The sequence below is a fragment of the Fundulus heteroclitus genome, chromosome 22 (assembly GCF_011125445.2).
Source record: "Fundulus heteroclitus isolate FHET01 chromosome 22, MU-UCD_Fhet_4.1, whole genome shotgun sequence".
NCBI lineage: Eukaryota > Metazoa > Chordata > Actinopteri > Cyprinodontiformes > Fundulidae > Fundulus > Fundulus heteroclitus.
In genome coordinates, this window is record NC_046382.1 from 11,930,649 (window position 1) to 12,002,036 (window position 71,388).

Here is a 71,388-nt window from a genome sequence, read left to right on the forward strand (position 1 = left end):
TTGTGCAGCTGTGACACCCCCCCCCCCCCCCCCCCATCCGGTCCCGTTCGGCTCGTAGGGAACACCCACGACCCGAGCGAGGACCTCACACCCTCCACTGCTGCTGGACCTCCATCATCGTGTCGTGGCTGCAGACTCCCCAGCGGGGGAAAGGTGACGGGTTCTGCTGCCGGGACCTTAAACGGACACCTGCTTCACCTGTAATCTGTTCTGGTCCAGATGTAACCGGCAGTGGACTAATAACATGTATAAACACTTTAAAAATGAGCCCGGTTCACCCAGCGGTCTGGTTTTTGTCCTCCAGGTGGCAGCGTGTGACCTTGGCAGGGGTCACTGGGCTGTGAGGGATCAACTTTGCCCTAGATTTGCCCGCCTCAGCGCCGACACCAGAGGTTTTACTTGGTTAGAGAGCGAGTCCAGTGGGCTGGTGTCGGGTTCTGGTCCGCAGCACTGGGTGGGGGGGGGTCGGGCCGGAAAAGGGTTCTGGTGGGTTAGGATTGCTCACGGCGGTATTAATAACCCCCGCTACACACCGGGGCATAAGGGGACATGAGGAGGCCGTGTGGGCCGGGCTTTTCTGCAGCTGTCTCCTCCTCACCTCCACAGCGGATGCCGAGAATGGTGGAGGATCTGTGGATGTGGGTCAGGGGCTCCGGTTACAGGGGGGGGGGTTCAGGGTTACGGTCCCACAGAGAGCGAGGCCCAGACGTCAGCGCATCACAGAGGAGCAGAAACAGAACTCCCCAGACCGAGAAGGCCTTTAAAGTTTGACGGCTTCGATGCGCATCATCTTAAAACTCCAGGTTACGCACGTCTCTTCCTCCCATTCGTCTTTATCCGCTTCTCTCTGGCGATTGCTGCACATTTTTTTGGGTTTCTCACCCACAACCTGTAACCTTCAAACCGTAGATGTCCACATTTCTCCACATCACCACTTTCTTCTCCTCCCTGAGCTCAGCGGTGGTCACATGACCAGAGACCTTCGTAATGAAACCATCTGAACCAGCAGATCCTCTAAAGCACAGGTGTCAAACTCAAGGCCCGCGGGCCAAATCTGGCCCTTCAAGGTAAATTATCCGGCCCTCGAGATCCAAAAAAAAAAAGTGTATAAAGTGGCTAAAACTGTGCCTCCTGTAAGTGTAACTCACCCCAATATCAACTTTTTTTGCAGATAAACTGTATAAACTGGGCCTAAGGTTGCTACTTTTATGTTACTGTGCATTTTTTATACTACTGTGTGAACTGGAATGAAATTATGAAATGAAAAGTATCATCTCTACACATGCAATCAGCCCTTTTAATGACTTCATGATGCCAAAGTGGCCCCATATAGAAATTAGTTTGACACCTTTGCTCTAAAGGTTTAAGCCTCCTTCGTATCAGTGCTGCTGTGTTTTGGGTCTTTAAAATCTGCCGTCACAGCGCTCCTGCTTTTAATGAAGTCACCAGAGAAGAAGACGGGAGCGGTCGGCTGCAGAAAGCATCCCCTGCTGAGCACTGACTGTCAGCTGGCTGAATGAAATCCATATATATATTTTTTTTTTTCTTTCCCACCGTCTCTCCCAGAACCTCCAGTCCGGTTGCATCAGAGATGCCGATATGAAGGCCGGTGGGGTGAGGATGAGCGCCTCGGCTTTCAGCAGAGGAGCGTCACGCTGAGCTTTGATGTAGCACCGGTATGTTAGCGGGGGGGGGGGTTAGCGGCAGGCTCGGTTTACACAGCGGCGACCGGCGCCAAATGTGCCCGAGCGGAAACGGTCGGATGTCGAGTTGTGCGTACGAAGCGGGTTCATCCGTCGACCCGTTTTTATTTTTACACCAGAGAGCGAGAGAGCAGGTCTCCCTTCAGCTCACTGCCACCGAACCTTTTCCCACAATTTAGTCAGCAGAGGTCTGACTTTCATCTTGGTCCCGATGATCAAAATAAAAACTCAGAGTGACGTTACGGCACATGTGGCTGCAACATTTAAACACAAACCTGCAAAAAAAAAAAAAAAACGCAATGGATGATGCAGCAATAGATTTTTGGACCGACGGATGGCGGCAACGTATATAAGTAATAAAAGTTTCCCCAGACTCTGACCCGCATGAAGCCACAGAGAACCAGGAATAAAGACACCCGCTCCAAGGCGTGGTTATAAAATTTTCAACTTTAATCAGTTCAAAAAAGTTCACAACAAAGTAACACCTTGAGAAGGGAAATTAGCCTTTAGAGATTGGGTGCTTATTTGGATTTATACATTCTTTCTTAATTAAACTCGTTGGCAATTTATGTTCTACCAGGACAGAAATAAACAAAACAAAAAAAAAAAAAAACGGCTTTTTTTTTGTTGTTTATTTGGACAGAACCTAAAACAGGTACAAATGAAATTTGCAAAAAAGAATTACAAAATGAAAAATGTAAACCCACGTGTTATTAGAATTTGCTCTATCAGGCAGTGTCCTGACACTACGGCGCGGTAAACAACCTAAATTAGTGGAGCTGTTAAAACAAAAGGAGTCGTCACGACGACGCAGCCAACCAGAAGCCATAAATACGCCCCGCCCTCGTCCGGAGAACATCCCAGTGATGAAGGCTCGCACACGAGCAACAATCCTCTTAGAGGAAAACGAAAACGCTGATGTCGACCGAGCGACAGCACTCACACGCGCACACACACACACACACACCCACGACAAAAACAAAACAGAATAAAAGAAAACTAAAAAGTGTTCCCATGGTATTCAAGATGCTATACAACTGGGATGATATGCACAGATCCGGCTCGTCTCGCCTCCCGCCGGAGCGCCGCCTCTCAGCATCTCCTCCTCCGCCTTCATTCGGATTCACATTCGTCCGCCGAGCCGCGGCGCCGCTCAGTCCGCCTATTTACATATAAACACGCGTCGCTGAAAAGGGAAGAGCCGCAAAAACGCAACCAGAAGGTGAACAAAAATCGAGACGGTTGAACTTTGCCCAGATTGTTACGAGTTTCATCATGCAGGCCTGGGATGGACCAGAGACCACCGAAAACATCACCGCCGGAAAGTTAATACACAAAAAAAGTCTCCATACAAAAACGCACAGTATGTAAAAAGGGGGCCACCGAGTGACACGCTAATCATTTACATGATATTGGCATTATTTTGGTCAACAAACATCCGAGGGGACAGCCCGCGCTGCAGAGGGTGGGCGGGGCCACCGCCCACCACGCTCCATCAAGTGCCTCTCTTGGGTTTTGTTGTGATTAGGGTTTGTCTGGGTACTGTACAGGGGCGCCGGCGCCGGCGCTCAGTCACACATCTCCTCGGGGATTTCGTGAGGGTTGAGGATGCCCGGCACAGACATCTGGATCTTGTGTTTCTCCTCCTGGGCCTGGCGGAGCGACGCTTCCCTCTCCTCCAGGAACAGGTCCGAGGTGTCCTCGCCCGCAAACTCCTACAGCACAGAGCCGGGAAACAGGAGTTAAAAATAAAACCCCAAAAGCAGGAGCCAGAAAAAAATGAAGCTTTGAACGTTTAAAACTTAAAGGTGTGTTTGTGTCGAGCTCATCAGCAGCAGCTCTTTCTCTAAAACCAACGCCTAACTCATTTATGGGAAGGGGAATCAACGATACAGCGAATCATAATCGCCACAGTAACGATCAGCGCACACAGTAATCACAAAGCTACACTTGGACTCAACGTGTCAAAGGATAAAGAAGCGCTGGATGGACTTGCAGACGCTTGATTGGCCGACATGCTGAAGCTCAGGGTGGAGGAGGTGTGATGGTAAAGAAAATGGAGAACTATAACGAACACCGATCTTTTAATTTAATAATAACGTAAACAAGTTCCGTATTTTTCGGACTATAATCCAAGACTCAAAACCGACATTTAATCTGGTAAAAACAACAAAACACAGCTGCATCCACAACCTGCTGAATAACATGGAACATGTCTGGGAGGCTGAATGGGGTAAATTAGCATAACAAGTCAACGACTCCAACCCAGAAGGTTCAGCGTAAAGTTGAATGTCTACTGTAAGCTAACAGTACGACACGGATGTTTCAGAGCAACATAAAGCTGACGTACATCAGAGAAGTTGTAACCCGCCCAGACAACAGAGCGGTAAGCTAGCGCTAGCTGATGTTAGCTTCACAGACGCCCGATAACAGGTTCTGTCACGGTGTGGAGCTGCAACACACAACACTCCGCTGTGTGAACGCATAACGAAGCAACACACAAACATGTTCATGTTTCAATTAATTAACTAACCTAGAGCGCCGTCTTGCAGCTATAGACGGTAATGTTTAATGTTCTGTATGATTTACCATTTTAAAACATTATACACGTCGCACTGCACTATACGTCGCAGGATCGGCCAAACTATGAAAAAAAAGTGACTTATAGTCTGAAAAATACGGCACATTATTTCCTGATAGAGAAAATAAAATCCCTCTTCGTCCCATGTCAGAGTTGTAATAATAAAACATTAATGTCACCAGGAAATCCAGAAAGCTACTTTTCGTGCCAAAGGAAATAATTGATGTTCACATTCTATCAACTTGGCCTCTCTGTTTATAAAAAAATAAATTATTTAAATGAGAAAATGCAGACGTGTTTTCCCGGGACGGGTGACGAGCCGCTCTGACGTTTAAGTCAGGAGGTCCTGAGCTGCAGGTGGGAAGCGCTCTACTGTGGCTCCAGCTTTACACAAAGCCAACTCAAAAGTCTGATGTTTTTACTGATCAGTGAACGCACCATAACTGAGAGCCAACAGGCGAGGTTATTTACAAGAGGCAATATCTGCAGACAAACCAAACTGTTCATATTAAGACTGAATCTTCTCCATCAAAGTAACGTCTGCATGCTGACGCCTCGTCTAGAAGCCGTTTTAGTGCCAACAACTAATCTGAGCTGTAGGCTCGACACGCTGGTTCTGATTATTGAGTCTCTTATTTTGAATTAAAACAGGAAGTAGTTCCTGCGTTGCTGTCTGCTTGTACAACAAAGCCGTTGATGTCAGCCGACTCACATGGACTTTTTTTTTTAAAGAGATCTGAACTAAAGCTGAATGTCTTGTTAAAAATAAAATAAACTTCTTTGCCTAAAGATTCGCCTGGTTTTTAATTATAAAAAGAGATTCTGTTTGAGTTTGTATAAACTATTACTCTGCCTGCAATGTCTATATAGTTTTAGAACATAGCACGAAACAATCAAAGCTGAACTGTTTTACGCCAAGCATGATTTTTATAAACTCTAAACCATAAAACCTGCATTTTTTCGACACCGTTAAAAGTCTGACGCGTCTCCACAGCCTTAGGGCTGCTACAGCTAAAGAGAGAGCGTGATAATCAGCAGATAACAGGAAGGCTGAATCCAGCTCAGCAAAGTTGTTTTATTTTGTCCTTCTGAGCTTTCAGCCTTTCAGGAAGCTCAGAGGTCGGGCAGGGAAATAAACACACTAATGCTGATCTCTACCAGGGAACGCTACGGGTGGTTTAAAATGTAAACTCTGCACTGTTTTGGTTTCAAAAAGGCAGTTTAACCCCGTTTTAGGGTGACAGCAGAAAAGTTTCAGTCACGGCAGACGGCCAGACTAAAACCAGTCGTGTTAAAGCGTGACCTGGAGATAATAATCCATGATTTTGTCACAACTGGACTAGATTGTTGTAGTTCCCTTTATCCTGTGTTCAGTCAGGCTTCCAGTCACGCCTGCAGCTCGTTTTTTAGCCAGACCATGCAAACAAGAACGTCTCGCATGTCCTCGTCTCTCCACTGGCTGCCAGCTCAGAAAAAATACTGATATGTATCACGAGGGATTGCTGCAAGCGACTTGTCTGCTGTCGCAACACCAGGAGGAGTGATTGCTGCAACTCTATGACCGGAAACAAACTGCTGGGTTTCCCAAGACCCTAAACTTCTTTTAACCAATTTAAACAACAAGCTTAGCTTGACTGCATTGTTTATTAACTGGGAATTGCCTTAGAATATATCCGACTGGACTAAAATGACATTTTTTATCATTATTTTTATGAAGTGACTTGAGACTTGATTTAGCGCCGCATAAATAAACTGAATTGAGTGAATTAATGGCCGCAGAAACTATTTAGATGCTGTTAATTTCAAAACATGTCAGTTTAAGAAAATCTGAAATGGCCTCAAAACTCTTGATCAATCTTAAAATCAAGTTTTCCAAGAATCTAATTTAGCCGTCTAACAGCGCTGGCAGACGGGACAGAGCAACAATAAAGCAGCAGAGGCAAAGAGACGTCCTTCTATAAACGCCGAAGAGCAACCTGGCCATGTGAGCGCGAGTTATTTGTGGAAACAGCAGCTAAGCAGGAAGCTATGCCGTCTCCGATAACCTCTGTGAGAAGGGACGATATCCGCAGCAGGGCTGCGTTTGGTTGCCACTCATCGGCAGAAAACCCTCAGAGACAAAATGGACTCAGGTTGCTGCGGTAAGACAACGGAGCGGCTGATCACTCTGGCTCACCTTAATCTGCACCAGGAAGTCCCTCAGGTGCTCCTTGAACGCCGGGATGTCCTGGTTTAGACTGAACAGCCCCGTCACAAACACTTTCACCTGGGCACTAAGACGGACGGAAGCACAAACGTCCATGAGTGAGTGGGTGAGTGGGAGTGGACACTCGTCCGCTCACTAACTCAGAAGCCGTGTAAACTCACTCCTGTAGGTGGGGGAACGCCGTCTTCAGCAGGTTGGCCACGTATTCCTGGATGAACACCTGGTTGTTGGTGGGATTGCCGGGGTTCAGACCCGTCGTGATCTTTCCTTCCTCCACCAGGTTGAACATGTAGGCCAGGATGGAGGCGTGCATAGTCAGACCTGCATGGCGCACAATCACAGCACAACAAGCTTCAGCATCAACTACTGCTTTGTGCATTTCAGGCTCCAAAGTTGTGGGCGAATCGAAGCGCGGGGCAACTTGCTCCGGTCGCTGAAAACGGGACGTCTGTAAGCTCACCGGCAGTGTGCGACGTGTCGGTGACCACGGAGAAGATGTGCTGCAGGATGTCACAGAAATAGGTCTGGTAGAAGCTCTGGGCCGCAGCTTCCTCCTGGGCCACGTTCTGCAGCATGGTGTACAGGATCTGCAGGCCTGAAGGGGCACATGCACACGGTGTCACCATAACGTGACCTCCACATAAACACAGCGGCTGCAGGCAGGTGTTTAGGAGCTCTGCAGAGTTACTGTTCAAACAAAATGGCCGCTGCACTGCAAAAACGGACCTAAAAATAAGTAAAATGTTCTTAAAATTTGTGTATTTGTCCTTGATTTGAGCAGGTAAACAAGATTTGCCAATGGGAATAAGATTTTTGCACTTAAAATAGGAACAAATCATCTCCATCATCTTACTTCAAGTGCAGGATGTCTGATTATCTTATTTTAGGGGTTAAAATACTCATTCCATTGGCAGATAATCTTATTTACCTGTTCAAATCAAGGACAAACACACTAAGAACATTTGACTTATTTTTAGATCTGTTTTTGCAGTGTGGTGGGTGTTTAGCAAGCAGCCGAAACGACCAGAGTTGAGGGATTAGCAGACAATGGAGAGGAGGTTTGTGTTAGAGTGTGAGGCTGCGCACCGGTGTCAGCCACGTTCCTCATGGTGTGTTTGAAGGCCCAGATGATGGAGTCCAGCACCAGCTTGAACTGGGCGGGAGGGATGGCGAGGAATGCTGGGAAGCAGTGAGAGTTCACCGCTTGCAGCAAGTAGAAGAAGTGGGTCCTGTGCTCCGGATACTCCTCGAAGTTCTGGAAAATAAACCACACCTGCTGAAGACTCGGACCGTTCGTTTGCGTATTACGTGTAAAAGCTGAGCTTAGTTTCTGTATAATTACTGAAAATAATGATTATACACCAAGTTAAATGTTTTTTCTGTTCGGACGGCAGCCACTAAAGAGAACCTGCATCAGGCTGCAGTCGCTGGCCCACCTTGTTGATCATGTTTAGCGTGCACTCAAAGACGGCGTCGAAGATCTGCGGGATCTCGCTGGTGATGTGGCCTCCCAGCTTGTTGACGATGGTTGCCATGGTGCTGAGCACCTCGGGCTCGCGGGCCGCGGGAACGTTGCGCTGATAGTCTATGAGGACGGCGTCCAGCAGCGGAGGCACAAAGTTCTCACCGACCTGGACGGAGGAGAGACCGTCAAAACAGGACAGAAGAAACGCGTCTGCTTCCAGAAAAACTCTTCAGTCACAGATATGGAGGGATTTATTCCATTATTGGTGCAAATAAATGTTATTTTTATTCAATGTTTTTAAATGGAAATTTAAAAAAAATGTGTTTTGTAAATGGAAATAAAAATATAATTATGTTTTGTAAATGAAAAAAATTATAGATAGAAAGAAAATGAAAAAAAAAAAAACATTTTGTAAATTAGAAAATTGGAGAAAAAAAAAATGCAATCCAGAAACTAAACTTTGAAAAATGTCTTAATGCTGTAACTTTTCTGTTTTCTCAGGTTTTACAAAAAATACATTTAAAAAAATCTGATGTTTTTTTCAAATTAAATTTTTTCAACAATTTATTTTTTATATTTTCAACTTTCTCTTTTTGAGATTTAATTTTACAAATTGCATTCTTTTCAATTTGCCTTTTAAAGATTCTCTTCACTTCTCGCTCTTAATAAAAATGTCGTTGCTAACGTTCATGCAGACTAATAGAAATGCAACTTCATTCCTCAGAGGAAGTGAAGAGAATGCGATCTGTAAAACTCAATCTGGAAAAGAGAAATATGAAAAAATTAAATTTGAAAATACAAAATCTGTAAAACAAAATGTTTATTTTTTTTTTTGGAAATTTTAATTTAATTTTTTGTTTTTTTTTTGAAAAAATAAAATCTGAAAAAAAAAAAAAAAACAAACAAACAAAAAAAAAAAAAAACCAGTTACTCCCAAAACCTTAGAATAAGTAGTTTATCAAAGTTTCGTTTCCGGATTGCATTTTTTCCCCGTTCTCAATTGTCCATTAATAAAACTTGTTCTTTGTTTGCAAAAACAATGGAATAAAATTAACTCCATACACACGCAGGGTGTTTTTTCCTCTGAGAAAAAAAACTATTGAAATACTTGAAGTCAAACTATTTAGAGGCTGAACTTTTTCACCTTTTCTCACATCACAAACTTCCCTGGATTTTGCTGGTATTTATTTATTTATAGAAAGAAGCACTTAATAATGAACTGGAGGACAAATAAAGCTTCACAGTCCTTAGTAAGAAAAAGCTCCGCCTGCTGACACCAACTTACGCTGTGGAGACGATTACCACCAAAGCACCGTCCTCCTTATGCTCCATACCTACAGCTGGTCATGGAGTCTGACCTGATCCAAATAGTAAATCCATCCCTCTCAGAACTTTTACTGCTCAGTTATTGAAAAAGTTGTGGTCCAACCGTTAAATAGCTTCCTAACAATGAGAACCACTATGATGTTTTTCAGTCCGGTTTTCGTGCTCACCACAGTACAGACACCGCCCTGACCAAAGCGTTCAATGACAGGATAAATACAGACTGGAAGAACCACAGTGCTGGTTCTGTTGGCCCCCAGTGCAGCATCTGACACTGTTGACCAGGATATATTATTAAAGCGACTGGAGAGCTGGGTCAGACTCTCTGGTACAGAATGCACTTGGTTCAAATCCTACCTAAGGAACAGGGACTTGTGTGCGTCAACAGGTAACTTCTCATCAGAGCGGATAAAGTCACATGTGGGGTTCCCCAGAGTTCAATCCTAGGACTGCTTCTATTTACTATCTATACGCTCCCACCAGCTGAAGTTATAACAACAAACAAGATTAGCTACCATAACTACGCAGATGATGCTCAGCTCTACATTACGATGTCACCAGGTGACTCTGAACCCATCCATGCACTAAACAGATGCTTAGAACAAATCAAAGCCAAGATGTGCAAAAACCTTCTCCAGCTGAACAGAAACAAAACTGAAGTTTTTATCTTTGGACCTAAAGAGGAACGAAGTAGAGTCAGCTTCAGTTATTATACCTACCGTATTTTCCCGACTATAAGCCGCTACTTTTTCCCCACGCTTCGAACCATGCGGTTTATAATGTGGTGCGGCTTTTCTGTGGATTTTTCATAACCCGCCAGGGGGCGCTTTAGCAGAAAGTTAAAAAAAACGAGACGGTAGGGAAGTCAAAGTTGGAAATCAAAGAAGAAGATAGCGCTAATTTTTATTTAGCACTTGTAAGCAGCAGACACGACGGAGGATTTTATTCAAAACCATACCCACTCATCATGGAAACAGCACGAAGAAGTTCTTATGATGCCGCTTTTAAGTTGAAGGCCATCGATCTGGCAGTACAGGAAGGGAATAGAGCTGCCGCACGTAAACTTGACGTGAACGAATCCATGGTTCGGCGCTGGAGACGGCAGCGGGAAGAACTCATCCAATGTAAAAAAACCAGAAAGGCTTTCAGAGGACATAAAAGCAGGTGGCCTGAACTTGAAAATGTTCTTGAGGACTGGGTTAACACTCAGAGAGCAGGTGGCCGAGGTGTATCCACCGTGCAAATCCGGCTGAAAGCCAAATCAGTCGCCCGCGAAATGAATATTGAGGATTTCAACGGAGGACCGTCTTGGTGTTTCAGATTCATGAGAAGAAAGAACCTGTCCATTAGGGCGCGAACAACTCTCTGTCAGCAACTCCCCCCAGACTACCAGGAAAAAGTAGCAAATTTCCGACAATTTGTTAAAACAAAAATTGCGGAGAACGCCATAGGACCAGACGATATTATAAATATGGATGAAGTGCCATTAACATTTGATCTGCCGCTGACCAGGACCGTGAACAAGACAGGTGCATCATCCATTATGGTGAAAACCACCGGTCATGAGAGAACCCATTTCACCTGCGTCCTGGGCTGCACCGGCTCTGGAAAGAAGCTTCCCCCGATGGTGATTTTTAAGCGCAAAACTATGCCGAAAGACCAACTCCCGAAGGACATAGTGGTTAAAGTCAACCAGAAAGGATGGATGGTTGAAAGTCTAATGAAGGACTGGTTAACGGAGTGCTACGGAAAGCGCCCAGGAGGATTTTTTCACCGTAAAAAGGCGCTTCTTGTTTTGGACAGTATGAGGGCCCACATCACCGACTCAGTGAAAGCTGTCATCAAGAGAACCAACTCAATTCCTGCTGTGATTCCTGGAGGCACAACAAAGTTTTTGCAACCTCTGGACATCAGTGTGAATCGGGCGTTTAAAGCAGCACTCCGGTGTGAATGGGAGGCTTGGATGACGAGCGGCGAAAAATCCTTCACAAAAACTGGCCGCATGCGAAGAGCATCATTTTCTGATGTCTGTCAGTGGATCCTAACAGCGTGGAGCAGCGTGAAGGAATCTACCATTACCAACGGGTTCCGAAAGGCCGGACTGCTGCGTGAAGAGAGCGCCGCAGCTTCAGAGCCAGCTTCCCCCCGGGATGACAGCGACACGGAGAGCAACTCTGATATTCACACAGAGAAGGTATGTGAAGAAGCTCTTCTGATGCTGTTCAAGTCCGACACTGAAGAAGAAGACTTCAGTGGTTTCAGTGCGCAGGAGGACGATGAATAAATAAATCAATAACTTTTCTGTTTTGTTTGATCAGCACTTTTACTTTTGTGCTACAGTTTGTTCAGTTGTGTTCTGTTAAACGAGGTACCGGTAACCATTTCAGTTGTTATCAGCGGCTTTTACCCCGGTGCGGCTTTTATATGTACTTTTCTAGGTTTTTTTTAAAACTTAGTGGGTGCGGCTTATATAGAGGTGAGCTCTATAGTCGGGAAAATACGGTACAAACCACTGATCAGGCCCCAAATCTGGGTGTAGTGATGGACTCAGATCTGAACCTTCAGGGACACAAAGAGTCACAAAATCAGTCTTTAATAACCTGAAGAACATTTCCAGGATTAAAGAACTGATGTCCCAACAAGATCTAGAGAAACTAATCCATGTTTATCTTTAGTCGCACTGATTACAGCAACTGTGTTTTCACAGGTCTGCCCAAAAAACTCAGTGAGACAGCTGCAGCTGATCCAGAACGCTGCTGCTCATGTTCTCACTAGAACCAGGAAGCTAGAGAACTTCACCTCAGTTCTAAAGTCCTTCCACTGGTTCCCTGTAACTCAGAATAGACCTCAAAAATACTTCTGTTGGTTTATAAATCACTGAACGACTTAGCACCAAAATACAGTAAAGTTCTGTTGTTGCTGCATCAACCCTCCAGACCACTCAGGTCTTCTGGTTCTGGATCTTCTCTGCAACCAGAACCAGAACCAAACATGGAGAACTAGCATTTAGTTCCTATTCTCCACAAATCTGGATCAAACTTCCAGAAAACTGCAAATCGGCCGAAACACTGAGTTCCTTTAAATCAGCCTGTTTGGAGCTGCTTTCAGCTCATAGTAACAGGAACACTGACTAACATATTTGATGTGTATTGATGTTTTCACCTGAAACTATTTGATGTTTGGTACAGATTTCACAACCAGTGACTGTTTCACGTGTTTATAATGTTTTATGTTGACTTAACTCACTTTAACCTAACCGTGTTTTATACTTCTACACCACTTTTCCCCCCTGCTCTGTCTCATGTGCTTCGTGGTCTTTATGATTTAATTTCTTCGTCATTATTTTGTAACAAGCCTCTGAGGCCTTCACTGAACAGCCGGGATTAAATTACACAGATTAAATTATACACCAGCGGACTCTATTCTCCAATTAAGCAATTTCTGAAGAGAAAAATGGGGCAGAATACTAATGTAGCCTAAAACTGAAGACCCACGTATCATTTTTTTCCCTCCTGATTCATAACATCCCAATAAAAATAGTTTTTGGTTGTTACGTCTGGAGGTGGGAATACTTTTGTCAGACATCTAAAGCGGGATCTCACCATCTGTGGGTCGTTTGATCGGCTGACCCAGCCTGAGATCAGTTTCAGCGTCTCTCGTTTCACCGTTCTCATACTCCGGATCAGTGGCTGCTTCGTCACCATCTCCCCTGCAGCACACAGAGAGAAAGGTTCAGACATCTCCATGTGAAACGACACAGACCAGGTTGTCATCAGGATGCTGGACAAAACACGCCGTTGCTCTTCTTCGCGTCGCAGACACACGGGTCAATGACGAGCATAGATGGAGAGAAATAAAAGCCGTAGAGGCGGGAGTCGTGCCGGCAAACTGAAACATGAAGGTGATTGGGCCGTTTTAGTAGCTGCCTCATCCAGACTCCTGTGTGCCGAATCTTTAAAAACCGTCTTTATTTAGACATCCGATAATTCTAGGTGGTGTTTGGTACTTTATTACCATGTCTTTTTTTGTGTCTTTAACCTGAATTTTAAAGCACGGTGTTAACTTCTGTGTACATAAAACAACAACAACAACATGCCTCATATATTATCCTCCATTACTGATAAATGTGCAGGAAGAGCAGATCCCAACTATCACCTGCAGCTGGATTCAGACTTAATTAATTAACCTTTATGGTGTTCATGTTCAGAATAACCTGATTTTGTCTCTATCAGCCATGTGCAGGGTGCTTGCTCTTTTTCCAAATTAAAATTCCAGACTTTTTCCAGACTTTTTTAAAACTGATATTTTTTTCCCCCAAGACCTTAACTTTATGTACTTGTATACTTGTGTGCCTACTGCCTACTTCATTGGTTGAGATTGTACAAACTGTTTATTAGAAATGTTAATTTTTATAGGCTAGTATTCAATGAATAAATGCATTATTCACAGTAAATTATGCTTTTACTGATGAAAACGTTTCAAAACATGAAAATCACAAGTACATGAATTTCACATCAAACAAGTGTTTGATTCCATTAGGCTAATACAGTATGTGACCAGTTAGTAAAATTATAGTTTTATAGCCTACCTTCCTATTTCTCATTTCACAATGCCTTTGAGCATACTGTAAAATTCTACCACACATTTTTTTCCCCATACTTTATTAAGACTTTCACACAAAATTCAAGACTTTTTAAGGTCTGGAAAACAGTGTTTCAAAATTCCATACTTATTAAGACTTTCAAGACTTGCGCAAACACCCTGCATGTGGCCAGAGTGCTGGGCGTGCCTCAGCATGTAAACGATGAGAGCCCGCGGCGGCCTGCGTACCCCTTACCGTTCGTCTGAATGGCAGCAGAGATGTTCTCGCTGAGGCACTTGTAGACGTTGAGCATGTCCAGATATATCCGACCCAGCTGGATGACAAACGGGTGTCCCACGGCCTTGCAGGCTCGCACGTTGGTCTTCAGGATGCTGCCCAGCTGCTTGACCGTCTCCGGGTCCTTCAGGATGTCGACGTTCTGCGGAGCGGCAGAGCAGCGGTTACCACTCTGTAAACCTTTTCCTGCAAAAAATCACCGAGTAACAGAAGGAGTCCGGCTCTCTGACCTTTGTGGCCTGCTGGATGATGCTGTCCCACACCTGGTTGGGCAGCAGCATATATTTTTCTATCAAGTGCTCCTGCACAGCCTGGTCTGTCTGGGCTCCGATCATGTAACCCACCGCCTCATAAAACGTATGCACCTGCACAGAAAAAAACAACAGGAAGCCCCGTGCATGAAAGCCCCGCCCTCTCAGGTTGTCCGCTAGCGCTGGAGTCACCCTGCTGCCTGCTAACCTGCTGCGGCTGGAGGTCACAGATGATGGTGTTGATGTTATTCAGGATCTCATCGATGAAGGGCATCACCTCGCCCACCTGCACCTGGATGAAGTGACGTCTGCACTTCTGGGCTATCTTGATGAAGGTGTCACACGCCATGTCCTGAACTCCATCGTGGGTCTCTGATCGAGAAGAAGAGGGGGGTGATATGTTTGATGTTGTCAAAATAAACTCACCGAGCTTAACCGGTGGACCAATTAAAACCTTTATTTCTTACCATGCATGAACTCAAAAAGCTTGTTGACGACAGTTTTGAGGAACTTCCAATGGGCTCTGAGGAAGCGAGGATACTGGCCAACGATGTACATGATGTTTGACGCGATGATGGCCTTGTTGTCTTTCCCTCTCTTCTGCTCACACAGACCCAGCAGATCCTGAACGCATCACACAGACACTTGTACTCAGCCTGGAACTTGTTAAGTTTTAAGCCTGCAGTGTGACTTGCAGACTAAACAAAGGGTGGACAGCACTGCTGCGCCCATCGTAGGAAGAATAAAACCCCAGGTTCATGCTGAAGGGTTTGCTGCATGCAATAATCACAGATAGTGTGCATAGTTATGAAATGAAAAGGGGGGAGGCATGGCTGACAATTTGTTTTTACGAATAAAAACCCGAAAAGTGGAACATTCATTAGTATTTATCCCTAATTACCCAGATAACGCTGAACACAATCTGGGGAAACCAGTTCCCCTCACAAGTCAACTAATCAGAAAACGATTTAATCCATCGTCCACCAACAGAAAGCAAATCTACGAAGGCCGTCTGCCTAAAGCGAGGAGCCAGAGAAGGCGTGCGTTAAGCAGAGAAGACGACAAACGGCCCATGTTGTCATTGGAGGAGCTGCAGAGATGCACGGCTCGGGGTGTGAGAATCTTTTAAGAGGAAAACTCTTCGTTGTCGTGTAACCAACAGATCTGGCCTCTATAGAAGATTATACTATATACTATATTGACATAAAGACGGCTGCGATGTCTGCCTGCCTGTGTTCTGTGACCTGTAGCGTTTGTTGACGACGTCGTCAGTGTCTGGCGGGAGAATCTGCTAAATATTACGTTAAATAAATATTATATAACACCTGGAACGTGTTGGCCAATAATCGCCGCCCTCCAAACAGGCCTTCATCATTCAAATAATGACGCCTTAATGGGAAATGTTTTATTCAGAAAAGAACGGCGAGTTAATCAGAGATAATAGGGAGAGGGGCGGGGCTTAATGCTGGACAAGCATACGCCCCACTGTGGATGGGATTCGGAACAAAGAATAATGCATTTTTCATTTGTAAAAATGTTTAAAAAACATTTATTAATATCCTTCCATGTGTACTAAATTATTATATTGAAATGTATTGTCGCAATGAGAGAAAATGTAACAAATTTAAATTGTACAGACACAGTACCTTGAAGCGGGCACTAAAAGAAAAACTGATCAAACTATATCCAGTTGTAGGGTGTATAGAACACCTTTATTATTTAATTAAAGATTATATAAACACTGAAGAGGCTCCTGCTGCTCAGAAGCATCTTATGTTGCATTAGTTACAGTCCTGTGGTCTGACCACAATAAAAGGCGTTATGCATTAGCTAGTTTTAATACCTGCATTTCATGGCGACCCTGTAGCCGTGTATGAGCGACGCTTTTTACCTTAATGACGGTAACGAGGAATCTCTTCTCGTCCTCCTCATGCATGGCTCCACTGATGGAGCCGATGGCCCAGCACAGCGTGTTGAGGTTCTTCCAGGACCATTCGGTCCCGTTCACCTGGTTGTGGAGCTTCTCTGTCATTATGCGCTCCGTGTCTGCATAATCCAAGTGAGTCAGGTACACTGCAGGAGGGCAGAAACACAACCATGTGATCAGCCAGAGAACGGTAGCAACCCAACAGAGAGTTAAATCAGTCAGAACGTCTAAAATATGAAAGAAATTCAAGCGAAAGAACAAAGAGTGAGTGAACTTTTGATGGCCAGAGTGCTGCGTGGCACCAGGTAATTATAACTCATGATCCTCCACTCCTAGCTGACACTATTACTGTCAAAGCTACAGCTTTCCCTGCCTGCATCCAGAATTTAAACAGCCTGCCCTGTAAAAAGTGAAAAAGAGCTGAAGTCTGTCCGGATCAGTCTTTTTGAGTTTCTGATCCGTCTAACCTGCGTTTCTTTGCACTGTGGGAGAAAAGCAGCGCGCCGGGAGGAAGTCCACGCAGACGCACAGAAAGGCTCCAGCCAGCCGGCAGGGCTAACGGCCCACTCTCCTACAACGTTTAAATATTACAGCGGAGCTCAGGAGGAGTGATCAGTGAGAGAAAATGCAGCTATGGATGCATAAAAGAAGGAGCTGTGCATTAAATACATCACAATGACTTTGGTGCTACTGACCGAGAAGCTAACTTAAGGCTGGGCCGTACTGGACCCCGTAGTAAATACTATAAAAACATTTCCCAGAGTACAAAAAAAAAAGAAAAAGAAAATCAGTTGTCCTACAATAAATACAATAAGTAGATCTGCTAGACTTGAACACAGAGCGCTAGTAAATGTGGCCATAAGGAGCTCTGTAGAGAGCGTGAACTCCAGATGCCCTCGTTATCAACTCGTACCGAGGGTTTCCCTCATGTTCTTGTAGAGGTTGATGGAATCCGTGTCCTTCATGAACTCCCGGACGACCTCCCCCTGATCGTTCTCCACCACCAGGACTTCCTCCGGCTTGGCCATCCGACTCACCATCAGGAGACGCACCTGCCGCAACACATAAAAAACCCATCCGTCAGGACGCCGCCCCCACGGAGATATAATTTACCTCTGCTAATGGTCACATATCACGCATCTATGAAATATAGGGCATTACCAGGGAGAAAAATATTTAGACTGCTTTAGTGGCGGCTGATTTATTAGTAACGGGCGAACGTAGTGACTCTGCTGGCAGCGGCTTAGCAGCCACATGCCTCGCGGCGGTGCCAACTGATTCTGGCGTGACTGTGAGCCGAGACGCTGCAGGATCCAAAAAGGTAAAAACAGCTCAGCTCCTCCCATGTCATCCGCTCCATGTCACCGTTCATTAACAAAACGATAAGCGGGCAAATTCAGCGAGCCAACGTCCCAGAAACACCACAACTCTCTCATTTAGGATGATCTCAGGGGAGTTAAGACTTTCATACAGTCATTAAGGTCATAAATCGTTTATTTTGGGGCTTTTGATCATTTATTTGAATCATTTAACCAGGATGAAACAGAAACATCAAATAATAATAATGATGATAATGATAATAATACAAATAATAATCAGCTGAACAGCATCGTAAGTTTGAGAGCAACATAAAAAAAGTCAGTAAACTCCTGTATTTGCCACAGTTTAGCGGTGATCCTCCCAGACGTCAGCTTTCAAAAGGATGATCGATCAGGTCAGATAGTTGAAAATCAGCCATACTGAAAATTCATTCAGTTTGAATTTAACAAGAATAGTGGTCGAACAAACAGCAACACTGTGGATGAATACCAGAACCTCATGATTTCTAAGCCTTTGGCTAAGATCCAACCAAATGTTGGTGGTGTGTGGAAACATAAGAGGCTGTATATCTCATTTTAGCCCCATTTAGTATTTGATCACTAGAGGTAAAAACAAACAATTAACTAAAGGTTTGGTTCTTTCTGCTTTGTAGTAGAAATATAAATGTACACTTTTTTTCCTTCCATAGTTTGGATGATCCTGTGACTTATATATCAAATTTAAATGTCAATTCATCTTGATCTGCACGAACCAAGTAGTAAACATTACCGTCTATAGCCGCAAGGGGGCACTCTAGGCTTGTGAAAACTATCCTGCTCCTATACCACTTAAAAATTAATATTAACTTATCGACAACAAAGACTGAAGACATGTTTGGATGTTGTTTCAGTCTGCGTTCACACAGCGGAGCGTTGCGTGGTGCAGCTTGTAGGACCCAGACTGTGACAGAACCTGTTATCGGGCTGTCTGTGAAGCTAACAACAGCTAGCACTAGCTTACAGCTCTGCTGTCCAGGCCACTGAGCTATATTATACACTGGAGTGCTGATTTTGCCGAAAAACTGAAGTCACTGGCCGCCATCTTGCTCCTCCCTACTCTCACAGAATCCCATAGGATTTGGTTGCAACAACAAGCAGTTTTCTGGCTCAGTGAAAACGTTTCACAGGTAATTCTACAGTCAGTGGATGTACTAACACTATCAACTACTAGGAAATTAGGTGCTGAAATATTTTACATGTTATTCATATTAGATATATATATGTATATATAAGTATGTGTATATGTATATATGTATATATATATGTATACACATATATGTAAATATATGTTTTTGTATATTGTTATTTATATATTTATAAATGTTAAATATATATATTTAAATGAATAAAATGCTAAATATTTCAGCACATGACTTTCTCAGTACTTGATATTTTTAGAACATAACATAAAACTATATGGCATTTGACATTTTAAAAGTTTTAAGCCCCCCCTGAACATGAGAAAATCCTCGTTATTCGATGCTGTAGCGCACATATTCCCTAGTGACTGGAGGGAAATAGAGAGTACCAATATGGCGGCTGGTGGCTTCAAAGTGACTCGTTCAAACAGACGGTGATTAGCACTCCAGTGTATTATATAGCTCAGTGGTCCAGGCGGGTTATAACTTTGCAGAAGTACCTGAGTTTTACGTTGCTCTCAAACATCTGTGTCGTACTGTTAGCTTAGCACGTAGCACCGTTACGCTCACGGTGTCATTTCAGCGTAATTTTGACGACTTTCAGCACAATGACCCGTCACGCTAAAAGGCGCTGGTTGAAACCTTGCTGGTTGGAAGTGCTAATTTACCCCATTCATCCTCCCTGGTATGTTTCATGTTATTCAGCCGGTTGTGGATGCAGCTGTGTAATTTAATAAATTGATTTACCAGATTAAATGTCAGTTTTTAATATTGGATTGTGTTAAATAAATGTTTAAATAAACACGAATTAAAGTCCAGTGCGACTTATGATTTTTTTTCCCCCTTTATGAAGCATTTTTTTGAGTAATGCAACTTAAATCCACCGGAGCATCTTATTTAGGTAGTATTTATTACAGCTCTAGAGTCTCATGCCGATTTTATGTACGGTGATATGATAATAATTTAGTAACATATCGTTCATCTCTAGCTGGGATGCAAAACTCCACAATCCACGAGAGATCAAGTCCTGGCTCAGAAATCGTCACCTTTAGACTCTGGGCTAAAATTTGCCGTTCCCCACATGGAGAAACGGTCTGTGGTCAGAAGAGACGAAGACGGAGCCGTTTGGCCCCAATAATAAGAGTAACTGTGAGCCTTTTCACCTCTTAAATACGGCGTTGGAAGAGTCATGCTATGGGGTCGTTTTACTGCACAGCACAAAGTGGACGGAATATTAAACATCATTAGTGAGGAAGTGCGGATTTTATTTATCTTATATAGTCTAAATCATTTAAAGCCCAAAATGGTCAAAGCTTCTGATGGGTACCTTGGACAGAACAGGGAGGTAGAGCTGTCTGCGCGGCGGCACGTCAAAGTGCTGGTTCCCAGAGAGCAGAGGGGACGTGGACGTGGAGAACGGGCTCTCTCTGTAAAGTTCGGCAGCCAAGTGGTTCCAGTACTCCAGGCAGATCTTAAAGATCTCCGTCTCTTCGACCTCCGACACCAGGAGCATGTAGTGGAGCGCCTGAACAGGAACGGGGAGTTGAGAAACGAATACATCACCTCTCCGGGGATATAAGACTGAAAAATAGATTTTTATTTTTTGTACCCACCTCCATGAGCGTCTCTCTGAGGTTCAGCCGCTTCTCAATAAGCTGGCCGTGCTCTTTGAGGAAAGTACACAGAAACAGACTGAGGTTCTGGATGAAGTTCTGCTCGTCATCTTTGCCGTTGGCGTAGGCCAGCCGAATGTTGGTGTTCAGAGGCAGCATCTTAACAGAGACTGTTCAGGTTAAAACCCGACCCGGGCTCTAAGGAATGTCTGTTTTTTTTTATTACGACCCACCTGCTTGAGCTGACACATGGTCAGCGTGAAGAGGGTCACAAACTGCTCCTCGTACTGGCTCACGCTCACGCCGGCGATCTCCGTCAGGCACTTTAGCGTCACGTTGCGGAACATGGGGACGTTGAGGAACTGCGGGGAGTTTTTTTTATTTTAACAAACAAAGAGGGAAACACTCCGGTTCTGCGTGGGAGCATTACTCAGGAGCCTCACCTTGTACACCAACGTGCTGATTAGTTTGGTTTCAAAGATGTATCCCAGCGGGATCCAGTTGAGGAAACGCAGTAGCGTCTCCAGGGTAGCGTGGACCAAGGGGGCATTCTGGGAATTTTCCTACAGGGCAAACAAGGACACCAGAAACACGTGAACACCGAACTGCTGTGAGGAGGATTATTAATTAGAAAACATGAATGTGGAAGACGAGGAGGTAAATATCATACCATGACAAACTGGCAGAGCTGAAATATCTGGGAGAACTCATTGCACATGCTGGACGGGGAAAAGAAGACGTATTAAAAAAGGGACGTTTGCGTCCATCTTACCCACAAAAATACAACAGAAGGTTGCATAAAGTCCTAAAGACCCTACAGAGGAATATAAACATCAACTTTTTATTAATGTTTGCTTTTAAACACGTTTTCTGCTGTGAAACTGAAACTAATGCTCATATTTTTTAATGTTCCTGTCGGTGAAGGAGGGATCTTAATAAAAACAGTAATCAGAGTTTCTGCTGCCTCCACAGGATTTTTATAGGAAGTGCATCCCGGGTTAAGCTGTAATATTTTATAAACAACCCTCCTCTGCAGGTCAGATTAATGATGCATAAATATTATCTTTATTAGTCATTGCAGCTTTTTTTGGTACATTCCAATGAAATGTGTCGTCTGCATTTAACCCGTCCCCCAGGAGGCGGCGGGCTGCCACCGGGTCTCGCTCAGGGACCCAGAGATTCGGTGTGTGGGAGCAGGACTTCAGCAGGACGCCAGCGCCCTGTTCTAACCTCTAGGCCAATGCTTTGATCATCCTTTGGAGCTCAACGCTCCCGTTTCTTCCTCTGCAGACGCTGTTGGGACTGATTTTACTAGCCGCTGCCTGCAGCCAAAGAGCTCTCGCATAATTGGATTTTTAGTGGACAATCGTGTCACGTGAACCTCCTGCAGGGTTCGGTGGGGGGGAACTGTCTGCCTGCTGCTTGCTCAGCATGCCCTTCTTTGGAGATATTTTAGAGATTATAGAGGGACACCGAGAAAGCTTGTTGTCGTGAAAAGGGAAAATTCAGAAAGGTGGAACTTCTCTAAAATTGTTACTAGACACAATTTGAAATGTCGGCAGGTTGCTGTCAGGCTTCAAGACAGGGCAGGGAGAATTTATACACTAGAAAAATATCATTTCTGCAACGGTGACACACTGTTCATGCCAATAGAAGACGCCTTACACACTATAATCATTTTGTTTTACTAAAACAGCAAATTCGGTTTTACTGCTGAGTCATGCAGAGCAGAGAGCTCAGAAAGGTAGCGCTCCCCTCTGCTCTTTAAGTCATTTTATTAAATTTAAGGTGCTACTAAGTGGGTTTACAGCTGAATGCAGGGCTTGTTCTGACCAGTCCAACATTGTTACATTTATCAGCCAAAGCGTTGCTGTAACTTTAAACTCGTTTCGTTCTGTAAACATCCATCACATAATAATAATCACAGCTCTACAGCTTCCTGTCAGTTTACCAAACGGCAGCGTCGACAGCTCAGATCCTCACCTGTCTTTCAGGTGCTTGGCCTTGACCTGGGTCATCTGTCCACTGGAGAAGTCAAACACTTCCTCGCTGAGCAGCTTCAGGATGACCATGTTGTTCTGACAGAGGCTCTCGCTGGTGCGGCTGGCACCCACGATGTCGCTGATGAAGGTGGGCCAGTGTTTGGGCCACTCCTGCTTCAGGATCTGTGCACACAGCCACGCGTTTCATTAGACGGATCAAACGCAGCAAACTGAAGGGAGTCTCTTAGGAAACGTTTGCCGCGGTCATAGTTCATCACATTTAAATATCTAAACAAGATTTGACGCATCGACGTGGTTCTCATAGCTTCTCGTCAAATAGGGTCTTAATCAGGGTGACGAATACCAGAGAAAACAACTTTACTCAGAATGAGGTCTTTAACAGGTTAGAGCTGCACAATATTCTTAATAACATCCATCAGGTTTCCTGGTATTAAATATATATTCTCAGCCGTAGGATCTCCAGTTTCTATTGGCCGCTCGTCTCCTGGAGAACAACCTCCTCCATGCTGTGAGGGACCACAATTCACAGCACGCTTTAAAAAAACAAAACAACTAAAAGCATTTTCATTGTTTATACTCGGTCACTATTTTAACGCTGGTTTATTTTAATATGTACTTTGAGATTTTGCTCATGTAAACTGCAGTACAAATAAAATTGTTTGTCATTATTAGAATTATAAACTAAAGGGATATTTCCCAGGTTTGGACTGTACTAAACTGTCTGTGGTTCTAAATCCTAAATATTTGTGCAGATGAAACCTAAACAGGACGACTTTAAACTTTAACTAACGCTGTTAGTTGTGTGCTGAATCTTTTACTATTTGCCAAAACCACAAAAAAAATTATATTTCTAAGCTACTTTTTGCATCAGGACCACTTTAAATGGAGTCCAATTTAAAAACTGATGAACTAAATCAAACCAAACCTAGACCTTTTTTTAAACCAGATTGTAATTCAGTTTCTTAAAACATTTCTACCTCTCTCGCTCCTTTGAACCCAGTATAATGCTTCCTTCCATAACCTGCATGCATCCTTGCAACACCTAACATTTACACATTAGATCGATTCTCTAGTTATTTAGTAGTTAAAGAAATATTTACCACTTCCATGCAACACTGTGGTAAGAAAACATTTCAGTTTCAGACGCTTTTCTGACGGATTGCATGACATAGGATGATAATGTGCCAACGCTGATTTACAAGCATTACAAGTTCAGTTGGTAAATATAAATCATGAGGGAAACACAATTTTAGGTGACATTATTGGAAAGTATTATAGTGTAGATCCTAAACATGAGGATTTATTGAACAATGATTCAGAAAATGTTTGGATCCTGTGATCGTTCTGCTGAAACTCACCTGAACTAGAATCATGTTCAGCTTCCCAATGTACACTTTCTCTTTCTACAACAGAGAGGGCAAAAAAAAAGAGATTAAAACTCATTTGAAACAATAAATCTGTACTTTAGGGTGTTATGGCTCAACAAACAAAACCATCAAACCATTCAACTGAATGTTTAGCTTCTCTGTAACAAACTGGACAAGGATTGAGTCCTTAGCTCAAAAAGGTTAAAATGCTTTTTGCAAAGGAAATATTGATCAATCACAACATTACAAGCTTCGGTGAATGGAGTCATTTTGGTTCTCCTATACCAATAGTATCCCTAAAACTGAAAACAAGTCAAATTCACTCACTAATATGTTCATTTCTTCATAAAACTTTATTTATAGAGCACTTTTTAAACAAGCAAGTGTTGCACAAGGTGCTTTAAGGGGGTTAAAAAAAGCAGGACTGACATAAAACCACCAGAGGCACATTAGAAATAACCAAAGTAAGTAAACAGACTAAACTATAATATTGATAAAACAATAAAAGAGATTAAAAATGAATTGTAAGGAATCAGTGTGGACATAAAATTATTTAGATTAGCTCCCAAACCGCACTGACTAATGTATGCAAAGAGTCTTTTCAGATCAGGTTGAGCAGTGATATAAAATATGTGAAAATGACTTCAGGCAAACACATGACAGTAAACCTGCTTTCCTTCTTGCTTTTCATTTCAGAGAGAGCAGCCGATCTACCAGAGAAAGCTGCTGCTCTCAGTGCTTCTACCTCACGCTGTCAGACTCGCCGTTTCTTTGGTTTCAGAACAGCTGATATCAGTCGGGCGACTAAACTCAGCGCCCCATCAACCCCGAGTTATGCTCAGCCCTCATCAATGGATCGCAGATAACGCGATTCGTCACGGCAACGACAGGAAATAAGAAACCTGATGTTGTCATCAGTGTACATTCATTAATACCCAAGAAGTGTGTGTGTGGTAGATAGTAGGGGGGCATTGATCACATTTCTAGGGCTGAGAATATTGAGATAAATCAACGACAGCGATGAAAAACGGTAACGCTTGAAAATATAATAATCCAGAAATAATGAGACATTTAATCGTGGTCTGATCAGCCTCTCCTGACACAGATTTCTGTGGAGTATTTGCGCTCCAGCATACAGGCTCCTCCAGAAAAGGACACGCCTTTTCAGACACATCCTTGTGCAGATCTCTGCTAAAAAGCAGGTAAAAACTCCGGGTTAACCCAAACAGCTCTGCTTGGTAGCAGGGTTATTTCACGCAGTAATTTGTTGTCTGAATTTGACTCAGGGTAAAGGCTTCTGAGCTTTCTGAAACGGAAAAGTCACGGTATGCAGGAATTTACGCCAGAACTTACTCTGGATATCCACTAACCCAGCTTCCCGGGAAGTTTAACCCCAAACAGAACAGTTGTGGTGGCAGGAGTGCGCTGTAATCATTGTCATCTAAAGTCCACCTGGCCTCTGACAGCCTCTTATTAAAAGGTGCGCCGTCTCACATGAGAATAATGGACCTGTAGCCCAACACCTGAGACCAGGCCTGTTCGGTATACTGGTACTGATTTGGTACCGCAGCGTTTTAAACGCCACTATACTGCATTCGGACCGGTACTTGCAGCACAGCCGACAGAGACGGCATCGTTGAGAGAACGAGGAGCAAGTTGTGGAGAGAGAGACTGTTGCCAACTCAGCGACTTTGATTTAACAAGTTTTCAGACCCCTCTACTGACTTTTTTCAGAAAAGCGACTTTTCTCTGTGTTGTCGGAGACTTTGGCGACAACACGTAAAGGCATCCATCGGTCTGCAGTTTACATTTTTAGGGAGCAGTAAGTCGGTTTGTGTGAGCTGATCACATCACGTCAGATCTTGATAACTATCCAAGCTTTCTTGTCTTTATACAAGCTTTTTTTCTAGTAATACCACGACTTTACAAATTTCCGGCTGCGCTTCCGAGCAGCGGCTACGCTCTGACCACTGGCGAACTTTTTTTCACATTGATTTCGGGGCAGAATGACGCCGAACTCACTAGAATTACTGTGTTTTTCAAGCTGTATGCAAACGAAATTTCGTTCTGTACGCACTTTGTGCATACAAAATGACAAATAAAGCTGTCTTAAGTCTCTAAAGTCTACTGTCCTATCATCACCGCTTTATTCTGGCAATATTACGATTTTGATCTAATTAAGGTTTTAGCAATAAAAACATGAAACTTGTATTCAGACCCCTGAATTAATCTAGAACCACAAATTTGACCCATTTTCTTAGTAAAAAAATATCTCAGGCTCAGTCAGATTGGATTGAGACTGTAGGTCTGGACTTCACTGGAACGCACCAATTATAATTCACGTTAGTAAAATTATTTTTAAATCAGTTATGCTGGACCCCATACGGTCCAGACAAACTACACTGAGGTTTAAGGGCTATGAGTTCATTTGCCTGATGCGAGCATCAGGCAAACGCGTCTTTGTGGGGCTTTTGTCCCCTACCAAACTAGATCTGAGCATGGAGCTTGTTTCCTGGACCGAAGGCTGCACTGCACAACATCAACACATGTAAACAGTATTTTAAGGTTTACTCACCTCTACACTTGAAGCGTCAGACGAAGTCTTAATAATGAGCCCAACAACATACTTTTTTATACCTGGCAAATACACAGAGGCATCAGAAGAACAACGTTAGCATTGCCTACAAGAACATCTCCGTCAACATATCCTGACATGACGAGCTGCCTGAAGCAAATTACAGAATAACCCCTCATACAATCTGCTGGCATCAAACTAGCTCCACTACCTAACGTTTCCCACATTTTTTTTTTTTTACACAAAGAAAGGTGTGGCCCTCCACTTTCATACTGTAGCAAAGCCAATCGTAAACCACGAATGCGGACTGCAGCTACCACTGAACTGCTACAGGGCAAAACGTTTTGGTCAGTTCAGTGGAAGTTACATTTCCTTTGGGTTTTTGTTTTGTTTTTTTTTCTCTCCCCACAGTCAAGGCTATAAATGTGAGCAGAGCGAGTTAAAAAAAAGTTACTATACTGAGCGCCCTCGCATTTGCTGCTCGACTGTGGCTGTACTGGAAAATGGTGTGCTGGGGTGTGGTGAGAGGAGCCGAAAACGAGGCAATACTCTGACACAAGGGGGAAAAGACATACTTGCCGGTCGCCCTGCACTGGGTTTGCCACTTGAACAAAATTCAGGCATCTACGGTCAGAAGCAGGTAAGTCTTAGGTCAATGGGGAAAAATGAGTTTTTTTAGTAAAATTATAGAAGAATGGAGGGAGGCAGAATCAATTGATTTGACATTGATTACCAATTTTGTTTCACTTTCATTACTTTTTTTTTCTTTTTTTGCTCAAACAAGAAAATTGAGGGCAATTACCAGCTATCTCCTTCTCAAAGCTCTTACAACATGCTTAAAGCTGCTGCTGCTCACAAAGCAGACTGATGGGCAATTAAGCACAAATTAAAACCTGGACATTTAGCCATTTATAGTTTCTCATTAGCATATAAAATTACGGTACCAACACAATGCACAGACATGGCGTCACCTGATGTTCTCTAGCGTTAGAAACTCTGCATGAAAAATCGACCTCGGCTGCACATACAGGCAAAAATACCAATGAACATTTGAGATTCCTTTTAAGTCTTTACCTCTGGTGTGTACGACCAGAAAACATCTACATTTGTCAGCTTTTACTGCAAGGTAATAAAATCTAAAAACGACCCGACCCTCGCTCCCTACGACCCCAAGAGGACAAAAGCAGCGGATCAGAACAACCAGATTTATTTATTTTTTGTTCTACAAGCAGGAAAGTCTCTAAAAAAGGGAAGGCGACATAAAACTGAAAGAAAGGATGCCATCATTTGTAGGTAATCTAAATAATGATAGCACATGTCCACTTATTTAATAGATGCCAACAAAATGAAGTTTAATAAAAAGAACAAAAAGAGCAGAAACGCTTCCGTTGTTAAGTCGTTTTCTCTCCTAGCTAGTCCCAAAAGTGAGTTCAGGCCAGCGGAGCAGAAACAGTCCAGCATGCTTAGTAGGGGGACACTCCTCAACATGGCAACCACACGTCTCAACATTTAAACCCACACTAACACCGGGCCAACGGGTACGGCTATGTCCACCGCAGGATAAACTCTTACCTTCGCATTGATTTCGGGGCAGAATCTTCCATCTTGTTTTGATAACTGTTTCCAGTATCTGGAGAGCATAGTACTGCAAAATGCAACAAGGGAGCAGCGTTAGGGGAAAAAAAAAGCTGTAATAAGATTTGTCAACAAGAACTGTGTCACCTTAATACAAACCGAAAAAAAAAAACTGTTTATCGTCGCCTGGGGTTTCTAAAACTGATTTCATGCAGATTTTTGCAGTTTCCCTATGAAACTCTCTACACACGGCGTTAAGCTGAGACCCTGCAGAAGTCCTGCTGTTTCTTCCAGCGTCGCACCAGTCAGCAAAAGGCAGCAAGAAACACACGGCAGCCTGGTAACCAGGCACAGCACCGGCTCCTCTAAGTGAGGTTAACGCTTGGGCCAAATGTTCCTCTAAAGAAAGGCTGCAAAGGCCATCTCAGGTTGGGCATCAAGAACTTGCTCCAAATAATGCGACACATTCACCGTTTATCATCTCAAAACTGATTTTTGGGAAGGTTACAAAAACCTTTGAAAAAGACCTTGTTGAGCTCAAATGGATCAGAGTTCAAGAAAAAAAAAAAAGACTGATGGCGTAGAATGATAAACTTTGGTCCTCCCAAATTTTTCTTTTACTGTTATCAGTAAGAAGCATTTTTAATTCAATCAATAAAATAAAAAAAACATTAAGGAACACCTTAAAAACACACGAGAATTCAATTAGAAAAACAAAGTCCTGCAGGATATTGGCACCAACGTGGAATGGGTAATGTGTTGGGAACAGATCACATCGTTTGATGACATTATCAACCCACAAAGGCCTTAATCTAAAGTCATCAACGAAGTGAACCCTAAAAACTGATGCCGCTGGTCCAAAACGCTCCTCAGCAGTTTGTATGGACCCCGTGTTCTTGCAATGCATGCCTGAAATGTTGGGGCGTGCTTCCATGGTGTCTTTGGGCGTCTCCTGCCAGATCACCACTGAGCTCCTGGCGGCGTCGGATGTCTCACGGCTGTTCTACTGGGTTTAGGTCAGGGGAGAGTGGAAGAGATTTAATGGCATCAGTTCCTTCATCGTCCAGGAACTGCCTGCATACCATTACCACAGACCTTCACTCCAGTGGCTCTGGCAGTCCCCACCCTGCTCCACAAACGAGGCAGCGGTCCTGTTGATGGATTAAGGATTTCTAATGGTCCTGTCCAGCTCTCCTAGAGGAGCCGCCCGTCTCCTGGAATCTTTTCCACGTTGACGAGACGGCGCTGGGAGACACGGCAAACCTTCAGTCAACGGCTTGTGCCGCTGTGCCATCCTGGTGGAGTTGGACTTGCTGTGGAGCCTCTGTAGGGTCCAGATATCGCCTCCCGCTGCCAGCAGCCACACTGATCCTGGTCAAAACTATGAAAAACCAGTCTGTCCACCATCAGCGCCACTCCTGCTCTTGTGGCCGTCTCATTCTTCGCTCTTTAGTGCCCGTTGTTCATTTCATCAACACTAAGACCAGCCAACGCGATTAACGACCTCCTCTACTGCTGAACCGACCAGACTACTAGTGCAGCAACTGACTTAATGTCTGATTAAAAACAAGTCCTACTTTTTTTTGTAACAGCATATTAAGAAACATTGACCCTGCTTTTAAACATGATTGATAAATGCTCAATAGGGCTCAGGTTGGGGCTCCAGGAACGCCATTCCAGAAGCTTACAGTTGCTTTTTCCACCCAAAAACCGGTCTTTGGGATGGTCGTCCTGTTCACAGGTTTCCACCATCTAGCGGTTGACCTGAGGCGAGTCGAACAAGTCCTCCATCCCTCCCTCAGTAGTCGGTCCACTTTGTCCAATAGATAAATGACAATGGCAACGGAAACGATCCGCATCACGATAAATTCACTATGCGTGACAGTGGATACTGACAGTGGATTATTCTTCTGCTCAGAGGAGGGAAAGAAAAAAAATCTGTCCTCACTGTATGTCTTTAAAATAAGTTTAGTTGTTGCTGCTTTTCTTCTTCTGCTCATAATCTGACCCGTTCCTTTATTCGTGCCGTTTGTTTGCTGCCACTCTGTTGTTAGGACCATTGTTGTCTCTGCACAGTCAACACAGTCACAGAAATCTAAGCAGAACTTCGAGGTCCACAGAAAAAAACCCCAGTGGACTCTACTGGGTGGTGCAGATCAGCAGGATAGAATTAGGTGCAGGTGGATCACAATGATGTCGGTCCACCGACAGCTTTCCATGTGCTAAAACCTTCAGCTTGGGTCATTAGCATGGTGCACGGCGTCACTGAATAACTTACAAATAAAATAAACATTTAAAAGTGATTGTTGTCCGTTAAACTATTTATCTATTGATGCCACAGCCATGAAAAGAGCAGTTTTTTTTTTTTCGTTTTCAGTCTAATGCTGCATTCAGACCAAACGCAAACCCAATGCATCAACCTGGACGCTTGTGCAGATAAAAGCCAGATGCACGGTCTAGAGAAAAGCGCGACCGTTGGGAGACGCTACCCTGTTCTATTCCTCTGCTGGACTCTATAGCCCCGTTTACACTGCCGAGAACGGTAACTGAGATAACTATCGAGTGTAAATGGATTGTTAACTGAACTGAACTGTGCCAGACACAACAACCGATCCGCGCTAAATCTAGACCAGTTCGATTGGTGGGCTCGGCCCGGTTTTTCCCTGGCTCGGTTCTCTGATAACAAAGAGCTCATGAGCAGACCGTGTCATCTCCTTACAGTCAGCTGACATGTCAGACATTCATAAAAATTCTAGCTTTCCTACTGTGCCACACTGTTTCCAGTGATGATTCTGCTTAGCAGTGTGATGAACCTCAGCGTCTGTCGTTGTTTCCTGCGTCTGTAAATCCTGATTAGACGTTCGTTTGTCTTATCCACTTCCCAAAAGCCGACTCAGTCAAGTAAATTCACCAATAGTTGCCGTCTTCGCCTGACTCGCCGCAAAAAGCAATTATAATCAAGCATAATTTCCTGAATGTTATGGGCGCCGCCATTTTTATTTGCTTGAGTCCCTCCTTCAATCCTAGAGAGCAGTAGTACCGCAGATCGTCACTAGGAGGCGAGGAACCGTGCTAGCGTGATGTTTAAGTGGTCGTCAGAACCAAGCTCGGCACGGTTAACTGATCCGAGCTCGGTCCGAACTCGGCATGAATCGGTTAAAAAAAGGGTAGCGTAAATGGGGCTGTTGTATAACTCAAGAAAGTGGCATGGATTTTTTTTATTGAATAAAGCTAGAGAACATGTCTGAATTCACCAAATAATCCAGAGGCCTTTTGAGTTTGGCGAGTTTCACCACCTACTGCTGGAGCTGCGCGCTGACGGGGTTCACCTTCAGCCTTATTTACGTCTCAGGCGAGCCCAGTTTGACACCCTGCTGACCAGGCATCGGAGGTCTCATCTCTCACCAGGACACCAACTACAGGGGCCCCATTTCCACTGCAGAACATCTGTCCATCAATCTTAGGTTGGTGGGCATCATCCAGGAGATGTGATGTTAACTTTCATTAGCGATAAGGCGGAAAATCCACCGCTACATCACATAGTGGGGTCTCTGATTGGTTGACACGCCACTCCCAGCTGTAACAGTTCAGATTCTCTAAGGCTTAACGCGCGTCAAGCCAAACACGCGACACGAAACACCCAGAAAGCTTCAAAACGCGAAGCACAAGCTGCACCAAAGCCTCTTGAGACGCGTCCGCCATAGACTCTGCACGACAACCAGATGCCCCTGATGCTCAGAACGCGTTTGGTCTGAACGCAGCATAGGGTGACATAAAGCAGCCCTCGTAAATCCAAAGAAACGGCTCATATTACATGTCGTCATAACAGAAGCAGAAGTGAGGCCGAGCTGGCAGATCCTGGCAAGGTATGACGTGAGAAGGGCTAAGGGCCCCGTCCACTCGGAGACGAATGCGGTACATTTTCTGCCGGGCCCATTGGTGGCGCTGTAACACTGCCGACCATGTGCAGACAATTCATGTGGCGTAAATACAGGACCATGGTCGCGGGATCAGTGTTCAGCCGAGCGTTATTTTTAAGTAGGTTGGCAGGGAACATGCTGTGTAGAGCGGGCTCGTCTGAAACGCTTCTAACAGCAGCAGCAAAACCAACAGCTGCCTCAGCATGAACGCAACACCAGATGGCGCCATCTCTGTTTGTGAGAGCGAGGCGCAGGCGGGTTACAGAGAGGAGAAGCTACAACGTCGTCGTTTAAGAAAAGATGCGACTCGCATGTACACACGGAAACACGAAACTGTCGTTTTGGAATCGTTCAAATCTGGGACATGGTTTCAAAAATAATCGTTTAGTTTCCACAAACGCCGGATCCATGTCGACGCACAGCCTGAACGACAAAAAATAACTTTCTGGATAAACAAATCTTGTCTTTGTCTGGACGTGGCCTGAATTACATAAAAAAAAAAATAATTAATTAAAATTAAAAAAAATCCTACACAGTGAGGCAGGGACCCAAAACTAGTTTAGAGTCAAAACAGAAAACAAGTGTTTCACCACAGTGGTATCAACAAATACATCTTACGTGACCGTATCTTTCAAGTAATAAAAAGCTTGCATATTAGATTAAATTAATGCAGAGCACAAAATGTTACTAATGTCAAAACTCTTCCAGAGCCAAAACTCCCAGATTACGCCAGGCTTCCACAGGAGAATAGACCCTAACCCAGTTTCCATCCATCAAAATAATCTTTACAATTAACTCACAGCACAGAGAGACTAATAAGGAAATAAGGAATAAGTTTTTGATACCCAATCCAAGATCAGGCCTTTTTTAAAACAAAACCTGTTTAATGGTTAGTTTATTCCATCATTTATAACCCAAGATATATTTCTTTATCTGGTGCGCCATGAGGAACAGCGAGACTAGGACAGGTTAAGTTGTATGAAAAGGCAAATAAACCCATTTATTTCAGATGTATAATTGTTTCTTCAGTCGTCTGTTTCAACGGTAGGGATCATCAGTTCAGGAAAACATAGATTTGAGAGGAACAAATGAGGGAATGACTTGTAGAATAGGACGCTATTAAAGCAGGATTACCAAAGGGCTACAGACAATAGGCGCTGGGAGATTAAAGGTGAAATCTCCTTACAGGCACAGTGATAGTGCAACACTCACAGGTGTCGACTGGATGGCAGAACACATGGACTGATGCATTTTATTTCACCTTTAACTCCCAAAGTGCAAAAAGTAGCAGAGGAGGTAAGAGAAGAAACTGCCAAATACTTTGTAACAAGTTGCCAATATAAGGCTCATGTGCATTATGTAATTGCAGTTAAAAAAAAAAAAAAAGAAGAAGAAAAGGAAAGGTGAGAACTAAAGAAGAGACCGGAGTCAGGAACAGAGCCGTGATCCCTACAGCTGAAATGAAATAATTTAAATTGTCTCGGTACAATGGATCCTACTGACTGCAGCCTGCACTCCTCCTCTGTCCAGTGAAACAGATGCAGGAAAAGAAATGGATGAACAGAATTCAGTCAAAAGTAATTTAAAAAAGGGTAGACCTTTTGGAGGCCTGCCGTCAAAGCCTAGCTGTGTCAAGATGCACGGGATGACACACCCTTTTTCTTCCTATTACAAGCCATAAACATAATGGAACATTGTGATTAATATCAAATAGTCACAACCTGAATGTATTACATGTTCTTTATATAATCACAATCACTTTAACTGCAGACCAAAAGCCAAAACTTGAGAGGTGTTTACCTTTGGCTTCCTCTCTTCCGCTATTGCACCTAGTCATTTGGCAAATTACAAATTCAAACCTAGAAAAGTACTATTGACATGTCAACTCAGACATCAGTGACTCAATGTCAGGCATTAAAAGCAATTTTAGACATACAAAAGAAACCACATTAAAATAACATATATTGAGATTACTTTGAGGAAGCTGATCTTAAATCTTTCCAAAGCTGCAATCAGTTGTTTTACTTTTGCAGTTCTGAATATCTTAGCATGAAAAGTCAGTGGTGTGTTACAGCACCGACTTCTGTCCATTTGCTTGTCCACAACGAAGCACGCAAAATATTTTATGTGATGAGATTTATTTTCCTCTACCTATAAAATTGTGTGAACACCAGAAATAGCAGTTCACATCGCCGTGTGTGTGACAAGTGCAGAAAAAAATTAGAGCACATCTGTGCCAGATTGGTATATCAGAGAAAGGCTGCTGGCATTGATGTGCTTGAAATGTAATGTTTGTCTGGGTGGTTTTGGATCCTTTTCTTTTTTTTTTTTGCTTTCAAGTTACTTGTGCAATTAGGGCATGGATCAAACTGTATCAGCAAGGGACATTGTAAATTTGCTATTTGCACATAGAGCTTCCCTTCCAAATAGGTATGACATGGTAGATTACTTCATCAATACATGATAAAGATCTTGTGATGCGTGTGGGGATCAAATGGGCATCTTCCTCAAAGCAAAATTTGACGCACTGTCACCTGCGCTTTATGTATTATGGTCCGCTTACTTTGGTGTTCATGTTTTGAGAGAACTCCAGGATGGTGTCCACTCTTGTCCAGGCATCCGGATGCTCTTTTAAGTGTGTCAACACTTCTTGCGCCATTCTTTGCTGTGATGAAAAAGGAGGGCAATTTATCATTTCAATTTATTTAAACGTAGAATATGGAAAGAGGGACTAGAATGCCAATCATTCTGGGCCAGGATTGGGTTAAAGAAAATGACCTGAGAAGCCACCAACGTACCTGAGGTCCAACGCCGTGATATAGGCAGTTCACAACGTTATCCAGCAGGTTGATATCCAATTTCTGGTTGAAGTCCAGCAGCTGTTGAGCTGCATGGTCTGCTAACATTGTCATAACTGCTGGCATAGAGTTCTGTAACAAGGACAGCAGAGGGAGGGGTCATGAATGCACGCAGCAAACTCTGTGGGCAAAGTCATGTGAACCGTGCGTTTGGAAATGAGTCCAAACAGCTGACTGTGTCGCAAACATCATTTAGACCCACCAGAGAGCTGTCATTCTGAGAAGTTAAACTCGCGGTGTCATATGTCGGCCAATGTTTGGAGGGTAAATCAATAGACGGGAAATAAGTTAAGTTTTCAAAACAGACAAAAAGCCTTGACAGAGCCATTGTAAGCAGACGTTCATGCAAACCCTCACTAGACTTTACAGCACCTTAACTCCTGAAGATGTAAATTGAACAAGCCATAGGATACCCTTTGGCTGCTACATCAGACTCTTTAAAAGGGTAAAAAAAAAAAAGGTCAAAGTCTATTAGTATAGGCAAGTAAACCATAGGAAACCTAAACTCAATCAATGTCATTGTTTAGTTTGAGTAAACAAAGCAACATGGTCCTAAGCAGGACGCTGGCGCAGCCTCCAAATGCATAAAACCTAACTTTAAAAACCCCTCAGGGACTATAACGTCGCACTTTATTACGATTTTTAACGACTCCACGTGTCGGATACACGAAGCAACGTCACGTTGTTTACATCTGCATGTAACGGGATTCACTCAACAAAAAGAAAGAAAAGAAAGTAAAAAACGAATTGCAACGCAAATCACAGCCAAGCATGGCAGGAAGAAAAAACACACACACACTCAATCTAACGCGGAGTTCACTTAGAAGTCATTCCCAAACATCCCCACCAAGACGGGTGTAAACAACGCGCACAAGGTGCTATAATTAGCCCGCAAAATGACGCTCCATTTGCAGCTAGCCGTTAGCGCGTTTACGCGAACTGCTCACGTGACCACTACCGCCACTCCCACCGAGGATGCCAGGGAGCGAGGAGGACGCCCATTGCAAACACGTTACTAGTATCTAGCCGTAGCATCGCCGCTGTGAAGCTGGTTGCACGCATGTCGCCGCGGCGGGGAAGAGATCCGTGACTCTTCGCAGCTCGGACACAGAAAGCAGACGTTAGTGACGAGCACCTAGCAACGTAAACCTAACATCCGCTCAGCTCACGCACGAGAGTGATGCTGCTGCTGCTACAGTCAGTCGGTGGGAGAGGCGAGGGTTCAACCAGAAAGCACATGGTCACTTATTCATCCGCGGTGTCGCACTTCCAGTTATAATATGATGCGTAGGGGAAAAAAAAAAGTTACTGCACTTTCCTTCTTACTGCTAACTTTAGCTTAAACTAATACGGCTGCGAATGCTATAGCTAGCGGTCAGTCAACGGCTGCTTGGTTATCCTACTGATGCTGGCACTGCCATCCGAATTTACTTGTTTTCAGAAAAAACACGGTGACAATATGTGTAGCTTTTAAATAGCGTATATATATCTATATCTATATATCCCTACAAGTAAATGCATTTAAACACTGGGAAGAAAATCACAGCAGGTTTGCAGTTAACCCTGGTTACCTACCTAAAAGTCCAAGGCTCTGACTCAAAAGAGCGGCGTTTGCCAAAAGAAGCTACAAGGTTAACAGTGAAGCACTTTCACTGTTAATTTGAAAAGATTTCCAATTATCGCTGCTGTTTCAGCGTTGACTATCCCCAGCTCCAGCAGCGAAGTGATGCCTGGCTACTAAGAATTTTATATTCCCGAAACTACGGTTACGGAAAACCGAGCGAGCTTCCTTTCCGATACATTTTACGAAAAAATAAAAGGAAAACCTTGATTCACTTATTAATTCGTTACTCTTGTAATTTTTCCAGCGGGGCGGTATAAAGGTTGTGGTGCCTGCGCCTCCTCTCCTCTCTCAAGCAACTAACTCACAACCGGTTGAAACCGGTTCAGACTGGGAGATTCCATCTCGGTTTAGTTTTCAGCCGATGGCGCCGCGTAAAAGTTTGGACCGGGGCACCGCCCACAACGCGCGTTGATTGGCTTAAACCGTGACGGAGACTGCCTTCTCGGATTCCCATTGGACGGAGGCGCTGTCAGTCTATTTCAATTCGCTCAAGCGCCCACGCGACTTCTCCGCCCGGAGAGAAAAAGAGGGCAGACTCCCTTGCAGAGTGGACTTCTGCACGATTCAGCACATCTAACTCAATATCGTCTTCTTTAAATTGTACTTTGAATTATTTATGTCATTATTAAGTCAACGAAATGCGTTACAGCCCACGCAGGATTTACTTTTTGAGCAAAACACAGTCTCTTTGACGATTATAACCCTCTCGAGGGGTGGGGGAACGTTCTGCTACTTTTTAAGGCGACATATCCTGCAAATGACAGCGGCTGTCACATTCAGGTAACATTAGAGGGGCTGAACGATATGATGAACCGCAAGCGCCATCCATTTGCCTGTTGCTTGTAAGCTGGTAATTTTCCACCAGCCACGAGTGGGAGTGGTTACGCGATCATGAACGCCACCAGGGTTAGAAAGCGACCTCAAGGAGATTTTGGCTCCTCTTTGAGTGAGTGACAGCTTTGCAGAGATCGGGGCTGACTGCAAATATGTCGGTGTCAGCAGCATCACAGGCAGGACATGTGTAGCGACCAGGCGTGTGATCTTTCTGGCAAATTGGGAGCTTTTAATGCACAGAGAGGATGCAAACATGACAGCGTGTTTTTTTTTTCCTCCTCCTGCGCTGTGGTCACGTGGTGCCGCGCGGTTCTTGATGGAAAAATACTGGGATTTCGTGTGTAGAGGAGAGAGTACACAACCCAATAAAGTCACTCGGACATGATTTTTTTTTCCCCTTTCAAAATGCCATTCACCCAGCAACACCGTCAACGCTTATTTTATGTCATGCTTTGCATTTTCCCCCTACCCAAATCCATGCAATATATATATTTGTGCACGAAGTTTGCCAACCCCTACCCAAACTAAGAAAAAATATGTATGTCTCTTGTCAAGGACATGCCAAACGATTGCACTATAACATATATAAGAGACAAAACAGTTACATTATTGTAATAATTCAGTTATAAAGATTTTTTTTAAAATCACATTTATTATGCACTGATTTATTTGAATCCCTTGTTTTTTGTTGTTCTTGCTAACTTTAAAATTATGGCTTACAGCTTGTAAAAACATTTTTCAAAATTGCATAAAATCCTAATATCGATTAATTAATAATCTTTGAATATGGAAATGTATAGTGAATGGAAAACACTTCTGCCTTGACAATTGACCTGCAGACAGCCTACACAAGGTCGCCAATTATTTACGCTGTCCCAAAGGAGGATAAACACAAAAAGGTCATTGTTAAAGATGCTGTCTATTCACACTGTGCTGTATGCGATATTAATGGAAAGTTTAGTGGAAGGAAAAAAACTGGTAGAAATTGGTGCACAAGCAAGATAAATAACTGCTACCGTGAGAGAATTATTCACCTTGATCCACTCGAGAATCTGTGATGTATTTTGGTGCTAAGCCATTCAATGATTTATAGACTAACAGAAGTATTTTAAAGTCTATTCTGTGAGATACAGGGAGCCAGTGGAAGGACTTTAGAACTGGGGTTATGTGCTCTACTTTCTTAGTCTCAGTGAGGACGCGGGCAGCAGCGTTCTGGATCAGCTGCAGCTGTCTGATCCACTTTTTTGGCAGATGTGAAAACATTGTTGCAGTAATCATTTACACTAAAGATAAACACATGGATTAGTTTTTCCAGATCCTGTTGAGACATTAGTTCTTTAATCCTGGAAATGTTTTTCAGGTGAAAGAAGGCTGACTTTGTAATTGTCTTTAGATGCTTTTGGAGATTCAGGTCTGAGTCCATCACTACACCCAGATTTCAGGCCTGATAGGTGGTTACTCGCTGAAGCTGTGTGCTAACTTTTAATAATAATTTAACTTTATTGATCTCACAATGGAGAAATTTGATTCTGTATTTTAACCCATCCCCTTGGGGAGCAGTGGGCTGCCACTGTGCGGCCCCTGGGGAGCAATCAGGGGTTAAGGGTCTTGCTCAGGGACCCAGAGTGCCAGCTGTGGGGATCAAACCAGGTACTTGCATCCTTCTCAGAGCACAAGTGCATTGCTCTCACCACTAGGCCATCGCTCCTCTATTGGTCCAAAAACAATGGCTTCAGTTTTGTTTTTATTCAACATTTTTGCACATCCATCCATTGATTTCTTCTAAGCATTTACTCAACGCTTGAATGAAAAAGCCATTACTGGGGCGTGCAGGTGGCGCAGCGGGTAGCGCGACCCCTATACAGAGGCCTTAGTCCTCGACACAGTCGACCCGGGTTCAAATCCGACCCGCAGCCCTTTGCCGAATGTCTCTCCCCCTCCTCTACCCCCCTTCCTGTCAGCCTACTTTCAGAAAAAGCGAGCCACTAGAGCCGCAAAAAAAAAAAAAAGCCATTACTTACTGTTAAAAATGAAAAGGCACCTTTTGAGTTTGCCAAAAGGCACGTGGGCGAGTCCCCAAATGTATGAAGGAAGGATCTCTGGTGAGATGACGGTAAAATGTAACTTTTCCACCACCAGGAAAAAATTCTGTCTGGTGCAAACCCAACATCACCACCCCCACAGTGAAACATGGTGGTGGTAGCATCATGCTGTGGGGATGCTTTTTCAGCAGCAGACTGAGAAACTGGTCAGAGTTGGGGGAAATATGAATGGTGATAAATATATATATATATATATAAAGGGATATTCTGGAGCAGAACCTATCAGCCTGCCTGTGATTTTTAGACTGGGACAGAGGTTCATCTTCCTGCGGGACAATGACCCAAAGCATACTGATAAAGCAGCACTCTAGACCACTAAGGTCTTCTGGCGCCAGCCTACTCTGCATACCCAGAATTAGAACCAAACATGGAGAAGCAGCATTTAGTTCTTATGCTCCACTTATCTGGAATAAACGTCCAGAAAACTGTAAAAGTGCTGAAAGTTCTTTTAAATCAAGATTAAAAACACATTTGTTTAGGATTGCCTTTGACAGACTAGTTCAACTGTTTACTGAAATATCATTAGTTTAAGTTTGTAGTCCAATTTTTTATTAATGTTTTTTTTTTTCATGAACATTTGCTTTTAGTTTCCATTTCCCCCATGTTTTATTTTGTTTACATTTTTTTTTTAATTTTATTCCAACCTGCTTTTATTCTGTTTTTATTTTCCTATGTTTTAATCATGTAAAGCACTTTGCATTTTCCTTGTATTGAAATGTGCTAAACAAATACATTTGCCCTGCCTTGCCTTTTTTCTGGCCCCACTTCCATAAAGCCCAGCTCTTTGGAGTGTACGGCTCCCTGGCGTTGTAGTCTCTGCTCTAGAGCTCTGCAGCTCCTCCAAGGTTACTTTTGCTCTTCTCTGATTAATATCCTCCTGACCAGGACTGTGAGTTCTGGTGGCCCTCTCTTGGCAGGTTTGTTATGGTACCACGGGCTTTCCATTAGAAGATGATGGATTTGATAGTACTCCCGGGGACCATCAAAGATTTGGATATTTTTCTGTAACTCTGCCTTGACTTGTACTTCTCAACAACTTTGTCCCTGACTTGTGTGGAGAGCTCCTTGGTCTCCATGGTGGGATGCTTCTTGTTTAGTGGTGCTGCAGCCTCTGGGGCCTTTCAGAAAAGGTGTGTTTAAACCAGCAGCTCATGTAACACTTGGATTTTACACAGGTGGACTTCATTTAACTGATTATGGGACTTTTCAAGGTAATTGTTGGCACCAGAACGTTTCAAGGGCTTTATAGCAAAGGGGCTGGAAATATAGGCACCTACCATTTTTTTTTTACCTCTTTTAAATTCTTTTTTTAATCAGTATATATTTAATTTTACTTCACAACTTAGACATTTTTTTTTTTGCAAATCTATTACTTGAAGATTAAAAAGCACTGAAATTTTGAAAGGTAACAAAATAGACAAAAAGCCAAGGGGCTGAATACTTTGTCAATATAGTTGACACAATTAAAAAAAAAAACATTTATTATGAATGTTATATTCTTTATTTTGATTTGTTCTTTCAGTTTGTGTTGAAACAGATAATATACAAACTAGACTTTGAACTTGAAGCCACATTGAAATAAATTATTGAAACCATTCAATACAGAAAAACCTAATATCGTGCTGATATTCTTGTCTATATCATCCAGGTCTACTTCCAGAAAGAATCTGAATATCCTAATTCTGATCTAAAGTCTACTTGGAATCGAGCGAAATTGATGAAAAAAATTTGACATTGTTAGCCTAAAGTAGAGGTAACTTCAAAATTGAGGTTTACATAGTCTTTATTCTACTTTTATGGCTTCAAATGTTTGACATAGTTGCTTCTTTCAGCTCTGACCCTTTGAAATTCCTCAAAGTGTTTGCACATCACTCATCTCATTTTGAAGGGAGTTGATGCTTTCCAGACACTACGTGTCAATAGTGCAAATTTTTACCCCTTCAAGAAAGCTCATCTTAAAATTTAACTAATGCTTTCAAAGAAAAGTTAAAGCTTAATTCACACCTTGTTAGCCAGATTTGGATTTTGTCATTTCCCCCGACATGTCCCAACACCGTCGGTGTGTCAGAGTCCTTGGAGCCGTCTCAATCGCCCACCCCATCCCAGACAGTTGGCCTATATATCAGAGAGCCTTTGTTATTAATAAACAAGATTTCAAAGCCTATTATCTTTCCTGGACAGAGTCATTGAAGGAGCTACTGCAGCAACTAACAGTGTGTTCTCTGTCTTTAACCTAATAGATTCTAGTTCTGGCTCACAGCTTATCTGTTCGGTTGTGTTTCTCTTCTAGATGAAGCCACTAACGGAGCTACTGCTGCAAATAACTTTAATTAACTTTGTGCAATCAGGATTTCTTTAACGTATTGAAAGTACTCCCTCTGACGTTTTGTGTTTTTGCTTGGTCGATTGCTGCTCTTCTTCATATTAAAAGAGAGGTGTTCCTTTCCACTGTTGCCACATGCTTATTGAGATGGAGGGATTGCTGAAAAAGGCAATGACTCGATGCAGTCAGACGTGCTTTCTTATAACTTTTTACCAACCACCAATAAAAACTGTTTGTTTATTTATTTATTTTTGCATTGTGTTATAACCAGGTACTAATTGGTACGTGTATGTAGTTGAATTCAATTTTTATATATATTTTTTGGATAATCAGAATTTATTCGTTGATTTGGTGGCACACGTGTATCTCACTAAATGGGAATTTAACCAAAAAGTGAAATTATTTCCATAATCGAGTTAAGAAAAGTATTTCTGTTCATTTTCATGATCATGTTATATAGCTGGACAAAACTAAATTTTGTCTCACAGAAAGCTAGGATATTACAGGAGAAAAATTAAAAATAATTTTGTAATACACAAGTGGTAGCCCACTAAAAAGTATGCCCGTGTACTGCACTTTGTATACACTCAATAGATTGCTTGGCGTTCCTGTTGCATGGATTAAAGCATCAGTGCAGCGAGGCATGGAGGGGATCAGCCTGTTAATCTGCTGAAATGTTAAGGAAGCCCAAATGTAATAGTGGCCTTCAGCGTTGTTGGCTCTGATGTCTCAATTCTTCCTCTTGACAATCTTTTTGACTCTGATTTTAGGCACAGTCCACACCTTGTGATCTACACGCAACTCTTGAATGGGTGTTTCTGCACAATCATCTCCAAGCCGCAGTTATCCCTGCTGCCTGCTGCAGTTTTTCCTTCCACCCAACTTTCCATCAATATGCACTCAGCAATCAGACAATTTACACAACAATAACCTTTTTATAGCCTTACCCTCCTTGTGTAAAGGGATACTGACTGACTGATGGACAGCTTTCAGGTCAGCATGCTTCCCCAAACAAAATCATGGGTTTGCAGGAGTTCTTAGCCATAAGAATCGGAAAAAGGAGAAATACACTCTTGCAACATGTCCTTCTGTCTGTTTTTTTCCCCCAGATGCACCTGTAAGTAAATAAAATTAAAATGAATGTGTTGATTTGTGAAAGAAAAAAAAACGGTTTTCCTCTGGGGGGGGGGGGGGGGGGGGGGGGGGTTGTCTAAAGTGCTTTTGAGTATTGTGTGCATATAAGATGTTTTCTTATGGGTCTGCAGAAGACTTCTGCTTCAGTAACTGTTGTGGTTTATCATTTTCATGTACACCATGCCCACAGCTGTGCGCTCTTAGAGATTTTGACTGTGTCATCGGTCATGCAAATAACAAGGCACACGGGTTAAACTGCAGTGTCCTGCAAGGTGCTTTTTATCACAAACTACCTTACAGAGAAAAGACCTGGATGCATAAACAATATGGTGGAAATCCGCAAACCTGCCGGTCGTTTCGTATGCGTGTGTTTGTACTTTTTTATGGTTCCTCCGTAGGACCTTTTATGGTATAATCCCTCACCTTGTGAAGGACCGTATGGGAACCAAAGCCTGGTCCTAATGTGGCAAGTCAATGTTTTAGGGTTATGGGTCAGACTCAAGGCTAATGTGGGATTTAAATTTAGCTTTAGGTCATGAGTTTACTAGTAATAGTTCAGGTTGGGATAATTGTTAGGGCAAAGCAGGCGCTAATAAGGGTAGCCAGATGAGTGGAAGTCTTAATATGGACAGAAATAAAAACGTGTGTATCTGTGTGTAAAGTCTCACACATAATCACCTGCTTTAAATGTTGCAACTGAAGTTGTGGGTAGACGTGATTCTTACAAAAAGCGTAATAAACTGGGATTCCTATTTTTTTTTTTTTTTTTTTACTCAAACATAAACCAAGCCTAATTTAATTCCCGTATGACATGACTACAGTGATCTGCTGTAAAAGTCAATGTTATAGTAGAAGTTTTTTACCCCCTTTTTCTCTTCTACGCCACACAAACGGGCCTTTCTCTCAGTGCACTGCTGGAATCTACCAACAAACGTGTGTGAAGTTTAGAAGTAAGTAACTTGGAGTCAGGCACAAGCTGGTTAAATCTTGTTCCTTCTGGTTTAACCTCAGTAGTCCATTTACATATATTCTCATTGCATCACACTGGGGGGCTGACCTCCATGAGGTAATCACCAAGAGAGAGGAAAGAAAAAAAAAAGTTGTGCTGGCTCATACTGCTCTTGTCCTGTTGCCTGAATGGTCGCCTTGGTATGTGGCAGGAAAAAAGGAGAAACAAACTAACTGGCTCACGATGTGAGGGGCTGATGTTGTGCAACACAGCCATACAGGATATTTTGAAGCAAAGCACTCAGCTCACTTGTTTGTACTGGACAGAGCTGGTTCAGAGGAGGGAAAGAGATTGTAAATGCAAACTTTTTTTTTTTTTATTGGCAGGTCTGTGCTGAAAAATAATTAATTGCACCACCTGATTCACTCAAAAGAGCTTAAACCGGATGCAGCTGTTTTATGATCCTACAGCGCCCTCTGCTGGAACTCAACAGAAGACAGCATGTTGTTTGTGGTTATAAATCCACCTGTTCTGTGGAGGCCTCGGAGAATAGACTTTAAAATACTTCTGTTAGTTTATAAATCCCTGAATGGCTTAGCACCTAAATACATCACAGACTTGTTATCAGTGTATCAACCCTCCAGACCACTCAGGTCTTCTGGCTCCAGCCTGCTCTGCATACCTAGAACCAGAACCAGACACGGAGAAGCAGCATTTAGTTCCTATGCTCCAATTATCTGGAACAAACTTACAGAAAACTGTAAAAGTGCTGAAAGCCTGAGTTCCTTTAAATCAAGATTAAAAACACATTTGTTTAGGATTGCCTTTGACTGTTCTAATTGAACTGTATTACTGAAATATAATTAGTTTACTTTGTATTTATGTAACTGTTTTTACTTGTTTGCTTTTAATTTTTATTTTCCCATGTTCTGTTTTGTTTCTGCATTTTATTCCTGCTTGCTTTTATTCTGTTTAATTTTCCTATATTTTAATCATGTAAAGCACTTTGCATTGTCTCTGTACTGAAATGTGCTATATAAATAAATTTGCCTTTGCCTCGGAGGTTTGTGAACAAACAGCATCATGAGGGCCGAGGAGCAAAGCAGACAGTCAGGGATAAAGCTGTTAAATTCATGGTCAGGTTATAAAACTATAACTAAGAAACTGTGTGGCACAACTGCAAGGCTGCAAAGGCATGGGCGTCCACATAAACTGACAGGTCAAGCAAGCAGAGAATTGAATAGAAAAGCAAACAAGAGGCACATGTTACCTCTGGAGGAGCTGCAGACAACCACAACTCCGGTGAAAAGAAAAGCACTGTTTCTATGAATCTGGCTTTTATGGAAAAATGGCAAAAGGAACGCCATATAACGTCCGGACCAAAGTAAAACCTTTTTGGCCCAGATCCAAAACGCTGTGTGTGGAGAAAAACTAATCGTACACATTACCCTGAACACACCGTCCCAGCATGAAACACAGCGTGGGGATGCTTATCTTTAGCAAGAAGAAAGAAGCAGGAGCTTTAAACAACAATAAAAAAAAATGTTTGAAGTTGCAAAAGACTTTAGATGGGGGTGAAGGTTCATCTTCTAGCAGAACAACGACCCTAAAGCTATAGCCAGAGCTACAATCGAATGAGTTAGAATGGCTGAATCCAAGTCTGGACCTTTGTCCACTTCAGAATCTGTGGCGAAAATCCAAAATTTATGTTCACAGACATCCAGTCTGACCTGTTTGAGAAGGAAGAATGGGCAAACACCTTAGTTTGTAGATGTCCAAAACTGGCAGAGGCCAAATCCCCAAACACTCACAGCTCTAAGTGCAGAGGAAGATTTTTCTACAAATCTTATACTCAGGAAGTTCGAATATAAATGCACACCAATGCTGCATCACCAGAGCCAGTAGGCAAACGCTGAGGGTGAAGTGGCCTCCAGGGGGCACCACAAAATCAGGATATTTTTTGGAAATTCACCTTTAATATAATTATATTAAAAGTAGTTATTACTATTAACTCTTAAAATGGAAAAGTTAACATAGACTGAAAGGTAGAGCAAACCCCAATTGATTTTACTACATGTACCTGCTCGCTCCCTGTGATATGACCCAAGATGACTTTATAAACACGTTCAAACAATTTATTTGGAGCAGAGGGAACAGTGACGGCTGGTGATAAAAAAAAAAAAAAAAAAAATTGCACGATAGGTCTAAGATTACCTCCCAATAAAACTACTTGATGATAAATCTGTCAACCGTCACTCGCCTGCTGGATTTGGTTAGGTTTGGTCGGTCCGGGTCAAATTCCTTTATTTGCTTTTTTTTGCCTCCAGTGAAAGCCTCTGGACTTTATCATTTTGTAAATAAATGACCGGATTTTCTTTGGCTGCGCCATTCTGGCATGGTTTATACACCATTCATTAGGAGGCCTGCACATTAAAAAAAAAAATACCTGAAATGCAATGGGAATGCTGAAAAATCAAAAGTCAGACACATTTACGAGAAAACAAATGTGATATATACATTTTATTTTCTAATATTATATTTACCGTGTCCACAATATCTCCTGCAATTCTGATGGGGGCGGCATTCTATCGCCCCCATACCGACAATCCACCACTGATGAAAGGTAGCAAAAAGAGGAGAAAGAACGAGTTAAAGATGCAGAACTTAAAGCATGAGTTATACTCTATCAGGTATTTAAAACAATGTGTTAAGTTTAGCTAACCTTGCTTGAAAGCTGTATTTGTGCGTTCGCAAACACACGAGAATCCATCTTGTCTCGCCCCCGTCTTGATTGTTCGGGCCCGAACCAAAACGAGTCAAGCCAATCACGTATTATAGTTTAAGGCGGAATGTACAACTGTTAAGCCAAATTAAACATGGCAACGCAGAAGGACGGCTGCGTAGCTGCTGCTGTTGCCTATGTCTTGTCAGAACCACGATTGCCACGAGTGTCACGATCCAAATAAGCGTAAATAGTTGTGGGATCCATCCAAATACCCTTACTGAGTAAGGACTCTTTAGCCAAAGTGGAAGTGTGTCAGCGGTTGCCATGATAATCAGTAAGGAAGGAGGTAGGAGAAGTAGATTGTATGTGTCCTCCTACGGCTAGTTAGCTGCGAGAGGAAGGAGCTATAAGGTATCCCACAATCCTTTGCATGACAAGACATGACGAGGTGGGCACTGCCCACCTACAGTAACGGAAATCAGCGAAAATGTCCGGAGAGAAGAGAGGACACACTTTGTAGTTAAATTCCAGAAGGCTGAAGTCCCAGATTTGACTCGTAGCATCCATGTGCGTTTCCGTCACGTAATGACGTCGGTGTTAAAGTTTGTCTGAAATCGCCACAGAAGTTCGACGCTCCTTTCCTCGAAATTATAGAGTTCTTACTGTTGACCCAATGAAACGTCAAGGATCAGGGGCAGGAGCTATTATTAGAGGTATTCTGATAGAGCCATGGTTTCTTATGGTGCCTGATGCTTACCGCACATTAATTTGATACCGTGATTGGCTAAAACAGGTTTCAACCCGCCCTATCAGCTCAGAAAGTTCTGCTGAATGTCCCTCCTTTCCACCCAAAAAGATTCGATGGAAGCAGGCCCAGATTGATAATGTGCAGAACAGAGAGTGCCACACATTATCAGTCTGGCTTGCCATGTTTGAAAAAAGAACAGGGCCAGAATGGAACAGTCAGGACAGCAGAAAAGATCATCAGCGCCGACCTGCCCTCCATTCAGGACCTAAACATTTCCCAAGTCAGGAAACGGGCAAGAAACATCACTGCCGATCCGTCTCACCCCGTTTACATGTTCAACTTCTTCCCTCTGGTTAGCGCTAGAGAGGACTGTACACCAAACCCAAACAGACTCAGGAACACACAAGCCTTTTTTTTTTGCAACTTTATTTGCAAACATATATTATACAACCATAAGCACTGCTCGAATTAAGAAGGTGTAAACTACAGAGATAAACATACAGAAAACAAAAGATCACAAATCAAATTCTTCACATGAGGCGTTACGCTCAATAGCTTAGTGCAAAGTTTTAAAGAGTCCAAAAACAGCCCAGACAGGTCCTGAAAACAGCAAGGTTAGGCTTTTGTTTTGGGAATTTGCACTAAGCACCTAAGTGAAATTTACCTAACAAAACAAGAAAGTTAATGGCATGTTAATGGCAATAGAATTGAGGATAAAGAGATTAATTCAGAGTACACAAATCTATTTTCCTCCTTTTGGTTATTTTTAATCATATTTGCCCCGGCCTCCAGCAAGATCTTTCTCAGCTCAAATTTTAAAAGCTCCCAGTAACGTCCGTAATTGTTTTAGAATTTTGCCAGTTTTAGGTATTCTGAATTTTTCTTTTAATTGTCAAGTAGATAGACCGGTTCTCTACAAGTTATTCATCTTCCAGTAAGCAGGATTCCGGATTCCTTTTATTCATTTTATCCTAGGATATCTGAAACTATAAACAAATGGGTCTTCCCACAAACCATGATTCTAATGAGCAGCTGACTCACAGTGCCAAAAAAAAAAAAACAGTCCTGTCCAGTAACACAATTATTCTGCCTCTTTTCAGCCACTTGTTTACTGGTCACCACTTATCAGTATAAGTTAATTATCAATTATTCTCTATTTCAGGGCTGTTCATATTGTCGTATTGTATGTACTGTATACTAGGGGTGTCCCAATACCAGTTTTTTCCATACCAAGTACGAGTATTTCCGTTTAGATACCTACCAATTCCAAGTACCAATACTGAGTACTTAATAAAATGGTACTGATAGATCACAAATAACAATATTAATGACCACTGAAAACGACTGACCATCAAGGGCAATGAATTTGGTTAGAGCTTCAGTTTATCTTCTCTCCTTCTGTTTCTTTTTGAGTGTCAGCAAACAACCTCTTGGTGTACAGCACCACTACCTGGTACAGAGTGGTATCTAGCCTTTGAGTTGCAGCGTAGCTCAGCCCAGAAGGAAAATACCAGTATCAATATCGGTACACCAATACTGTATAACAAATCCATGCTGGTACATGCTGTCTACCTCATCACACCGCATATAATACTCATTTATTCCAGCCTTCCCAATTTCTGCACTCATCAAACTGTGGACATGTATGTTTGTATGTATGTTTGATGTGTATTTGTATACATCACCTCCACTTCTGACATGTACATAATGATAACAATATTGTAAATAATATTCCCCCCCCCCCCTTTTGCACTCTGTTCATTGCACCCCTGCATTATTGTCCCAATCTGTCTGCTTGTTTATAGAGTGCTCATATGTGTTTTTTATACTGCAGACAGTGTTGGGTTTTTAATCCTGCACTATCGTATTACTGTATCATCTTATAAGTAAGCACATTGTGAGAATTGTACAATCCAGAGTCAAATTCCTCATATGCGTACAACGCTGGCACATAAAGTGGATTCTGATAACTTAGCATTCCCACATGCCATATTATTCTGCAGTCTACTGTTCCTTTGCATTGGCTAATCAATATTTTAGCATAGTGACAATAAGGTTTATTCTTATCTAATATGCATTTCAGAAAAAAATTTAAATTGTCTTCATTAAGTTTTTCTCTTTGTTTCTAATAATCATCAATTTTAATAGCTGGAACACTACTCTTCTCTCTTGAGATGTTTTTTTTTTTTTTTAGATTTTAAGTCCACCGCAGCAAATGTTGAGCCATCAACAGATATTACAACTTTAGCAGCCTAAGGTTGTTCCTTTATTTATTTATCTTTCTTGGGCTTTGCTGTTCTTCTTGTTGCAACACCATTGTTTAAAAATCTTCTATTCAAATGTAAGCAAATAAAGGCCTGCAATGATGGCAGCAAGGTTATGACGCCTCCTCCAAAGGAGACTGGAGATATTGCAGCTTGTTGGAAACTCTTGGATTTTCTTCTCATCTTTTAGTTCTTAATACTCCAGAAAACCTGTTTCAAAAGCATTATTCTTGGCAGCAGTTTAATGCAGGAGAGTCAGTTTGATGCAAAATCGATGATGGTTGATTAGAAGCTTACTACCTGACCTGAACCTCCAAAAGCATCCCTGTATCTCAGAGAATAGACTTATAGAGAAAATACTTCTGTTAGTCTATAAATCACTGAATGGTTTAGCACCTAAATACATCACAGACTTGTTATCAGGGTATCAACCCTCCAGACCACTCAGGTGTTTTGGCTCCAGCCTACTCTGCATACCCAGAACGAGAACTAAACATGGAGCAGCAGCATTTAGTTCCTATTCTCCATTTATCTGGAACAAACTTCCAGAAAACTGTAAAAGTGCACAAAGCCTGAGTTCCTTTAAAACAAGATTAAAAACACATTTGTTTAGGATTGCCTTCAACTGTTCTAGTTAACTGAAACACCACTAGTTTTTTTATGTTCTATTTTCTATCTACATTTTATTCCTACTTGCTTTTATTCTGTTTTATTTTGCTATATTTTAATCATGTAAAGCACTTTGCATTGTCTTTGTACTGAATTGTGCTATATAAATACATTTGCCTCGCCTTGCCTATTACAAACACAAGACGAGAGTGAATTCAAACACATCCGTCCCTCTTTGATATCTTGCAAATTCATAATATATTGAGAAATATATACCACAATTTCCATCCATCCATCCATCATTCATTCTTATTTGGCTGCATGGTGGCACAATTGTTAGCAATGTTGCCTTGGGGCATGTAGACACTGGGTTGAAATCCTGGCCGACGTTTTACATGTACAGAAAAGTTACGTATAAGACAATATGAATAGTGCAAGTATATAGCCGCAGGATGTACGGCAACAGTGAATGGACCATATGATGGCACAACTAGTCAGTTACTCAGTGCAATAGAGTTCACAGTGTCAATGTAAAGTGGCTAATTTTGTATGTATAGGAGGGGGATTATTTGGAGTTTAGTAGTCTTTTGATGTGTGGAGAGAAGCTGTTGTGGAATTTGGTTGTTCTGCATTTAAAGTTTCTTAGCCTCTTGCCAGAGGACAGTATATTGAACAGACCATGATGGAGATGCGAGGGGTCTTTTGTGGTTGTCTGAGCCCTACTCAGGCAGTGCCTGCGATGGAGCAGTGTCACAGATGGAGGGAAGTGCTTTCCTCACCACTCTCTCTACACATCCAGTCGGAGGGATTGCAGGCCCCGGACCAGACAGAGATGCAGCTGGTCAGTACGCTCTCTGTTGTCCCTCTGCAGAACGTGATGAAGATGGGAAGAAAGAGATTTGCTCTTCTGATGAGACGCAGAAATTATAGACATTGTTGTGCTATCTTCACAAGAGCAGATGTGTTGAGGGACCAGGTCAACCTGTCTGTGGTCTGCACCTCTAGAAATGTGATGGGCTGAAGATATTCCAGAAGACTTGATTTCCAATTGGTTGAAACACAGTAGACATGCGAGTCAAGCTGCCATGTTCTGTTTTCGACAGAGGAGGCTTTCTTCTTTAACCATTCCAAACCAGGCATGTTTGGTCTATGAATAATGTGTAGATAATCTGGCAAGGACCCAAATGCAATGAGGACGAGGCAGACAAATTGAAATGCAAAAAAAGTATTGTGAAACTAAAACTTGCCATGGCAGAGTCCAGAGGGGAAACACAAATCCAAACCAAGGGGAGAAGGAAGGAATAACAATAGATGTACACTATTGTTCTCTGGCAAGCAAATAAGCGTAATTTATTCATCATTTCCAAATGTTCATCAGCAAGAGTGTGAACCTGACCATGTGACCAATACAAAATAGACAATGTTGTTTCAGTGCAGATATAAAACTATGTTTTTATTTTATATTTGCCATGTCAGTGATTAATTACTCGGTAAAGCCAATTGTTCTGATGGGTCCTACCTGATATCGTACCCTTTGAAAAAAAACTCCATTTAGTAGGTGGATGGACAGCAGCAAGGGGTTCGCTAAGGTCATTGCTTGTGTCTTTCCAACCTTGGCCTTGTGTTAAAACACTTATTTGCTTCAGAGCAGCAAAGTGTCAGAACTCCCTCTTTTATAAAGATGGTCACACCACACCGATGCACATTTGATCAGCGGTACCTGGCAGCTGCTTTCCCAAGAAAATACCGGTGAAACAACAAGGACGTACTTCATTTGCTTATATTTTTCTAAATAACAAGTTACACAATGCAATCCTACTGAGGATAGATTTAATTACTCCGAAGTATTAGTATAAATATTAGGTGCAGAAACACAACACTGAATTTTTGAGTGTTTATTTCTTTGCCTGTCGTTCATAGGAGCCCGTAAAACGAATATCTAAGAGTCAAAATCCGTTTACTTTATCCATTTTCAATAGGTCAGCTTCTCATAAAGCTGATCAATCAGTAGAAAATAGACTTATGCTTTTCTTAAACTCTTAATTTTCCTCTCACATGTCAGCGGGTGACTTATTGATTCCATCCATCTCTCTATTTTTCGATATTAAACCTCGCTGAACCCTACGTCTACGAGTCTAATTCTCACTTCTATGTTTATTAAACCCTTAGTTGTCATCCACAATGAATTCCCCCTGATCGACAGGCCAAAAGCAATCAATACGTCTTCTTTTTAGACAATTACTGCTCAGCCTCCCCCTCACGTCTGGCTCCACATCTGCCTGTCTGCCATCTGCTCTGCAGCAACTTCAATAATAGCTTGCAGCTGCAAAGGAAGGAGGGAACGGCGGAGGGGACAAAACCCGAGGGGTGAGGGGGGTAAAAGGAGGGCAGGCAGGAGAGAGAAGGAAGGAAGGAGGGGGCAGCGAAAGCGGAGCTGTGATGCAGACAGCGAATCACATGAGCAGGGATCTGTTTACAAACTGAGAGCTGCAGATGAGAAGTGGAGAAGAGAGACGAGGGAGGAGAGTAAATGTGAGAGGGAAACAGAGGAGGAGAGAGCCTGGTTCAGAATTAAGATTAGTGCCGTTGTCTTCCTGTGTTACAAACCCGCCGCTGTGTGTTCTTCGTAAAGAGCAGGAAGGCAGATGGAGGTGCTGGGATCCGCTTTCCACAGGAGCACCGTGGGGACCGCCTGCCCCTCACCGCCTGCCCAGATAACAGGCTGAGCTGCTGGGAAATCCATCCACGTCCTTTTTTCCCTTTGTCTCTCCACAGCAGGCTATGGAAGCAAAAGATAAGAAGAGTGACACGAGGATCTAAAAGGAGAACACAGAGGAGGAAGTAGAAAGGAAAGCCAGTAAAACAGTCGCCGCGGTCAGCCAGAGGTTTATACCTGGAGGAGATCTGGAATTGCATCCGTGTCTCCCTTCTCAGAAGAGTCAACACCGGTTTCTTTGTCATCCGCTGGGAAGACACAAAGGATTACTCAGATCTCAGCACTTGAACAGTCGACGGGAGTATATCACTTTGTGACGATAAATCATCAGACGGAAGTGTTCAGACAAACAGTGGGTAAATTAGTGCATATCTCCTTGTGATTTAACACAAGGCCACTCAAGTCTTTGACATCGACACTGTCAGCCTTCAAAGTAAACCCGAGCACAGGAAGCCTGCTTTCGGTTAACAACCCCAGAGAACTTCTCCAAGCAGCGGTTTCTGAGAAACTGCAGTTTGGAAGCACTGAACTTTTCCTGGGTGTGTGCCGGTCAACCATTCGCATGTTGGATGCATCCGGTTCGGTGGTGTTACGGTAGGTCTCATGGAACCGCCAGCTGCTAAGCCTTTTATTATATTCCCATGTTCAACACATGTGCCATACAAACTGCGGTCCTTCTGACTCTGATTCAGTTGCAGCCTATTAAAGTTTGTCAAAGGAGAACCGCTATAAGCACGACCAGCTGCAGAGATTTTAGAGCAAAAAGGCAAATTAAACAAACTCCACCTGTCAGAGGTGTATAGTGTCATGCTTCTTCATTTTTCGTGGTTTCTTTAGTACAATTTAGAAGCAGTTAAATGGCTCAGCAGAAATGTTTTCAACAAAGTTCACTTGAATTCCTGTCTGGTTGTCAAGTTTGCCGTCATGGTTAGCATGGTTAGCCGCGCAGCAACTCCTACTTCTGTTATTGTCTTTAAATGAGACCTATGATGAAAAATGTACTTTTATCATGTTTTTTGTACTTCAATTTGGGTCTCTACTGCTTCTAGAAACAGGCCAAGTGCTAAAAAAAAACAACATTCAGCTGTTTTAGGCTATTAGTAAATGTATTGTTGCTGTCTAGGAAACGAGCCGCCCCTCACCTAGCAACCCAAGCGAGGTAAAACTGCAACATACAAAAATTTAACACATTACTTTGTATCACATTGTACATTGAAATTATATTTATTACTGGACTAAATCACACACGCAACTTAACATTGGGATTAATACATGCCGGAAAATGTGCAAATAATTCCCTTACACTTAACCACAGCCGAAAAAGAAAGACAACTGACGGTTAGCATTATGCTAATTTGCGTTGAAAATCCAATAGGGATGCTAGCGATGTTAGCACGTTATTTTTTTTCTCAGATTCATCTGACCAAAAAACAACCAAAATGCCTCCTAGAAGTATCTTACACCATGTAACACCCACACACAGATACTAGGCAGTTGAGAAGACACAACAGGAAAGTTTAACTCTGCAAAAACGTGGCTTTCAACGTAGCTCTGGGACTCTCTCTAAGGCAGCCCTGTAGGAATAAGCTGCTTACTTACCATTCAGAAACCGTTGCTGTATATTTGCTGGTTGTGCAAGAGGTGCCACTTCTTCTGCTTCTGGGTCTGACTCAGGATCAAAATGTACTGTTGTAGCATTATGCATGTGTTTGCAGCCATTTTCACATGTATAAACTGCAAGTGTAAACATTAGCTACATCCGAATACCGTTCATTATAGCTCCTAGTTCCGGTTGGCTGACCTTTCATGGGGTCAACAGTAAGAACTCTATCATGGGTAGGAACGGAGCTTCGGACTACAGGTTCATTTTGATCTCCTTACTTACTAGCTTTGTTTCCATCCAGTTATCATGGGAGTTATCATGCAAAAAAAGAAGATGTGCATCCGACGTGTTTCCTTTTACTGGTTTGCAGTGACTTAACCAGGAGACACACAGCGTAATGTTGTCATATGTTGACGTTGGCTGTAATAAACAGGAAGTAAATGCTGCTATCAAGCATGGATCACAGCTCAGTAATGGAGCAAGGATTTGATAAATGTCTCCGAGTTTTTTTTTTCTTTACAAACGAGACCTAGGAATGCTTGCATCTTTTCATTGGCCCACACGTACCTGTTGTTGCTTCCAGACCTGTTTTCGAGCATTATGGGAATATCCAGAAAGAAGAAAAAGTTGATCAGTCATGTGAGGTAAATGTTTGCTATGTCAGAAAATCGCATCGTAGCAGTTAGATCTAGTTGAAGTGAATGGGGCCAGGGAAACCTACTTGCAGTTTTCTGCAGTTGTAATGGGTAACTCTGACCATGGTAGACCCCTGCTCTATCGTGGTCGAGGCTATGCAGCATTTTGATGGGAAAGCCATGAGTGACACAAGAAGAGAGACTCTTTGGCAAAGTAAAACACGTCCGCTTTTGGGGAAACTATAAAATCTCCAAGATAAATGGAACGCAATTTCTGGCCAGGTCCGTCCCAATATAGGTCCGACCCGGAAAACACACGGCAAAATAAATAATCAATAAAACATTTCAACAAACAGTATACTTACCCATTCCAAAAAAAAAGTTAAAAACCAAAACAACTGGACTTTTTTCCGAAGCTTTTCCCATCCAGAAAGCTTTCTAAATTAAAATGTCTGGAGTAGTGTGTAGTTCCAAGCTTTATATTATTGGCCAAAAAGGCGTTGTTATGGCTTAGATAAATAAAATAAACTAAAACTGGTCCACCTCTTAGCATGACCTGGATGACTGTGAATCTTCACCAGTAGGTGAGGAAAAAAAAGTCTATGAGGATCTGAACATTTGGTCGGATGGATCGGATGGTTTAGTGTGTTTCAGCCTTAAAAGCCTAGTCTAGTTGAGTTGAACCGAGTAGTTACTTTTTAAAATGAGGTTTCTGATTTCTCTTTTCTTTTCAAACTAACAGTTCTTCTCAGATTGAAAATTACCAACTCAGAGTGTTAGATTAGATTTAACATTGAATTATCTGGAATTGAGGCCCCTTCAGTACAAAGAAAGTCTGACACAAACGTGTTTGACGTGTACGCTACATTAAATGCTATATTAGCATTGTTGTTTTCCCTCCAAAATGCAATTGTTTCAGTGTTTACAGTGACATCACTACACTGAACAAACATGATGAAATTTTTAGGATATTACTAATCTTTACTATGAGAAGTTTTACACCCTAAAAAATGAAGTAAATATTTAGTTGGAATTTATTTTACTGTTTTCTTCTTGTGCGGCCATTGTGTAATGCTACATTGAGGCAGGGTTCCCGTGTGTTATAAAGTCCAGAGTTTTCAGCAATTTGTGGCTGCATGCTTGACTGACTTTGGAAAATGTCTAAACAACTAATTATGTATTTATTTAGACATGGGAAAAATATATAATTATGAGCTACAATTTGCTCAGAACTAATAACCTACATCCACCGTACACTTCCAAAGGAAATGCTGACTAGGTGGTTCATATCTGTTTGTTTCTTTTACAAGAATGTATGTATGTATCCTTTATTTAACCAGGTTAATAACTCATTGAGATTAAAAGCTCTTTTTCAAGAGTGACCTGGCCAAGACGGCAGCATAACACATACAACACATCCAAAATACAAAACCAGATGTATAAATAACGTAACAAAGAAGCATCGCTTAATTAAACATTAGGGCAGTTACAGAAGCCAAATGATCTGGTGTCTCTGTCCTTTAAAAGTTATTTGAATTGAATTATTTGAGGTAACAAGAGATGATAACTTTAAATACTTCTGTATGTCATTCCAGGTAGCGGGGGAAGAAAACTAAAAAGCCTTTTTAGTCATTTCAGTTCGTACCTTTGGGACCTGCAACAAAATGATGTCCTGATAGCGCAGGCCTTAACGGGCATCTGTTCTAGACAGAAGTGAGCGCAAGTATAAAAGAAGAAGCAGTGATGAAACCAACACAAACACACATATATCTTTTGTTTTCTGAGTAGACATAACTTTGGACATCAGCAGACAAATTTCCCAGAAACAGCTGTTATGTTTTTAGACCAGATCAGCTACCTCACTTTAACAATGCTCAAGTTCAGACCTGTCAACGCAGGCGGCATTTGCACAGTGGCCTACCTTTTGGTCCTCCACTATCAATGATTCACTAACATCGTGCTAAGATTACAGCTGCCTCCTTAACCTCTTACCAGCACCACCCCTACCAACCCTTTGTACTACACCACACCGATGTGACCTTTACGTATTAAAGCATGAGATCTGAGCCAGAGACTAGCTCCAGTAGAAGTTGTTCTGTTTGACCTGGAGAAAAATGCGCTCATTGCGTCATTGAGTAAGGCTGATTGTGAGAAAGGAAAGCCGCTGTGTTTAAGCCGCCCAAGGCTAAGAAAAAAGCTTCATTCTCAATCATAATATGTGAACCGAAGCCAAAATGGAGGTGGAACGCATTCCTGGGACATGCAGGTGATTTGCAGTCGGGGGAGGCACTTTTGTGGTAAGACTGGAATATTTAGGAAATGTGCGACTCCCCTGCAGAAAAGTCTCAGTCCGTTAGACGGTTCACCAAACTAGAAATCTTGTAAGCCAGATTTCACTCCAGTTAAAAACACTCAAGCTTCCATACAGTGAACCCAGTGTTACCATACTATTTGAAACAAAATGCTTCAGAGAGGCCGTGTGGAGTATTTGTGCCAGGCTTACAGGTTACTCAGATACTCAAAAACAGCCCCTAAAACTAAACCCTAGATATTTATCTCTTGATAGAAAATATGGAATTATTACTGCTGAGTGTTATTCTGTCATTTTATATGGCAGCAAAAAAAATATAAGCTAATCCCAGGTATGACATCAGACGTAAATGCTGAAAATGCCTGAATGTTCTGGCACACAACAAAAAAATTGTCTTTCTTCAGATCAAGTAGGGTGAAAACATGGAAGCAATCCATGCAGGAAAAAAATGCAATCTCCCTTACATTTGTATTGTATTATTTGTAGGAACAATACCTGCACGAGTTTAGTTCTTCAATTGAGTCTGCTGTTAAAATAGTGCACCTGCTAACTTTGTTGAGCTGCTTAAGTCTTATTGTAAATAGGTAATAGGGTTAGCCCCTGAATGCTCCCCAGAAGCTGTCAGCCCACTAAAAAAGGGATGGGTTAAATGCAAAGAAAACATTTCAATTGACTGTACCAAACCATTGAATTGACAAATAAAGGTCATCAATATATTATAAATTCAGTCGATTTCAAGTTTGGAGCAAGTTCAATTAAATTCAATTAAATTCAATTTTATTTATATAGCGCCAATTCATGAAACATGTCATCTCGAGGCACTTTACAAAGTCAAATTCAATCATATTATACAGATTGGTCCAAAATTTCCTATATAAGGAAAGCAGTTGATTGCTTCAAAGTCCCGACAAGCAGCATTCACTCCTGGAGAAGCGTAGAGCCACAGGGAGAGTCGTCTGCATTGTACATGGCTTTGCAGCAATCCCTCATACTGAGCAAAGCTGCAGGATGTTGAAATCTAGCTGCTGAGAAATATTGTTTTTTTTAATGAGGGAAGTTTTTAAAGAGTTCGAACAGTCAGAAAACCAAATGTATTTAACAACTTGCTAGGTGGGAGGTGGGACATCAGAAAATGTTCGATACCAAGAAGTTTGATCTGATATAATTGCAATACGTTATAAATCAACAGAATTGTGCATTTAAAGTTCTGTTACATGTATGTGACACTTCTCTTCATTATGCCCCAGGATGAGGGGCCACGCCATCGATCAAAGGGCTAACCATTTAGACTCTCAACGAAGAGAAAACTAAAATGTGTGATTCAACCAGTTCATCTCATATTGAAATGAGAAAATTGGGAATTTGTGCTTAAAACAAGCTATCTCCATACAGAAAGACCCAACACCAATCACTCCTCCCCCATCCATGACATGATAAAAGGCCGCTTTGCTCTTTGGTTCCTGCTGAAAAACTGAATTCCTTAAAAAACACTTGTTCCAGCTAAAATATGAAGCAAATTCTCACATTTGCTAAACATTCTGCTGGCATTTTTAAATGGCACATGAGGTGATCTCCTTGGAGGTATAAAATCTTTACCCACCCTGTCCCATTCCTAGGGTGTCTGTGTGACTTTGGACTGCAGGACCCTGCCCAGTACTGCAAGATGACAACTGAAAATCTCTTCAACCTGCCGCTTAATATCTACATCATCATCCTGGGCATTGGCCTCTTCATCCTCATGCTCAGCCTCATATTCTGCTGCTACTTGTTCAGGTAAAAGCTGAACACAACTATATTCTTGTTTACATTGTAGTAGATCATTTTGTGTCACAGGAAGTGTAATACATCAAACTTAAATCACATTGTTAATACATTTGTAAGCTTATTTTCTTGTAGATTTCTGACTTTGCAACGTCATAGAATATCCCAGTTTTGATATAATAAATTAATGCCTGTAGTCATTGAAAATAAGCATTTTTCTCAAATCTTTAAAACTTTTCAACATCAGAGAACATCAAGATTTTTTCATGCAAATATATATGAAATTAACCCCAATATTTCATATTTTTTTCATGTGTGGAAATGTACTTCTTTGTGGCCAACATTTTATATTATTTTATGTATGAAGGCCCTAATAAAAATTGTTTAAATTACGAGAATAAAGTCATAATATTACCGGAAAAAAAGTTGTAATATTATGAGAAAAGTTGTAAATCACCCAGTCTTTTGCACAATTGTTTCAAAGTCTTGATATTATTAATAATTTGATGCAAATGTGCTACAAAGATTCAGTATTTCTACATTTGTGATACCGATACCACTGATTTAGAGTATTGTTACCAGATTGAACGTCTTTTGCTATCCATAAATGTAAAATACGTTACAGATGTCTTGCAGTGGGCAAATATTTCATGCTGTGCAGAGATAACTCATTGTTGTCCTTGGTCCATATGTTTATATGGCATGGTATATTTTAGTTGCCGGCGTTTGCAACTATGAATGATCCTGAAATAATGGTAATAAATTTAAACCCGATGATGAGTAGTTTTAGCGGAGATCCCACTGCCGACACTGTTGCAGCCCTGCTCAGTGTGAGGAAATTCACTGCACAGGTTGTTACATGAACTTGACATTGCACAAATTCCAGCAGTGCTTGAAGTATTGAGTGTCCACAACTGATTCATTTAGCATGACAAGACTTGTCTCAGTAAAGAAAGATAAGGAACCACTTGATTTGAACTGCAGGGACTCTTGAAGGCTTGTAGGCGTTGTTTGAGCTGCATGTAGAGGGCAGATTACATGAAATTCTGACCCAGCTGTTCACCAATATCTGAATCAACTAGGGTGTTCTCTTATTTTTGGGTTTCAAGTTTCTGGCGAGGATCCATCCTTCAATTCTGTTCCCTACCTTCTTCTCTCATGCTCCCTGTCGTCTTCTCTCTGGCATCCCATTTTCTTCTATCCTGCTTCCTGTCTATTTCTCTCTTGCTTCTGGTCTTCTTCCATCCTGCTTCCTGCCTAATTCTCTCCAACATCCTTTCTCCTTCTTTCCTTCATCCCGCTACTTCTCTTCTGTTTCCCATCTCATTCCATCCTGCTTCCTGCTCTTGTCTCTCCTGCTTCCTGTCTTCTTCCATCCTGCTTCCTGCCTACGTAGCTCCTGCATCCTGCTACTTCCCTTCTGCTTCCTATATCCTCCCGTCCTGCTTCCTAATTATTTATCGTCTGCTTCCGGTCTTCTTCCATCCTGCTTCCTGCCTAATTCTCTCCTACATCCTTTCTCCTTCTGTCCTGCTTCCTGACTATTTATCTTCTGGCTCCGGTCTTCTTCCATCCTGCTTCCTGCCTAATTCTCTCCTACATCCTTTCCCCTCTCTCCTGCAACCTGCTACTTCTCTTCTGCTTCCTATCTTCCTCCATCCTGCATCCTGCCTATTTCTCTCCTGCTTCCTGCCTAATTCTCTCCTACATCCTTTCTCTTTCTTTCCTTCATCCCGCTACTTCTCTTCTGCTTCCTATATCCTCCCGTCCTGCTTCCTAACTATTTATCTTCTGCTTCCTTTCTCCTTCTTTCCTTCATCCTGCTACTTCTCTTCTGCTTCCTATATCCTCCCGTCCTGCTTCCTGTCTATTTTTCCCCTACTTCCTGTCTTCCTCCATCCTGCATCCTCCCTACTTCTCTCCTGCACCACGTCTCCTTCTCTCTGGCATCCTTTCTCATTCTCTCCTCCGCCATTTCTCCTTCTATCCTTCATCATGCCAACTTCTTTCCTGTGTCCTATCCGCTTCCATCCTGCTTCCTACTAACTTACGCACTGCTCTTACCAGGCTCCATCCAGCTATAGTCCTGCTCCATCCTGTTTCCTTCCTGTTTCACTTCTTACCTTACCACCACCAATCCCTGTCACTCTGCCTTCATGTCATGCTTATATGTAGTTTTTTGTTTTAGGACCAGTAAACAGACTATTTTCTTGCAGAGCTGGTCCCCTAGATGGCTGTTTGGCTGCTTGAAACCAACATGGAAACAGCACATTGAGTTTTATTTTGTTGTTTCTTTACAGACTGAGAAGACAGGGTGCAAGAGAGCACTATGGCTACAATGAGGTAACCTGTTATTACTGTAGCCATTTTGCCTGGTGCCTAGATACACAACATTCACACGACACTGTACTCATATGCTCTTCTCTCAGCTAAGCTAATTAGACCTACACACATGTCCTTTGTCATCAACAGGTGGTTCTAAAAGGAGCAGGAAAGAAACTGAGTCTTCTCGGTGTAAGTTGAATATCTGTTGCAAGTTAAAAAGGGGCTTTGAAGTTTAATGGATTTTCAGTAAGAATAAGCTTCAAACATCACAAATGTATCAAAAATCTAATTTTCATATGTTGTGAAATGGTCAAAAGAAGACACTGCACAACAACCTGATAATCTTAAAAGACCATAATCAGTGTGATAATGTAATTAAACATTTCAAGCTATGCAGCTAGGTCCACGCCCATTTCTAAGGACCTCTCCTATTTAAGGTTTTTCTGCCTATGCTAGCTTAGTGGAGGTAAATGTTTATGCAGACACAGTTATGTCCTGATATTTCAAAGATTTCATGAAGTTATGTATTCCATTTAATGGTTTTTGAAAGAGAAAAAGGCCCACGGCCTCACAGATTCTCTAACAGAGCATGAGGGAGAAGCTTATCAACGTATTGATCCTTTGTTTTACGCCGAACTCATCTGGACTTTCTGTTGCAGAAAAGCTCAGTCGGAGCACGTGGTTCCGGTTAAAGTCGCAGTAGCGTTTATAGCAAACTTCACACATCTAAACTTTTCAATCATTGCTTTGGCTGTATATATGGGCAAATTTAGGGAATTGGCTATTTTCTTGCAGCCATTTCTTGACTTACGAAGATTAACACACATCTGCCATGGTCCAATTTCAAGTTCTTTTGTCTTTCCTATTTTGAAGCATTATGAAAGGAAAACAGGCCCCAGAGTCACGTCATTTTCTTCCCCAGTGAAGAAAAAAAAGGAATGGATTACTGATTTAGCTTCAAGTCACTCTCATTAAACTTAAAGAAGAATAATAAAATTTTAAAGAAGTCTTTTATGCTTTTTGGACCCTTTTAACAGAGGCTTGTGTTCAACGAACTGATTCCATTATCTGTTTTTCCCCCCTTGTCAGCAAACGTGTGCGGTATGTTTGGAAGAGTTTCGCAGCAGGGATGAGCTTGGAGTGTGCCCCTGTTCCCACGCTTTTCACAAGAAGTAAGTTTGTTTATAACGTTTGATTATCAAGGTTTTACAACAATATACAACGCACACCATGTTCGTAAAGTGAAATAATTCAAATATGAATAATCTGTTTAGCTAGTCTGTTGCCAGCTAAGACGTAGCACTTGCAGAATGTCCTGCAGGATGATTGCATCATGTTTTTATGGACTATACTGTGTTTGCATGTCTGAACTTGAGCGCATCTGTGGTAACTGTGTTTGTCCTGCAGCAAGAGCTGTGATAATGATGCTTTTAGTCATGGTTTTGTGTAATTTCACATGAGCTATCGCTCATCCTTCTGCTTTTTTTCCTTGCAGATGTCTGCTGAAATGGTTAGAAATCCGGAGTGTGTGTCCAATGTGCAACAAGTCCGTTTGTCGAGTCCAATCCGAGCTCCAACAAACACCTGAGCAGCCACAGAGTCTCTCGGAGGTCTGATAAAGGAGCCCCCTCCAGCAGTGCTGACCACCATCCATTCAGCTGAACTGTCTGACACACAGTTTTAGTATTTTTCTCAGATGCAAATATTTTTGGGGGGAGCAGAGGTTCTCTTGCAGTGATTTTTAAATAAATCTCACTGTGATCAGATGAACATTCCTAAATATATATATGAAGGGGACACTGAGACACAGGGGATAATGGTAATGATATTCCACCAAAACACCACAATGAGTTTATAAATGAAAGTAAGACTGCGTAATGTTAAACGCAGTATCCCTGTAGTACCCCTCAGATTGCTGACTTCAGGTTGTGTATTGCAAACTACTTTCTTTTTGACTGACCAGGCTAAATTGGAAACATCTCAGTATCCTGGATTTATTGCTGCAGTTTCTCGACATAGTTTTTATAAAAATTGACACAGGTGCTAAACTATAAACTTTACTGTTATTAAAGCAGTGTTACATGTGCAAGGCAGCCATTCTAGTTTACTAGCTAGGGATGTTCCCATGACATTGGAGATTTGTATCACAGAGAACGCTGACTTTCTCAGTACACGGGATAATGCTAAGGCTAAGGGCCTTAAAATCATAAAAGTGTACTGAAAGGTCCAGAATTACTAGACTCGTTTTCAGCAACATATGTCACCCTGTTTAGTGCCAGCACAAATATTAAATGAGTTCCCCGAGAAATAGGGCATGTGTTGAAGGCTAGGCATGGCCAAAAAAATGTTTTACATATAAAGGAGGCTTTTTGCTCTTTGCGGTTTTATGACAGGTTGTTTACTGGTTGCTTTTATGTCTTTTACAACTGAGAATTTGATGTGAATCTGCTAACAACACGTTTCTTTTGAATAACAGGTCACATAATTTTGTCTCCTCGGGCTTTCCACAGTACCCGCTGGATTGATTTCTTTTTCTTTGCCTATAGAAACAAAACATCAGTGTGCCCGCCATATTGTGAGTGGCAAGTTCGCCCTGGAAGTCAATTTATGCCTGGAAAATAGATTTCCAGAATAAAAGGAAACACCAAACATTTGCATAGCTATAGTCGACTATAGCTGCATTAGGATCTAACCATTGAACGTCATATACTGTGTAATTTATTTGATATTTTTTTCCAAGCTATTGCAAGTAAGGCAAGGCAAATTTATTTATATTGCATGTTTCAGTACAAGGACAACGAAAAGTGCTTCACATGATTAGTAGATAAGGATCTAAATGCTTTCAAAGAAATTACAATCTTGATCTCCTATGCTAAATATCAGATGTGAAAGCATGTAACAATTAAAATATTTTCATGTGAATTGCTGTACCTCAGTGTATGTGTGTGTGTGTGTGTGTGTGTGTGGTACAGCAACTAGCATAAACATATTTAGGTTGTTACAATTAACATATAATATATATATATATATATATATATATATATATATATATATATATATATATATATATATATATATATATATATATATGTAGAGAGAGAGAGAGAGAGAGAGAGAGAGAGAGCGAGAGAGAGAGAGAGAATATAAAACAGAAGAGCCTTGGGCTGTTAATACCTACCAAAAGTCAAACAGGCTAATTTAAAACCCTTGGAACAGCGCTGGTCTGCATGGTTTAATTCATGTTTTTCAAAAAATGCCACTCACAACATGGCAGTGACACCATCATAGGATCTCCACTCGTCCATGTGTATGTGGGACTTCCTCTGAGGAAGTCCTCTGACTTTAAAACGGTTTGGAGCAGTAAGAAATGTTGTGCTATCAAGATTTTGGTGTCTGGATGTTCCCAGAATGCTGGGAATGATCTGTCCCCTCCCACCAATGAGATCATTTTTTTTATCCTCCAGTTCTGCTTCATGACCAATTTTCCCCCAAAGACATTCCACCATGTGAACACAATGTGTTTTTGCTGTTAGCAGGAACTTGATCAAGTGAACACCGTGCTTTGGAAAAAAGGTGATTAAGCAACATCAACTCAGGAAAAATCAGAGCCCCTGTTTTGCTCACTTGTTTATCCAAACGGATGACAACCAAAACGAAGGACATACCGATTCTCTTATATAAGAGGAAAATCCACACATTTTTTCATAGTGAATCAGGCCAATCCTGAAGTGAGACTAAATGACATAATACCCCAAAAAGCAGATGGGGTATGTGGAAAGGACAATAGAAAACATGCTTGCTTAGCTACAAATAATAGACAATTTGGAAAGGACTGCAGATAAATATATCAATTTTATTGTTAAATGGATTATTTTAACCATTCTTTAGTCAAGAATTTAGCATGCAAGTAAGAGATTTTGGAAATCTTCAGAAGATTTAGTGAAATTTTCTTAATTTGACAAATTATGCACATATTTGGCCACTTTAAATTGTGCTAATGGCTGTAGAATGTCTTTTAACCTGACAAGGCCAAGTCCTATTAGATGAATGACTAGTAGCTTCCCTTTGGAAACATAAAAGGAAAATGGAAAGTTGATGGCGTCTATCTCCAGTGGTCATTGGGCGAGAACTAGCTGATATCTACAATAACTACAAAATCATATGAGTCTGTGTAAAAAGTTGTATAATGGTTCCCCTCTGGACAAAGAACAGTTCAAATGAATCTTTAGAAGCTCCAAATTAATCTCACATTTATGGTCCCTGATGGATTTATGTAAGCTGGCGTACATTTACGGTGATGTTTTTTTCCCAAGTGGTTGATCAATGGTTTGTATCATATGTTGGTTTGAACAACATCTAGAGTGTCTCAGTTATGATAAACATCGTAATCTATCTGTCAAGTCTTGGATTTGTGGTAACTGGTAAAAATGTGACAGAATCCAATTTATTATCTTTAAAAAAAACTATTACTTTTAGTGGTGTAAAGAATCGTTGTTGACCGCTGAGAGATGAAGAGGGTCTTTAAGCTTTAAGGTGTTGGTGTGCTGTACACCTTAAACATAATTATCAGTATGTACAATATAGTACATCACTGTGTAAATAAAAAAAACTGACTTTTGTAAGAAAAACAAACAAAAAAACACAATATAATCACTTTTTTCATAATGTCACTTAAAGAGTTGTTTTTGTTGATTTTTCTTTATGTAGATAATTATATTGTGATAAATTAAATTGTTACACATTAACCTGCCTCTGACTGATCTGTAGGCATTTATGAGCTGAAATGACAATGTATGCCGTATTTGAAACAGAAATGTGATATTCCAGCATTGCAGCTTCTGGGATGTCAATGTTTTATCTGTAAATATGGGTACATTTTAAAACAAACAATTTTATAGCCACGACATGTTTTAAACATATCAACTTCCAAAGGTGGTACAAAGGGATGTTGGTCAGAATATTAGAAATTAAAAGGTTAGAGAATACTGAAGCGTGTATGATAAATGGTCATGATGCGAAAAACTAATTACACTCATGGTTCTTCCAATAGATGGAAGATGGAAAGTAGCAGGCAGGTGTCGTTATTTGAAGAACTTGTGAAACTGATTAATATCAGAGTGACTAGATATAAGCACAGGTTTTGGTTGTTTGTTGGCCTGGTGCAATCAGGTAGTTATGATACAATGCCAAGAGGGAAATGCATCAGCTATGATTTTGGAGAATATACATATAGAGAGAGATATATATCTATATAGATACCGTACAATTATGGATTTCATAGTAATTTGGAACAATTTGAAAACACCTCAAGTTCTCAATTAGAAAATAAATCCCGCTGGATGTCCATACCCCTGTGGAATGGGTGATGTGTTAAGAAGAGAAAACTTTTTTTCTTTTCATAACAATGCATAAGACAGTGTAAAGTAAAAGTAAATGTTTTGATTTAACTGTGGCTTTGAAATGTGTGCCAGTGGGCTTGTGCATGAAAAACTCAGCATTTACAGCGATGGTACCAGGAACATTTTTAGCAATTACTGTTCTACAACAAAGGTCTGCAACCTGTGGCTCCAGAGTCACGTCTCATTGGCTCCCCAAATGTGGCTCCCATTAACCCAATTAAGAAAGATTTTTTGATTATCACAGCAATAAGAAAGGGTAGTTTTAGCAGTTCTTCTTTATAAGAATATCTACAAAAGAGTGTGCTGATAGTATAAGGCTTTTAAAAGTAATGCTTCACATTTTTTAGTGCTACCTACTATGTCTTTCTTAGTTTTCCACATTTATGGAAAGGGCTCACTCAGCTGACCTCATTCAACAAACTAAATGTTCTTTGCAAAGTTCAGACGATTCTTTTTCTTTTCTAAAATCTGAAAATATAAATATGTTTTGGCTTAATTTTGTTTGAAATAAAATAATAATTTGTACACATTTATAAATCCCATCTGTTCTTTTGGTTATAGATGATTTGTATTTTGTAGTAGCAGGGGAAGAAGCAGACCCCTTATGGAGCTAAATTGGGCCCAAATGTTTTGTTAATTTGAAAAATAGAAATTTTAATAGAAAAAACTAAAACTTGAAATAGAAAACTTAATGTTTTGTATAAAATATGAAAAATACAACCATCTATTAAAAAAAGAGTTCCAATTTTTTCAGTTTAAACAAATATTGATTTGATTCTGGAAGTATTTGAAAGAAATTATTATTTGTATATTTCACCTTTCCATAGTTTAATATTTGAGGACTCATTTTTTTCAGTTCAGTTTTTGTTTTCAGAATCTTTCACTTCTCCATAGTTTGATATTTGAGGAATTTTTTTCAGTTCAGTTTTTCTGTTTTCAGAATCGAAGCTTATTTTTTACAGTTTAAAATCTTTTTTTTTCTCTCTTTCAGAACCCCCCTCCCCCTCCCCCTCCCATTTTCAGACTTTTGGTCCCATTTAGCTCCATAACCTCTGCTCCAGAACACCCTACAAACGTTCATAGCCGTGAACGTTTCTCGAAGTTTCAAGGTGCTTTATTTTGAAAAACCCGTACCGGAAGCTGGGTCTTCAACATCCGCGTTGTAGCCCAAACGCGAGGGAAATTCAGTTTAGACAAAATACAGTACAGCAGAGAAGCAATGGAGGCGTACAGGCGTTGCTTTGTGATGTGTTAAACAAAATATATACGAGTCTGCGGAAATAGAAGTTGAGGGACGGCTTGGCTCGCGCCAGATCTGGCAACACCAGCGCCTTACCAGACGTTATCGGGGCGCGTGTTATTGTTTCACTCCGCGGTGAGGAGGCTAACGTTAGCCGACTAGCAGCAGTGTTGTTTACATTCCCCCCGAAAAAAAAAAAGTTTCAAGGGAGAAAGGTCCAGCGGACAGAACCACATTTTAACGGCTGCGAGTAAAAGACGAATTACTTTTTTATTATTTTTATTCAAAGCTGTTGTCGACAGTAGAAGAAACGGAGGGAAGCGTCGCGGTTCGCAGCCGTTGACAATGTCGGTTGGTCGAAGAAGTCACGAGGGGGCGGCCAACGTTTCAGGCAGCGACTCCGACGACGAGGTGCGTGCATTGCCAGTGCTTTGCCCCTTTGACCCGGTGCACTTTATTAATGGCAGCTCTCCGCTGTGCCCCCGTGTTTTGTTTCCACGCTTCCGACAGCCCAAGCTGCCCCTCGCCCAGTTCTACCCGTACATCCGCTGTGCCCTGTGCTGCGGCTTCTTCATCGACGCCACGACCATCACGGAGTGCCTGCACACATGTGAGTGAGGGAGGTCCCTGACGCCCCCCGTTGTGTTGTGGGGGATCCGCCTCTTTTGCATCACGTTTCAGATGATGGAGAGCCAACATTTAGTTTATCGGAACATTAGAATATCGCAAGAAGACAGATTAAACAAAAAAAGGAAATGTGTAACATAGAAATTGCGTGGGGAAGATCGTGACACCTCCAGAAGGAAGGTGCTGGAGTCAGGTGCTTTAACAGCCATTTTTGTCCTAAATCTTTGTCTAAAAATGTTGCTTGGTGGACCAAAGTCCTCTTTTCAGACGACTGCATGTTTTGTGATTCGTTTGGATTGTGATATTCTAATTTTCTGAGAAACTAGAATTTTGGGTTTCCATAAGCTACGAGCTATAATGAGCGATCGCTGTGTTACATCTCTGTAATATGAGTTTCACCTTTTTTTTATAGAACTTCTTAAATAACTTTCCTTTTTATAGATATTTCGATTTACTGAGATGCACCCGTACCTTCAGCTATTGCAAAAATATAAAGATAATGTAGGAGCCTGGATTTATATTTTGTGATTTTTCTGGGTATACATTACGGTCAATGTTTTGGGTTTGTTTTTCTTGCTAAATGTACTTTTCTTGACATTATTAAATATTATTGATAATTCATATTAATCTTGGGAATATGTATATTTAGCTATTGTGGTTATTTTGTTATTATTTTCATTACTTCTTTGGTTTAAGGCTCCATACGTGTCACTTTTATGGATGATGCATCATGGGAGTTTTATGGTGTGTAGCCCACAGAGTGGAGCCAAATCGTTTTAGACCTCTGTCGCCCTTATCTTTGTATGTTTGTTGGCCATCCTTTTTTTTCTATCTACTCACTAAAATGTTTTTTTTAATGCATTAATGTCTCCATGGACTTTTTGGATGAATCTTCTGGACAGATTGTGTTGGATGTATTGAGGGCGCAGCGAGTCAGGCCGGCTGACACAACAAAACTTAATATTTCTGCACAGCTTTGTTTTAATGAAGTCAGTTGACTGCGCTGACCAACACGCTTCCTGAGAAGCCTAAAGCATGCAAATGGTCTTTAGTGTCTGATAAGACTCGTATCCGAGTCTAAAAGCTCTGATATCAGTCCCTTTGTGAATGACATGAGTTACTGTGTTGTTGCATGAATTAGTCACCCAATGCGCCCTTGACGATACGCTCATGCTCGCAGTAAAAACTGTGTAAGAATAATTGCAGCAGACATTCCCTGAGAAATTAGATTGCAAATAGGCATTGCCAGTAGTGTTTGTAACATGTAACAGACTCTAAACATCTTAGCAGGAGGGCGATAGCCTTTACAGGTTTTGGAAATAAACTTTTTTTTTGTTTTTTATTCAATGTTTCTGAAGCGTTTACTCTGAGAGGATTAGGTTACGTTATGAAAAGGAAGTATTAACCCTGGAAAAAAAATTTCCCCGTTGCATACATTTTATGGATGTCACTTAGACGGTGGCGGTAATACTTTTATAAAAAAAAAAAGCGTCTAACATACACTCTGTTGTGCTTTTTTTCTTCTAGTTTGCAAAAGCTGCATCGTGAAGCATTTCTTCTACAGCAACAGATGTCCGACCTGCAGCATCGTGGTGCACGAGACGCAGCCTCTTTACAACATCAGGCCAGTTGTTTTCCTCCAGCAGCCACTGACCGCTGCTTCTCCCCGTGCCTCTCTTCGCTATAGAGCCGGTCTGCCTAGAAGAGTTTAAACAATGTTTGTAATGGCTTTGTGTTTACAGGCCGGACAGGCAGCTTCAGGACATCGTTTATAAAATGGTTCCCTTCCTGGAAGAACGTAAGAATGTTTAAATACACACACAAAAGAGAATGCTACAAACATGAGGCTGTGGGGGGTCGTTTTATTCTTTTTTTGTGACCCACGTTTTTATTTTTCAAACAGTTGAAAGAGAACAAATGTGTAGGTTCTACAAGGAGAGAGGCTTTGCTTTGCCAAAACCAGGTGAGGACGTCCAGCCGCTCTGAGTGTGTAATCAAGCTCTGCGTTAGATGAAGCAGATCACTTTATCTCTCCTGAACTGTGTGCTTTGGTCTCTTCAGTGCCGGTTTCACCTCAAGGTCCCGTCGTGCTGAAGAGGCAAAGGAAAGAGAGCTTCCCCCGAGCCGTGTTCACACTCCCCCCTGAGCTGAATATTTTTCTGCTCCTGGAGTTTGTTGGGTAGGTTTCCTTTCTGTGTGTCTACATTAAACATCGGCTGGCAGAATCTGCCACAATGGAAAGATTTTCTCAGCAGACATGTTTTTTTATTACACAGTAACCAGTGTAAAGCTTGGTTAGAAGAGTTAAAATAAAACACATATTATCAGAGACGTAACTGTTTGCTATGGTTCATCAACTTCAAGCAAAAATACATTTCTAGGATTTAAAATATTTTACAAACACAACATCAGTTGAAATATGCTGTCTTATACGCAGTAATGCGTTTTTATTGTATCTTTTTTACTGTATTTTTTTATTTTACCAGTCATCAGAATAGTTAATTCATGCTTAAATATTAGATTTTTTTAATTATTTAAATTCTACTACTATAACGGTGCTCCCTATAATGTTTTTGTTTATATTTTGTCACTTTTAAAAATCTAAGTGCATTTTAAATGCATTAAAATACATGTTTTTTTGTGTTTTTTTTACAATTGGATTAATTTGAGATTATGGTTCTGTATAGGGCTGAACAATTAATCGCATTTGCAACAG

General features: G+C 41.7%; 4 protein-coding genes across 8 annotated transcripts in view; 3 read left to right on the forward strand and 1 right to left on the reverse strand.

Moving 5' to 3' along the window:
* kiaa1841 (KIAA1841 ortholog) overlaps positions 1-277 on the forward strand; it is a 15,257-nt gene extending 14,980 nt beyond the window's left edge. The window contains exon 19 of the mRNA XM_036126160.1: positions 1-277. This exon is cut by the window's left edge and continues 105 nt beyond it. The gene's annotated coding sequence lies outside the window, so the exon portion shown is untranslated.
* A 1,853-nt stretch (positions 278-2,130) lies between these two features.
* xpo1b (exportin 1 (CRM1 homolog, yeast) b) lies at positions 2,131-36,695 on the reverse strand. Of its 4 annotated transcripts, none has more exons than XM_036126157.1 (25): positions 36,319-36,695; positions 34,684-34,815; positions 34,449-34,550; positions 27,963-28,035; positions 26,391-26,452; positions 23,807-23,851; positions 22,429-22,610; positions 21,116-21,164; positions 20,889-21,008; positions 20,679-20,807; positions 20,446-20,604; positions 20,160-20,357; positions 17,249-17,387; positions 16,300-16,481; positions 14,876-15,032; positions 14,617-14,780; positions 14,388-14,522; positions 14,116-14,299; positions 12,881-12,987; positions 7,927-8,121; positions 7,577-7,745; positions 6,951-7,085; positions 6,652-6,811; positions 6,461-6,557; positions 2,131-3,418 (listed from the first exon to the last, which is right to left on the reverse strand). In XM_036126157.1, exons 2-25 carry the CDS (start codon positions 34,807-34,809, stop codon positions 3,272-3,274), a joined length of 3,216 nt encoding a protein of 1,071 aa, XP_035982050.1. In that variant the 5' UTR covers positions 34,810-34,815; positions 36,319-36,695; the 3' UTR covers positions 2,131-3,271. The 4 variants fall into 4 exon arrangements, with proteins under 4 accessions (XP_035982050.1, XP_035982049.1, XP_035982051.1 ...); XM_036126156.1 differs by lacking the exon at positions 36,319-36,695 and adding an exon at positions 34,946-35,122; XM_036126158.1 differs by lacking the exons at positions 34,684-34,815; positions 36,319-36,695 and adding an exon at positions 26,966-27,014.
* A 15,785-nt stretch (positions 36,696-52,480) lies between these two features.
* On the forward strand, positions 52,481-64,429 carry LOC105934833 (RING finger protein 122). 2 transcript variants are annotated; one of them, XM_021322785.2, is made up of 7 exons: positions 52,481-53,365; positions 56,605-56,722; positions 58,937-59,093; positions 61,382-61,424; positions 61,554-61,595; positions 62,496-62,578; positions 62,902-64,429. In XM_021322785.2, exons 3-7 carry the CDS (start codon positions 58,984-58,986, stop codon positions 63,020-63,022), a joined length of 399 nt encoding a protein of 132 aa, XP_021178460.1. In that variant the 5' UTR covers positions 52,481-53,365; positions 56,605-56,722; positions 58,937-58,983; the 3' UTR covers positions 63,023-64,429. The 2 variants fall into 2 exon arrangements, with proteins under 2 accessions (XP_021178460.1, XP_012730448.2); XM_012874994.3 differs by lacking the exon at positions 56,605-56,722 and having other exon boundaries at positions 52,482-53,365.
* A 3,504-nt stretch (positions 64,430-67,933) lies between these two features.
* pcgf6 (polycomb group ring finger 6) overlaps positions 67,934-71,388 on the forward strand; it is an 8,803-nt gene continuing 5,348 nt past the window's right edge. Inside the window, exons 1-7 of the mRNA XM_012875030.3 lie at positions 67,934-68,180; positions 68,335-68,456; positions 68,556-68,655; positions 70,200-70,296; positions 70,415-70,470; positions 70,576-70,635; positions 70,734-70,851. Of these exons, the coding sequence (XP_012730484.1) occupies positions 68,391-68,456; positions 68,556-68,655; positions 70,200-70,296; positions 70,415-70,470; positions 70,576-70,635; positions 70,734-70,851 (497 nt within the window). The 5' untranslated portion in view covers positions 67,934-68,180; positions 68,335-68,390. The remainder of the gene's footprint in view (positions 68,181-68,334; positions 68,457-68,555; positions 68,656-70,199; positions 70,297-70,414; positions 70,471-70,575; positions 70,636-70,733; positions 70,852-71,388) is intronic.

Bases quoted from the DNA above. Each gene is read 5' to 3' on its own strand.
- xpo1b (XM_036126156.1), bottom strand. From the start codon at position 35,071: ATGGCTCTGTCAAGGCTTTTTGTCTGTTTTGAAAACTTAACTTATTTC. The intron at 34,816-34,945 runs GTGGGTCTAAAT...TCCTTGTTACAG, and splicing joins CTCAGAATGACAGCTCTCTG to AACTCTATGCCAGCAGTTAT. The intron at 21,165-22,428 runs GTGAGGATCTGA...TTCCCCGTCCAG, and splicing joins GCCAAGCACCTGAAAGACAG to CATGTGCAATGAGTTCTCCC.
- LOC105934833 (XM_012874994.3), top strand. From the start codon at position 53,341: ATGCATCCGGTTCGGTGGTGTTACG. The intron at 53,366-58,936 runs GTAGGTCTCATG...TCCCATTCCTAG, and splicing joins TCCGGTTCGGTGGTGTTACG to GGTGTCTGTGTGACTTTGGA. The intron at 59,094-61,381 runs GTAAAAGCTGAA...GTTTCTTTACAG, and splicing joins TTCTGCTGCTACTTGTTCAG to ACTGAGAAGACAGGGTGCAA.